This window comes from Rhineura floridana, chromosome 19 (assembly GCF_030035675.1).
Source record: "Rhineura floridana isolate rRhiFlo1 chromosome 19, rRhiFlo1.hap2, whole genome shotgun sequence".
In the NCBI taxonomy this organism is placed as follows: domain Eukaryota; kingdom Metazoa; phylum Chordata; class Lepidosauria; order Squamata; family Rhineuridae; genus Rhineura; species Rhineura floridana.
In genome coordinates, this window is record NC_084498.1 from 28,142,787 (window position 1) to 28,197,194 (window position 54,408).

Consider the following 54,408-nt stretch of genomic DNA (forward strand, 5'->3'; position numbering starts at 1 on the left):
AAAAGGAGCAGCAAAAAAGTTAAAGCTAAAAGGTGTCATTTAAACATGAAATGAAAAGGGGCTGAAAAACCTGTATTTGGAAACAAGGAGATCCAAGGCATTTGTAGCCCTTGTTTGTACATTATGTTAAATAAATTTCTTCTGTATCTCTGTTTAATGACTCAACTGGTCTTATTTATCAGCAGGCTTTATCTAGAACAGAAGAAATATGTGAAGCATTCCTTGAAGACAGGACAAACTGAGTATCCTAGTATTATGGAGACAGAGCTTGATTTGACCCAGGGGCTCAGATTCAGAGCCTGTGCCAAAATGCCAGGAAACAGCCACAGAACAAGGAATGCTTCTGAGCGTGTACAGAATGTCTTTCCCTCACCATCAAGGATTGTTTCCATGGGATTGTAATTGATGAGCATCTTTTTTTTTAACATTCCACCTCTTGAGAAATTCTGCTCATGATGGAACATTTGATTACTTTAGATTTTATTTATTTTGCATCTTTTTTTGTAAAGAAAGGCCCAAGACAAGTGAAAGGTATAAACATAAAAGTGATTATTGGTAAGGTGTAAATGTAAGGTATAAACTCAGAGCCACAGAAAGCCTTCTGTGCTGTGACTGTAGGAGTCGTCATGCTGTAAGGTGGTTTCGATCTGACAGGCACAATTGCTGCACATATTCTGCATGGGTGATATACCTCCATCTTTAAAACACTTTTTGTAGTCTAGGAACTTTTGGCCCTCCAGATGTCACTAAACCACAACTCCCATCAGTCCCAGCAAGCAAGGCCAATGACCTGGGATGACAGGAGTTGTAGTTTATCATCATCTGGAGGACCATAGGTTCCCCACACCTGCCCTAACTGGTCTGTGGGTCCCCAGTGTGTATACACAAATGTTTAAAGATGCAGGTACTTGTCCATACTTCATGCTCTTGCTGCAAGTATACTAATGTACCTGCAGTGATCATGTCTCCTGCCTAAAAGCATGGAACTGTCGGAAGCCAGCATCCACCCTTTTTAGAAGTCCCAGATCCTGTTTACTTAAACTGTTGATTGTCTAACTCATATTTAAATATGAGTGCTTAGCAATCTTAAGAAAACTAAGATTACTTCAGAAACAGTGCAATTAGTTTTCAAAAGCTCTTGTAAGTACCATTTTCTTTCTGTCTTTTTTGTCCTTGTACAGAGCCACTAGGCATTTACATTGTCAACCATTGCAGGTAATTGCAGGTAACGCATTAAGAGTATTGAACACTGTAACCATTTCTACAAAAGACAAGGCAGTTCAGCACAATAAGAAATGTTTCTGAGTACCCAAGACAGCAATAAAAGAAGGGGAGAAATGACCTGGTTGATTGCTCATTGATTAAGGGACTCCTCCACTGAAAGTGTATGGATGTGAAAGTTGGACAGTGAAAAAAGCGGAGAAGAGAAAAATCAACTCATTGGAAATGTGTTGGAGAGCTTTGCGCATACCATGTACTGTGAAAAAGACAAATAATTGGATGTTAGAACAAACTAAACCAGAACTACCACTAGAAGCTAAAATGATGAAACTGAGGTTATCATACTCTGGACACATAAAGAGAAAACATGATTCACTAGAAAATACAACAATGCTGGGAAAACAGAAAGGAGTAGAAAAAGAGGAAGACCAAACGAGATGGATTGATTCCATAAAGGAAGCCACAGACCTGAACTTACAAGATCTGAACAGGGTGGTTCATGACAGATGCTCTTGGAGGTTGCTGATTCATAGGGTTGCCATAAGTCGTGATTGACTTGAAGGAACATAACAACAACCACCACCACTGAAAGGCTATCTTTGAAAACCATGTATGTAAGCTGTAACATGAAATTATCACAAGCATAGATCATGTCCTTAATACTACATCTGACTAAGCAATTGGAATATCCCATTGAAAGGTCAGCAGCTGAAGAGCACAAAAGCTCAGTGAATTGGTGGTCTAACCCTGTTCCATCTCAAGCTATGAAATATTTTGATACTGAGAACACCTTGGAAGCATGACTGTACATGGTTCAAGGGACTTTAAAAACAGGATATGGTCCCTACGCTGATAAAAAGTGTCTAAAATAAGAGAAGTATAGTTGGAGACATACGTGTTATTTTATTTTTTAAAATATTTTTTACCCCATCTAATGAGACACTTAAATCCAAACCCAATCTGAAAGCTTGATGCCAGCAAATTATTTACCAGATACTTAAAGCCCAATAAGGGGGCTAGAGGGAGTTCCACAACTCGGGTACCATGACAAAAAAATCCTGTTCACTCACATATTCTACTCAGCTTGGACACGATTGCAACAGGATGCAGACAGACAACAGGATGCAGAAGGCCAGAAGAGCACAGTGAGTGGCAAGCTCATGTGTGAGAAGGTAGTCCTTCAAATATCCTAGTCTAAAACCATTGAGGGCTTTATAGGCAATAGGTATAGGCACTTGAATTGTGCTCAGACATGAACTAGCAGCCAGTGTACATAAATCAAGCCTGGAGTTACAACTTCCCCAAGCAACTTTCGGGCAACCACATTTTTCAAAGCTGAAGTTTACTGCAGCACACTCAGTTTGGAATCTAATCTGGACGCAACCAAGGCATTTGTGACAATGATCAGATTTACTTTGGTCAGGAAAGGGCAAAACTGGCAAACCAGACAAAGTTGTGCAAAAGCACTCCTGCCCACAGCTGCCACCTGGCAATCAGGAGACCCATCACAATACTACAAAACTGATTTGCGTGCAGCTCCATTCAGAAAAAGCTGCACACCTAATCCCTGGACCAGGAGCTCCTTTGTCCTGTTTGTTGGCTCATACTACAGGCCCAGGCTCAAGACCTCTGCGGCCACTCTGGATTCACATGAAAAGGAGAGAGGGAGAAGTGTAATATTGATGGCACCCTAATCCAAACCCCTGGTTAAACTCTCCTGCTGGTTTCATGTAGATACTAAATACTGTTTACAATACTTGTTAGCTGCAGTTCAGCTGAAGCTCTTAAGAGTGGCTTACAAAGAGTAAAAACATTAAAACACGACAGGATAGGAGCACCATAAAACAAAGCAACAAAAGGGCAGGATAAAACATAATCTACAAACTAAAACTCTGAATAGGCCTGAGCAAATAAAACTTTTTTTTACCAGGTGCTGGGAAGAATGATGGAAGCAGATGGACGTCCTTGGGGGTGGAACTCCAAAACTGACAGTGAAAAAAGGGGACAAGAGAAAAATCAACTCATTGGAAATGTGGTGTTGGAGAGCGTTGCACATACCATGGACTGCGAAAAAGACAAATAACTGGGTGTCAGAACAGATTAAACCATAACTGTCACTAGAAGCTAAGATGATGAAACTGAGGCTATCATACTTTGGACACATCATGAGAAGACATGATTCACTAGAAAAGACAATAATGGTGGGGAAAACAGGAGTAGAAAAAGAGGAAGGCCAAACAAGAGATGGATTGATTCCGTAAAGGAAGCCGCAGAACTGAACTTACAAGATCTGAACAGGGTGGTTCATGACAGATGCTCTTGGAGGTCGCTGATTCAGAGGGTCGCCATAAGTCGCAGTCGACTTGGAGGCCCATAACAACAGTAAAAGAAAAAAACCCCACCGATCAAAACGGCTGGCAGTCTCGTATTAAACGTTATGTCTTCGTCTTCAACATTTTCATTTCGGAGTACCTGCGTGGCTTTCGGCTCCGTCAGGCGCTTCCCTCCGTTTCAAACGACAAAACTCGCCCACCGCCCTCAACACCAACTTCTCTCCCCTCCGCCACTCCCCTCAGGAATTCGCCCGCGCGCAGCTTTCCCTCCTTTTTTCCGCGGCCGCAGAAAAGCGGGAAGGGAGCTGAGAGGTTTACGCCATCAGCGTAGAACCGCGCACGCGCACGCGGGGACCTCACGCCTTCCTCTAAGCCAGCCGCCGTGCCCGATGTGCTTCTCGGCGTTCCCGATTCTGGCGCCTGCGCGGTGCTGTCTCAGCTCGGCGCCTGCGCAGTTGAGGCATCTGGCATTCTGAGGGAAGAGTAGCTGCAGCCCCGGCTGTTGTTGTCGGCGCTGCCGCGAGAAGCGCGTCCTCTTCCCCCCCTTCCCCCCCTTCCCCGGTCTCCCCTCAGAGAGAAGGAAGAAGGAGCAGGCGGCGCTGTCCGGTGAGGACCGAGCGGGGGCCCGGGTGGGGGAAGGGAACGGAAACGACCCCCCTCCCTCCCAGCCGGGCTGAGGCGGAGGGGGGTCGTCTGTCGGTCGCCGCCGCCCAGGCGTGGCTCGGGGGTCGCCCCTCGGGCTCGTGTGTGTTGCGGGCGCTGTTCGCGAGCCCCCTCCCCGCCCGTGGGAGCTGTTCCTTCGTGTGTTTGGTCAGCTGCCTTGAACGCTCGCCGCCCGCGCCCCGAGGAAGGCGGGGGTCCTAGCAAGGTGGGCCTCGTGCCCGGTCAGGCCACCGAGGGCCGTCCAGCTCAGTGCGGTTTACACTGACTGGCAGCGGCGGCTCTCACGGTTTCAGGCAGGGAAGTCGTTTCCCCCAGCCCTACCTGGAGATGCTGCCGCCGGGGTCTGGTCCTGGGGCCTTCTGCATGCAAGGCAGGTGCTTACCACTGAGCCAAGCTTTTCATCCACAGGTAAAACGAGGTTCCAGTCCTCATGGTTCTGAATTGTAGGTTGAATTTAATAAGAACGTAGGAAGCTGCCTTGGACCATCCAAGACGGTATTGTCTACACTGACTGGTAGAGGCCTCTCCAGAGTTTCAGGCAGGGAGTCTTTTCCCAGCCCTGCTAGACAGGTGAGAGCCTAGGAGAAAAAACAGGAAAATGTGGGGGGACCCCCACTTTTCCCTCTGAATTTTCAATTTTTTTCCCCAGGCCTTCATATTTCTAGCTCTGCAATGAGATGTTGCCAGGGATTGAACCTGGGACCTTCTGCGTGCAAAAGCAGGTGTTCTAACCACTAAGATACAGCTCTTGCCCAAATAAATAACCAAGTAAAAAAACTGTCAGACCTCTGGTCCATTTGGCTTATTTTTGTCTACCCTGACTGGCACCGGCTCCTCAAAGCTGTTGTTGTTGTTGTTGTTGTTGTTGTTAATAATAAGGTAGCTAGGCAGAGCCTGATGCTGATTGCCGCCCTGGACTCCTGCTGGGAGGAAGGGCGGGATAGAAATTAAATAATAAATGAAAATTAAATAAAAATGTTTTCCATATATTGTTGGACTCCCAGGAGCCAGTACTGCCGGTGGCTGAGCATGGTGATGGGAGCTGGAGTCCCAACAAAATCAGGACACCATATTGAGGAAGGCAAAGCTAGACTGCAGCATGTTCATGTGTGGTGGTGAGGATTTTATCATGATCCTTAATCATTTTATGTAGCACACCCTGGGACATTCTGTGAAAGGTGGATTATAAGTATAAATAATAAAGAGATGAATAATGAAATAAATCATTATTGTGAAATGCAGTGTAAAGAAATAAAAATGTAGTGCAGTGGTCGAGCACCTGCTTTGCATGCAGAAGGTCTTGGGTGCAATCCTTCCCATCTCTAGGTAGAGCTGGGGAGACTTCCTGCCTGAATCCTGGACAGCTGCTGCCGGTCAGTGTGGATGATACAGAAGAAGATGGACCAATAGTCTGACTTGGTGTAAGCAGACTAACATGGATGGAAATAGAAACCTAAAGCAGGTTTGACTCAGCTGTAAGTCCCATTTACCTCAGTGGGGCTTATGTGTCTTTAGAACTGCATTGTTGATGTGTTTTTACCCTACAACTGCTTTTAAATTTGTTTCATTTTAATGTCTTACTTTAGAAATTTATGAGCTGCTTTTCCAAATTCATCTGAAAAAGTGGGATATAAATTATATAAATACTATTGATACTTCAAACAAAAATATATTGGATGCAATCTGGGCCAGCACTAGAACTACCAAAAAGGTTAAATAAATAATAGTAAAGGCATTTGCCAGATTCTTCTGATTGTTCTGGAGTAACCTCTTTCTCCTTCACTACTATGCTGTTTTGGGCAGTTTACTATGTTTTTAGAAAGATTATACCTAGCCTTGAGCACCATTTGGCTGAGAAGGTGCTTAAGACATGTTAATAATGATAAAAAATGCACTGAGCAGGGGGTTGGACTTGATGGCCTTATAGACCCCTTCCAACTCTATTCTATAATTCTATGAAAAATGTGTATTGTGGTGTCACTGGGGTGTTCACTTCAAAGTGCTTTATTTATTATATCTCCTTTCATATAGTACCACAAGGTGATGTACACACAAATATAAGAAATATTAATAAAATTTACTACACTAAAAGCCATAATGCAGCAATGATCCAGGTAATCCTTCTGTCAGCAAGTAAAGACTTTTTTATTCCGACAGGCTTTTGGGATAGAAGGTGTTTAGGATTGGGCTCTACAAGGTTTGTTTTATTGTTTTATGGTATTATTTGTATTATTTTAAATTGTTTTTTAGTATTTTAAGTGCCTGTTTCATGGTTTTAAGGTTGTGTATAGTTTAATTGTATGTTTTTGTATGCTTTTAACTACATGTGGTTTTATTTGTAAGCTGCCCTGAGTTCCAGTTTGGAAAAAGGGCGGGGTAAAAATAAAGTTAAATAAATAAAAAAAAGTAATGTAAAACCACAGCACTGATTTCTGGAACTGGGCATCAGAAAAGACCTAGGTACTACACAAGTGTGTCTTTAACAAGCGCTGAAATATCAATAACATTGGTGCCTGTCTGAGTTCAGGGAGGCGGTGATTTCACAGAGAGGGTGCTTTTTGTATATTATATTTCTTTAATCTTTACAACAACCTTGCAAAGTAGGCAAATATTCCTGTATTGCAAAGGGAGAGCTGAAACTGAGAATGTCTTTCTCGGTGTATTCATGACTTAGGTGATATTTCTGGTTTGCTCTTGGGTGAAACCCACGATCTATCTAGCTCACCATTCTGTTTCCAAAAGTAGTCAAACAAATGCTTCCGGAAGCTTATTACCAGTTTCATTCCCAGTGTCTGGGATTCAGACACTGCACACAAGGCTTCCCAAGCACCTGCAGTCAGCTGGTGTCAGCACTTGGGAATCTCTGTGCAAAGCTCCTTTGTCCAAGCCCCACCTTTACCTGCCCCACACCTGACATAGGATATCAGGTGTATGGCAAGTGTGTGTGGCTTTGCAGGCTAAATGAGGAGGCCTGGCGGGCCTACTAGGCCCACAGCCTGGAGGTTCCCCACTCGTCGTTTAATGTTACCTCCGAACTTGGCTATAGATTCAATAGAAGCCAAGCCGGGTAGTGTTATGTAATAACCTCCCCCCCCCCCGCAAAGTCCCATTGTTGGGTGCTAAAACGTCATCCAACTCTTGGATCCGCTACATTTAAAGTGTTTTAAAGTGTTTTTAGTGCTTTTGTTTGCTGCCCGGGGCTTCTACTGGGAGAAAGCAGGGCTGTGGAGTCGGTATGCCAAACCTTTGACTCTATTTTTCTACTGTTGGAAGAAAACTTTCCTAAATTCCTATGAAAGTTTTTATTTTGAAGTCGGAGTCGGTACATTTCTGACTCTGACGCCACCCAAAATTGCTTCCGACTCCATGACTCTGACTCCACAGCCCTGGGAGAAAGGGCGGGATATACATCAAATAAATCAATAAATTTAGTATTTACTATGAAACACCTCCTCCTTGATTGGCTTGCCATTCGTGGTCTAAAAGAGAAAAATAAGAATAGCTTTTGTACAACATCCATGCCTGGTAATCTCTCCACAAGCAGCCAGGCAAGTGGCTCTATACAAATCAGATTTGAGCACAGCATGTCATAACCAGTGCTAGGCTAGCTTAAGTTCCCATGTTCAAATTCCCTCCCTGTCCCCTAATTAAGGAGTGGCAGTAGTCTTTCCTTTTTGGCCATGGTGTACTCTAGTTCCAGACAAGTCTTCCCATGACAGAATAGAGACTAATGTAAGTGGTTTCCTCAACTAGATGTGAAGCACCTGCTAATAAAATAAACATTTCTGCTGTTGCTAACCACCAGTTTCTATTTTGTGCATTTTAAAAAGTCCTGAAAGAGGTTTTATGCCTGTTTTGTGAACTCTTTCCTCTGACAGTTTTGTTAACATGGAATCCTTTATGTTATTTCATCGGAGGATTCCTGAAAGGCCTTGAGGGAATACTTCCGAATTTTCTGCTCATAACAATACCTATGGTGAGAAAGGAGCTTGACAAAAGTTAACAAAATGTGCTGTCATGTCCAGAAACCACTTCTGAGCACTCCGAGTAACACCCTGTTTTGGGGGGTTGAGGTGCTGTTACTTCATACTTCATTTCAAAGAAGATTAATTTTTGGGATAGAAGGGAAATATATCTCTTCTGCACATTGCAAAAAGCAGCTTGTATGAATATTATAGATTCAAGGATGCCTGTTGTGAGTCCTTGTCTGAGGCATAAGAGCAGATGTACTTTGATTCATGGGGTTTGTTTGGCTGTGGATTCTGGATCATGTGGTGTGCCCTGGATAACAGCTTAGAGGCATATGACTCTCGGTTCGTTTCCAGCGTAAGGTAACTTTTTATATGGTTGTGGCACAGTTTGTAATGTAGTATCCAGAAAATGTGCTTGACGTGTGAACTGAACAAGTCTCAGGTTAATGGTAAAGCCACTGTTATCCTGATGAAATTTAAGGATTCCTCTTTGTAAATTCTAATTATAAATATACTGTTGATGTATTTTGTGTATTAGAGAAGGTTTAATAGTTGCTGACAAAGATCTGTTCCAAGTCAGCTGTAGAGCTTTTTAAGGACCTACTGCAGTGCTGTTGATCTGAAGATACAAGTTGTCTCCAGATTTGAATGAATGATGGGCACAAATGCTGAGAGAGCCAAGTGGCAGATGGTGCTGCTTTTAGTGATTATATTTGTAATGGATTGTATTCTGTCTTTGTGTGGGTCTGATACATTCACGTTTGAAGACAATATTAATATAGAGAACGTTGATATTCTACCAATGCAATGTGAATTAGATTTCATAGAACAATAGAAATGAAGAGGAATGATCAAGTAGTCCAAAGTATAAGGCTCATGCATTTGAGGACATGTATGCATTTTTCGTACTGATTCTGGGCTCATTGCCTTGAATGATGGAAGAAATACTTTGGCATTTGGGAACATTTTAAACATAATTAAAAACAACCACCTGACCTGGTTTATTCTAACTGCAAATCCATGCTTTGTTTCTCTATGTAGAAGAAACTGAAGTTAAGAGTAATTTGGTGTTTGAGTAAGGAATTCAATTAAATTCAAGAATACAGTTCTTTACATTCTCTACTTTAAGAGTATCCAAGTCTTGGGCTGCAATCCTATACACAATTACCTGGAAGTAAACTCTATTGAACTCAGTAAGCTTTGTCTCTGAGTAGACATGTATCGGATTGTACTATTAGCTCTCTGAAAGCTGTCTCACAAAATATTTTAGGCGCAAGAATTGGCATTCTTACGATATCTTGGCTTGTTTTTAAACACTAATGAAAAGCAGATTTATTGCTTCAGCCTAAACATATTTAAAAGATGTGCTATATCTACTTGTAGATATACATACATACATATATACATACACGCACACTGACTGTCCTTCTAAAATTGTAATTCCTGATATAATTAACATCAAGATACTTTTCCATCTTGAAGTCTGATCTTTAAACAAGGCTGCTTTTACATTTTAATATTGGAATCTTACATAGGAAGCATATCCTATCGTACTTGCATAGAAGGCAACTACTTTTTTAGCCATTTATACATGTAGCTATTCTTAGGCTGTAATTCTAGATACACTTAGTGAGAACTTAATCATATTTAATTCAGTGGCGTTTGATTCAGAGTACACACGCAAAGGTTTGGGCTGCTACCTGATGGAGAAATGTTATAACATTTGTTTTAAATATCATGGCAACACTTAAGATCTCAGGCAACACTGAGATCCAGTTATTTCAAGTTACGCACAAAGAGGCAGAAATATTTGATATTTAATTTAAGATTGGAGTTACAGTTGGTAAGAAGTCATTGCTGCGGAGTTGGAAGACGTGAGTTTTTCTCTCTAAATGTTGTAGAAATATTTCAGTACAGTAATGTGCCTTGGCTTTGTGGCTGCCATTTTTGGCATAGAAAAAGTAACAATTTTATTGAAAGGTACTCTAAAAACAAGTAGATACATTCTAAGTAAGAACAAGCTGGGGAGAGAGGTTCTGACTAAGGTCTCATCATCCTTTAATACTAACATGACTGATGTTGGTTGCCATCTCTGTGTGTTTGTTTGAGAGATTTCTAGTCTGCCTTTTAGGGCCATACCACCATCACAAGGTGACTTCCAACACAGAAAACCCAATGGGCATCCAGAGAACATTGAGTGACTGCTCCTATGGTGGAGCTTTCCTGGCTTCCCACCCCCAGCACACCCTGCCCTCCTCGTTCTTAACACTCCATGGACCCTCTGGAGTGATGTAGAATGAAGTTTCAGAAATCGAAAGAATTTGGTGTTGCTTCCTTGCACTGGCAGGAATTATTTTTTGTCTGAACAAGACATTTCTGGACCTAACCTAATACAATATTGACATATATACCATAAATCAGTAGTCCATGACAGCAATAAACTTTTCAATAACAACCCAACGTAATAACCATAAAAACAGTTAAAACTATTAAACACATGGCACTTTATATTGGTTCAGTTATATGGAACTGGCTGTGGTGATGGCCCCTAGTTTAGATGGTTTTAAAAGGAGATGAGACAAATTTGTGGAGGAGAGGTGTGCATTCTTCAGATGATGTCTAAACAGAACCTCTTGTATTCAGGAAGTATATTGTTGTATAGCAGCAGCAGCAGGGGAGGACTGTTGCTTTAACATCCCGCATGTGAGCTTCCCAGAATCATTTGGTTTGCCACCATAAGAAATAGAACTTTGAATTAGATAACCCTTTAGTCTGCAGCAGGCCTTGTCTTGAGATCTTAATTCAGATGTCACATTCTCCAGACCATGTTCTGAAGATCAAGAGCGCCTTTGCGTGTCAGTGTAATCTCTGTACATGGCAAAAGAACAGATGACAGCTCCCCACCCAGTGGGGCTTGTTACTTAAAAATAGACAATAGAAACTCTAGAAGCAGTCTTTGAAATGGCTGGCTGGGCAAAAGCAGGTGTTATCTGTGGGAAGTGCTGGGCCATGTAAATGACCTGGGGCAATACAGGTTGCGGGGTGGGGGAGGAAGAGAGAAAGGTGGGCAAGGCAAAATGGAGGGGTACTGTGGTGGCAAACTGCAAGGGAGCAAATGTCCAGTCTGGGTGAGAAGCCAGGTTTGAGGCTGGAAGCAGGTAGGCTTAGGCAAGCACGCTTGAGCAGAGCTCCCATGCCAGGAAGGGTGGCTGGGTAACCCCAGGAGCCAGCAGTGACCCTAGCCAGGAGATGTGCAACTGCAACCAGCCAGCATTTCGCCCAAGCCAGCACAGCCTTGTCACTGGGCCAGACTGTTGTCTGGAGACCTAATAACCTTAAGAGGGTCATGAGCTCACTCTACCTCTGTGGCACTGGGACAAAGACAGTCCTACCATTTCCCAAGAAATACAAGAACCAGTAGAGAGAGAGCTCAAGTTTAACTCCTGAGAAGGAAGCAACAATCAGCCTCTGGGTGGCCTGCCCTGGAAGCAGGAGAGATGCTGCCTTGAGAGGCCTCCTGAAGCTACCCAGTGACATAAGACAGAGAACTAGTAAAGGCTTGCATTGAAAACTTGTCCAGTAAGAGCTGTTTCTTGGAGAAGCGATGGAGGGGTGTGTGTGTCTCTTGCCAGGGCAGCAGATTAGGTAATTGATTCACCCCTATATAAGTAGAAAACTGCCACTGTCTTCAGCATCTTTCCAATGTGGCATGCTAATGGCAAGAACGCTTGGATCATGCTACCTGGAGTTGAGAAGGGAAAGAACTTCTGACTGTCAGCCTCTTTGGGGCTGGTTGGAGCTCTGCTGAGGGGTTTCTGTGCCAGGGAGCTGAGGGAATTACAGTATAGATTATTTGCATGATTTATTGAATGTGATCCTTCTTTTGGATAAAAACATTGGTGTATATAGAAAGTCTATAAATAGTGTAAAAGTAAGGTATAACAACTGAAATCTCTAAACCATTTTGTCCATTTGTATTCAGCTTTCGTGTTGAGGATGGGCAGCTTTCTGGTAATTTAATTTTCCTTTTGTTTTAATATGCTTTATTCATGAACTTCTTTAAGATGTCCATCAAACATTGTATGTATCAAATTATGCTATAACAACTTAACTGGAAAATTGCCTACCATTACAGTAAAGTGATTAATCATGGTCATTTTATTATTAATCTTTGGTGTTCATTCTGTTGTCACTACCATAAATACACTTACATTACTGGGTTTCGTCATCATTTTCTGAAAATGAAATATCTTCAAAATTGTCCCACCCATGTTTTATTCTCAGTGAATAAACCATTGTTTCTAGCTGAAAATGTGGAAAGTAGTTGCTCATTTTGAGCTAATTGAACACTTCAAGTTACTGCAAATATTATTGGGAAATTATGCAAAGCCAGACATGCTGACTTGACCTCAGTTCATAAACTGTTAACGAAGCAGAGTTTTGTCTTGCTAGTGGGCATTGGCAGGATTCTGGTTTTCTTTTAATGCTGTGACTGTTAAACATTCTCACTATATTTTCATCAAAAGGCCCCACTAAGTCATTACTTTAAGACAGCCTTTGCCAACTGGTGCTCTATGCTAGCTTGGACTGATGGAAATTGTACTGTAGTCAGAAACATCTGGAAAGCAATAGATTTGGCAAAGAGTCTGAAGCATGCTGTTAGAGATGACATCTGTCCTTAATGTTGTTAAAATTATTTTCTTTTTGCAGGTTTGTTTGTAAATGCATATCAAACAGGTAGCCAAGAATGAAGAAAGCTAGCCGGAGCGTTGGTTCAGTGCCCAGAGTGCCTGGGATAAATAAAATACAAACAGTGGAAAAAGTCAAACCAGAAAACAGTTCCACGGTATCTGCGGTGACAAAACCTTCAAAAACTGGGACAGCAGCATCATTATTGAAGGTATCTGCTTAGTAGTTTTTTTTATTTAGATATGATCATTTAGAGCGAAATGATGGTGGCGGAAGGGAAGACTGGGGGCATGGGATCCAAATATTGTAACATGTATTTGCCCTCAGGACTGACCCACCATAGTTTTAGCGCCATGTCAAAATACAACTGTAGTATTTTGAAAACTTTTTGATGATTCAAGGGCTCAGATATTCCATTATATTACATCGTAATTAATCAGGATGTGTGCAGATGTTAAGTTCTGTTCAGCTCTCTTATTTTCATATCATGCCATTCTCTGTTGTCCCAAGCTTCGGAATCTGAAGGTGTGGGACCAAAACTAGAGCCTACACTATTTCCCCAAGGCTTCTGAATGGAAATAGCCAGGGAAGAATGCAATTGCTGTTAGCTGATGATGTTTGAATCCCATGTTGTGGAAATGTTGTTATATCAGCATTGTCTTGTGTTTCCTCATTTTCTGTGAAAAGCAGAAATATGCCTACTACTATAATAAGAGTGGAAAGATTTTGTCCTGTTCTGAAAAGTTTCAGGATGGTGATGTATACTCCTGTACATGTTGTCATGTGATAAGTAAGACTGCTCCTTGTGCCTTGGTAGCACAGCTGTGACAGATACCTGTGAGAAGAGGGCATGTGGCACATTGGCGCAAAGCTAATGGCATCCTAGCTTTTTAATGCCCTCGGAGCCAACTGTGGTACCTACCCTTACAAGTTTCAGGTACCAGTTGAAAATTCTGAGAACTTGTTTTTAACCTCTCTGATACCTTTTAAAATATGGTGCAGTATTTCATTGTTTTAATAGCTATGTGTTGTGTTTTTAAATTGTAAGTCACCTTGAAATCTTGTATAACGCAGGATATAAATATAATAAACTGCCTAGTGCAAAATTGCAAATATGGACACTAATTGATATTATACCATTGATATCCTTTAATGTAGGACCTGACTTGGATCTTTTTAATTTTGATATAACAGTTTCCAAATGCCTAATAAAAGGAGGATAATGATGCATTCCTGAGGAATTTGCAAATAAACCTTTTTTTCCACATCAGCCAATTACAATAATCAGGATCAGTTGAAATAGTTTTTTTCGAGTGTCATAACATGGTTTCAAGTTACATTAAGTGGTGATCCATATTTGCTCTCTGTCATTATACCAGCTGAAGGATGACAATCCAATTAAGTCTATAGCTGTTCCTATCGTAGGAGGTTTTTTTTTTTAAAAAAAATCCTGTTTGTAGGTGATGTGTTTATTTGGCTCCATTGTACGTTTGCCATTTTAATTGTCTTCATGCATTTCTGCCTTTTAAAATATTGGGCTTTACCATATATGTAAACTTTCAACTTTAAGAAGAGATGTAGATATGTATTTCTGAAGACTAAATTTATACCCTGGGGCAAACCATGGTTTGTCTTAACAACCATGGTTTAGAAATCCAACTGTAATAATTGGAAAATTGCACCAACCATAGTTAAGCTTCCTCAGCCATGGGTTTGGTGTGATGTCTGCTATGATGTGTTTAAAAGAAGAATGATCCATTCAGTAGACAGATGCTAGTACATCCCACTGTCAAAATATTATATATTTCTTCATCTGAGCTCTGTTTTCTTGACAGTTGAGGGCCTGTTATTCTTAAGAAAGTCCAACCTACCAGACTCCAAGAGGCTTACATTGACACACAGGAAAATAAAAATTAGTGGTGCAAAACTGATTTTAATATGTCACACCACCGTGTGGAAAAAAAATTTTTTTTGCTTATTGATTCTAGTTATATTACATTTCCAACCAGTTCTGCCTTTCCTGTGTGTTGAAAAAGTCATGTGATGTTTCTTTTGCTCAGCAAAATAGTAGTGTTTGCTCTAGTCTGAAGGAACCTGTTCTGCTGGCTGCAGAAATGGTAATCTAGACTAGAGGTAGTCTGTGGGTAAGGTAGGGAAAAATACTGTATTTATGTAGAGTAGACGTTCATAGACATCTTCTTTCTACCTGCTCATTTATAATCATTCAGAAAGGGAAAGAGTACAAGGTCAAAGTAAGAAAGGCCTTAGCATGTCTTCCAGCACACAAAACCCAATCTGTCATTTCCCACCTGTTGTCTTCTCCTATACATACCCTTCTAGCATATAGGTCAGAACAGTGCCCCTGTACACTAGTCTGCTTATGGGGAAGAGTATGCATCAGGAGGAAGAGAATTTAGGGAAGCACTGACAGAAAGAGTTTTGACTCCATTCAGTAGCTTTAGCATTTGGAAACCTGAAGTATGACTAATGTTAAATATTTTTCAGCGTAGATTTTTCCAGGGTGAATCATATTAGAGTTTTTACAACTTGACCTATTTGGCTCAGTAATGCACAGTTGTTACCTACATAGCATGTCTATAATTAATCTGTTTAACATACCCTTTTACTAGGTGTGGTAGAAATGCAAACCAGCAGGAAGGTTCAACTTGTATGGTCTTGTTGATGCAAGCTCTTGCTTTTGTAGACAAACCACAATAAGAAATCATCAAAGGATGCGCAATTTGCTCTATTGTATCTTGGTGAACCATTAATTTCTTGAGTAGTTAAGCATCACAAGGCCTTTCTGAAGTAGATTAGTTGTGCGTTTTCTCAGCTGCTGGTAATGCAAAGCCAAACAAAATATTTTCCTAAACATCTTCTTGCTGATAAAAGGCTACACTAATAAAACTCACACTGCCTGAAGAAATATAATTGCAGATATAAGAATGCAAAATAATGTTCAGAGTGGAATGGATTTAAAAGTATCCAGTGAAAAATGTTTTATTGACAAAATGTCTGTTCTTCCAATTTCAAAAACAAGGCATTTAAAAATAAAACCTGACACATATGGCATAAACCAAATACAGCATACAAATAAGCAGTATACCATAGCTAAAATATTCTAGAACAAAACCTCTTGACCAAATTAAATACTAACTTCAACACTTTCAGTGAATGCAGAACATTTGAAGAGCTGGGCTAAAGCAGATCTCAGTAGTTAGTTGGTTCCATAATATTGGGGCTACTGCAGAGAAGACCCTGCCCCAAATCTCAACCAACCCCCTCTCTCTTAATTGGTAAGACTCTGAACAAGGCCTGTTCTCCAGTTGTCCCTGAAGAGTAAGTACCCAGGCTGTCCTTACCAGCACCTTGACTTTTAGCAGAAGTGAGCAAGAAGCCAGTGCAGTTATTCAGGAATATATCTGCCTATGATCACGTATCCCATTGTCTGACAAGAAGAGGGCTGCTACATTCTGTAACAGTTGAGGATTTTAAATAGTCTTCAAGAATTACATTGCGTTAGTCAATTCCTGCAGTTAGGAAAGCGTCAAGATAGGCTTGATGAAATTGATTCCTTGACACAGCAGTTATTGTTGGAATCCTGTAGCGATGTCACATCCAGGAATAACTGGGAGTTGGTTTTATGGACAAACATTCCTGGCTGCCCTAAGGTGCATGCTCACCTTGTGGAAATCAGTTGTGCATGGATACATTCAGAAGCAATTTCTGTAATCACATTAGCTAGGAAAAGTGTGCTGGAATTACAAGTGCTGTGTGATGAACTGCTCATTTTGCCCTCATGTTTTGCCATGCAAACCTTGCGGCATGTATGGCCAAGGGTGGGTCAGAATTGCCGCTATGCGCGAGTAGTAACTATTCTGTTACCTTCAACCTCAGCATTCTGAAATATTTTTAACAATGCAATTTTAGGTTATGGTTATGCAAAAAATGAACCTTACAACTCTGCATTGTATTTCCCCCCTCTTTTGAAGGCAAGGATTCATCATCATCACGATGTATTAAATGTGAATTAACACTTGCTTTTTTATTACTATGTTTATATAAGAAACCAATATATTTTTTTAACAGTAACTTAATTTTGAGTTGCTTGTGATCTTTGTGCCTTCAGTCAAATCACATTTATCATTTATTTCTTCCAGACAAAGAGCAACGATGATCTTTTAGCTGGGATGGCTGGCGGGGTTACTATGAGCAACGGTGTCAAGGGAAAGAAGAGCACTTGCACTTCCACAGCGCCTTCCACTGCAGGGACCACCATGAACAACCTGGAGAATAAATTCAAGCCTGTTACAGGTAAAGAACTATTTGGGCTTGAAGATATTTTCTCTACCGTTTCAACAGTCACCTGATTTGTAAATAATGTTAAGCAAAGGTTTGTTTAACCATGAATTGTCCTAAAGACAATCAAACAAACAAACCATGGGTTGTTTCTCCAAGGTTTGGCTTGTTTTCCAACTGCTCTTGTCTCTTGCCTTGATAGCCTGCTGAATGTCTGGGGTAGGGCAGCCACACAAATCATGGTTAAGGAAGCGTTTGCTAGGTTTGCGTGTAACAACAAATCATAGGTTTGTAATCTAGCCGCAAACCATAGCTTCAGATCGTGGTTTGTTGGCAGCAAACAAGCCACAGTTAAGCTGCTCTGCATGGTTCAGACAATCAAACAAATGATGATTTAATAAATAATAATTTTATAAACCATGCTTTAGTGTTGTGTGTGAAACAGGCCACGTTGCTGATCTTAATGTAAAAATGATGTACTGAAAAGAATGGATGAGGTGGCTTCCCTTCATGGTTTTATAGATGAGAACTATAGTGCTGCAGCCAGTTGTGTTTAACCCCAATGAAGTCAGTGGCTGTTAACTAGCCATGGGAGGGCATCTGAAAAGCTCACAAGCCCTTCTAGCTGATGGTACCATTTCATGATAGCCTGACCACAGTTGTCCATGCACTGGTAACCTCCAGGCTGGATTACTGTAATGTGCTCTATGTGGGGCTGCCCTTGAGGTTGGTCCAGAAGCTGCAAAATGTGGCGGTGAGACTGCTCACTGGGGCAGGGTATGGCCAACATGTCACCCCACTGCTGAAAGAATTGCACTGGCTGCCCATTAGTTACCGGGCCAAGTTCAAGGTTCTAGTTTTGGTGTACAAAGCCCTATACAGCTTGGGACCAAGATACCTGAAAGACCGTCTTACACCTTATATACCCAGTCGATCACTGCGCTCTGCAGGTAAGGGCCTCCTGCAGATACCATCTTATCAGAAGGTTTGTTCTGCACATTATAGGAAACGGACCTTTAGTGTGGCAGCACCTACCCTGTGGAATTCCCTCCCTTTGAATATTAGGCAGGCACCATCTCTGCTATCTTTTCGGCGCCATTGGAAGACTTTCCTCTCAACAAGCCTTTTAAGTTGAGAGCTATCCCAGTCTGCATCTGTGTTAGAATTGCTTTTAATATGTTTTCTTTAATAATATGCTTTTAACCCTTTTTATAAAAAAAGATGTTTTTAAAGCTTTTTAAAAAATGTTTTAACATTGTTTTGTTTTAATATATTTTAAGATATTTTTATTATGTTTTAAAGTGTTTTTAGCACTTTGTTTGCCGCCCTGGGCTCCTGCTGGGAGGAAGGGCGGGATATAAATCAAATAAATAAATAAATAAATCTCAGCATTGGAGTTTTTGCCCACAAGCTGCTAATGAAGGTGTGTGTTACTTTCTGCACAAGGGGTAGGGAGTGGATCTGGCCAGTGGGCCTGATTCCTAATTCTACCACCCCTACCAGCCAATTTTGACATGTGGATGGGGCCACCTTCCTGTCAGTTGCTGGATGTCATAATGATGTCAGGTGATTGACACCTGTCAACATTCAGAGGAGTGCACCTCCAACAGGGCTTGCTGTAATTGCCCATCAGTTGATTGGCAGTTGCAGGAAGCCCCTTTGGAATCTGTTTGGAAGATGCAGTTTGGATTCAAACTACTTCTTCCAAACAGAACATTTTTTGCTCTGCGGGCTCTGCCACCATACCAGCTTGGCCATCCGCTACAATTATCATTGGACGTCCTCCTCTGGGTTGGGTGGCCTTCTTGGTTGTGGGGCCCTGATCAAGGGGCTCTCTCGCCGGAGAAACTCTTAGCACTTGCTGTGTTTTTAGCACCAGGCAAAGACCTTTTTATTTCCCTAGGCTTTTAACTTACATGGAGATTATATTGCTGCTGTTCACTGTTTTACCTTTGCATTGCTTTGTTACTGCATGTTTATTGTTTTTATTTATTTATAAAAATATTTATAGACTGCCCCCATACAAAATATCAAGGCAGTATATGATCTGCAAGTACCATAAACATAAAAATACGATAAAACAGTACAAAATCATAAAAATGACTTGCTCATCTTGAAAAAGTTTTAACTGTGAGCTGCTCTGCTGTGATTTATTTTCACTTAATAAATGTGTGCCACCATTCAATAGAAATATTCTCAATTCTTGGATTTTATTATCCCTTTTAGTGAGAGACATGTATATATACTTCATAATTCATTTCCAAGTGTGCAGTTGAGACTTTGTAGTCACGTGATCCTGGAAACCATATTGCCTTGTACAAAATTGTATACTTGCTTGCCACCTTAACAGTTTTTCTAACCTTTTAAAACAATACAGGTACAAGTTCTGCAGCTAAGCGTAGCACTTCATCTGGAAATAAGGACTCCAGCTCTTCTCGGGAAAGAATTCGCGACCGTTCCCGGCTGACCCAAAGCAAAAAATTGCCACTAACTGGGCAGACAACCAACGACACAATTCTTGCAAAACGTTCTCGTAGCCGTGCTAACCCGGACTCCGATATTCGAATGAGCAAGTCTAAATCAGACAATCAGATCAGTGACAAAGCTGTTCTGGAAGCAAAAGTAAAAGATCTTTTGACTTTAGCCAAAACAAAAGATGTAGAAATCTTACACCTGAGGAATGAGCTCAGAGAAATGCGTGCTCAGCTTGGCCTTAATGAAGATCAGTTTGAGGGAGTTGAGAAATCTGAAGAAAAAGAAACCATTGTTGTCCACCAGCCAACTGATGTAGAATCCACATTGCTGCAGTTGCAAGAACAAAATACTGCCATCCGGGAGGAGCTCAACCAGTTGAAAAATGAGAATCGGATGTTGAAGGATAGGTTAAATGCATTAGGGTTTTCTTTGGAGCAAAGGCTGGATAACTCTGAAAAGCTGTTTGGCTACCAGTCTTTGAGCCCAGAAATGACAGCTGGAAGCCATAGCGATGGTGGGGGCACTCTTAATTCCTCAGTAGAAGGTTCTGCCCCTGGTTCAATGGAAGATCTTCTGAGTCATGATGAGAACACCTTGATGGACAATCAGCACAGTAACTCCATGGATAACTTGGACAGTGAGTGCAGTGAAGTTTATCAGCCACTCACTTCAAGTGATGATGCCTTAGACGCTCCATCATCTTCAGAGTCTGAGGGCGTGCCAAGCATCGAAAGGTCAAGGAAAGGGAGCAGTGGCAATGCCAGTGAAGTGTCTGTGGCTTGTTTGACAGAACGGATACACCAGATGGAAGAGAACCAGCATAGCACAGCCGAAGAACTTCAAGCAACTCTCCAGGAACTTGCAGACTTGCAACAGATTACTCAAGAGCTGAACAGCGAGAACGAAAGACTCGGAGAAGAAAAGGTTATTCTTATGGAGTCTTTGTGCCAGCAGAGTGACAAGCTGGAACACTTTAGCCGACAAATTGAGTATTTCCGTTCCCTTTTAGATGAGCACCATATCACTTACGTTATTGATGAAGATATGAAAAGTGGGCGTTATATGGAGCTAGAGCAACGTTACATGGACCTTGCAGAGAATGCACGATTTGAAAGAGAGCAGCTCCTTGGCGTTCAACAGCATCTGAGCAACACTTTGAAGATGGCAGAACAAGATAACAAGGAAGCTCAGGAGATGATAGGGGCACTGAAGGAACGGAATCACCATATGGAGCGAATTGTTGAGTCGGAACAGAAAAGCAAGACCACTTTAGCAGCCACCTTGGATGAGTACAAAGCCACAGTAGCCAGTGACCAGATCGAGATGAACCGGCTGAAGGCCCAGCTGGAGCACGAGAAGCAGAAAGTTGCTGAGCTGTATTCCATACACAACTCTGGCGACAAATCAGACATACAAGACCTGCTAGAAAGTGTCAGGCTTGACAAGGAAAAAGCAGAGACATTGGCCAGCCACCTGCAAGAGGAACTGGCTCATACACGTAACGATGCCAATCGCCTGCAAGACGCCATTGCAAAGGTAATGTTTAAAAAAGGGAACATTCCAAATCTCCTCTGCAACCTTTGGGGGAGTGTGGAGGCATGGGGTGGGGGAAACACAAGCCACTGATCTAGGTGTTTGCCAGATCGTGTTGACTGCATGGTTACTTTCATCAGTGTTTCAGTTTGTGAGGATTGTTGTTAGCTGAAGGCATTAGATCTTTGATTCCTATTAAGAAGTGACTTTTGTCTTGATAAGTCACATCAGTACTGCTTATTCTTAAACTTACATTCTATTATTAGAATTCATGGGGGTTTGGCTGCGTTTTCTGTAGCATGGAACTGTTGCGTGCTGAATGTGTAGCTTGCCTTTGTATTTGAACTGCAGGTGAGGTTGATTGTTGGTATGAGCAGACTGCTTGATACATGATGTAAAAGGTAATCTCTGTGGTGATTTATCATTATCTCATAATTCACAAGACAGTCTGCCCACTTGAAGATTCACATATAGCTTAAGTATTGCCACTGTGAGGCTTCCTAACTGTTAGAGCAGTACGGCAATGGAACTAATGACCTAGGGAGGTGGTGGGTTCCCAACACTGGAGACAATCAAGAGGCAGCTGGACAGGCATGCTTTAACTTGGATTCCTGCCTTAAGCAAAGGATTGGACTTGATTGGATCCTTCCAGCCGTAGTATTCTATGGTTTGGAAGAGGCAATCAAAGAAGTAAAATGTGAGGGTTTGTGTGTATGTCGTGTGTTTTTTAAAACTAGATAGAAGATGAATATAGAGCTTTCCAAGAAGAAGCAAAAAAGCAAATTGAGGATCTGAATATAACCTTGGAAAAACTTCGAACTGAGCTGGAAGAAAAAGAAACAGAAAGGAGTGATATGAAGGAAACCATATTTGAATTGGAAGATGAAGTAGAGCAGCATCGAGCTGTAAAACTCCATGACAATCTCATTATCTCTGACTTGGAGAGTAAGTTGTCTGCCTTTCTTACACAGGTTGCTTCAGTTATGTTTCTCATAACTCAGTGTCTGCCATGCTAGAAAATGCATCAGAATTGTTTACGGTGGAGAGCCTTTTAACACATCAATCATGAACACAGTTTTATAGAAATGTTATGACTGGATAATTATTTATATCAAAATTAATAGCCCTCGTTTCTTTTCAGATACAGTGCTCAGACCATAACTAGGTTTCATTCAGTGTAGCTTTGCTTTTTTATCATGAAGCCCCGATTCCGTCTTGTCTGCTATGCTGTTCAACATTCGTATGAGCCCAAGTGAGCAATGTCACTGGGAGATTTGAAGTAATGTGTCATCAGGAATACCATTAATACTAAGCTCAATATCTCTGTCAGCTGAATCAAGTGTGAGGGAGTTGAAGTTCTGAGTTGGGGCCTGGAATCAGTAATAGACTGGATGAAGGCCAATCAAGTGAAACTCATTCCTAGCATGATGAGGCACTGTGGGTGGATTGTTCTCTGCGTCAGGGAGACAATATTTAGTGACTCCTGGATGGGGTTGAACTCCCCCTGAAAGAGCAGGTTTGCACTTTGGCGGCTCTCCTGGATCCAGAAGCATCTGGCTTGCCAACCTCAACTTCTCCTGAACAGGGACAGTTTGGCCATTGTTATCTATGAGTAGCCTTTTGACTGGATTCTAGTAAACAGGTATTCATGGGGCTACGTTTGAGGACAGATTGAAAACTATGCTTAGTGCAGAATAGAACTGTGTGTCATGGGCCTCCTAGAGAACTCCTGGCAAAATGAGCAAGAGAATGAGGACTGGAATCCTGGGGAGGGCCCTAGTGGTCTGCACAGGGAGAGGGCTGAAACTGGAGAAGACTTCAGTGGTCTGGTCAGCAACAGCCCCAACCCTGAGCTGTCACTGGCTGTTGAAGGGACAGGGGCAGCCAACGAGACTTCCACCACGTCTCCAGAGCTGCCAGCAATACTGGGCCGCCTCCAGGGAGGACAGAACAGGCGGTGAGATCCGAGGAGGGGACTGGGGGAGAACTGGCTGGTGTGTCTTCTCCCCTGTCACCAAGCACGCACTGCTGGTTGTGCAAGTGTGAGCAGGCTGAGGTTGCTCCCTTTGCCCAGTCCCAATCAAGTAGTGAGCCTGCCCCAACCCTACGTAAGTGGTCCCAAGGACGTGTCAGGTCGCCGTGACAATGTCTTCACTTGAGTAGCCACGCCTAGTAATCTCTTGTAATCTCGCAGAGATCCATGTTACCTGTAAGCTGATCTATGAACTGCCCTAATGTTAGACTTTGCATTAAACATAACAGAGAAAAGCACATCAGTGATTCTGAGTCCGATTCCACTAGGGTAGACCAGGACACTGAGAGAATTTTAACAGGAGCAGCTTGTCTATACCATATTGTGCCACTGATTGCCTGTCTGCTTCCAAGCCTAATTTGTTGTGTCAGTACTTGCTTCTAAAGCCCTAAGCGGCTTGAGGAGTACCCTGAAGAGCTCTTTCTCCCTTGTCAGCTTGCCTGTGTCATTGACTTGGGTTCTTCTCTGAATAACACCTTGTCAGAAGTGAAACAGGTGTTAACAAGGGAGAGGATTTTTTTTATTGATGGCTGTGATGACCTTCCCCAAGGAGGTTCTCCTGGCTGTCTGTAAGATAACAGGCAAAAAAAATTATTCGCATGGGCCTTTCATGTTGTTGAACTGTTTTACATTGTTTTATACATTCGTTAGTTGAAAAATGCACTGGAATCTTTTTACACAAAGGGAATATGAAAACATTTCCAATAAATCTGAAAAACAAGATAACCATTAAAAAATGGTGAATGGTCTCGCTTCCTGTCCCTGTTTTCTCAAGGCCCCATTTTCAGGATTATTGCTTTCAGCAAGGCCATATAAGGGCAATTACACAGTAGTGCCTTAAGCTTTGCTTGTTTTCATGAAACAAGCGAAGTCTTCCACTTCTGCTTTGACCCGCTTTATTTCTTTGGGGGAAATGCAAGCAGCTGGTGTGGCATTTGGAGGAGGGGTCTTTTTCCCTATGAATTGGCACAGGCAGTGATCCTGAGACCCATCCAGTATTCTGCTCATGCCACAGGGCCTTGTACCTCCCCCTCCAAAGGCTGCAGCCAGAAAGGAAAACCAGGAAAATGCTAGGAATGGCTCTTTGTGCCCCAGGCATGGCCTTGTGTTTCAAGAGAGGAGGTTATTAACTGGTTCACTTAATTATCATTCTTAAGGCATTTTGGTTTTCTGTTACCAGCCAGCAGCCTTATACTCTTCATTGCTCAGGAACTCTAAGGAGCCAAAGAAAAGTGCAGTTTTGAAATCGGTTAAAATGAGTGCAATTTGGAAAGGTTCAGTCTACCATCTTGATTCAAAATGGTGTCCAATTGTATCCAAACATAGATGACAACTTGGTCCTTGACCTTGGGAACCATCACGCACAATTTGGTTATGATAACTTATGATGTGTCCAAGTGTATAGTGAAGAAACAACTTTCCAAAATATATAGTAGATTTGCAACTTAGCTGTCGAATTATACAGCGGATGGCGTCCAGTGAAGTAGGCCAGTGCAAGGATTTCCTCTTGTGCAACACAACTACCCAATCTCTTCTTGTGTGCCCCTGCACCTGCTCCAAAAGGCTGGGGAAAAACCTAGAATAGATTTTTGGGGGGGGGGGGGAGGAGAGGGAGGGGAAGTTCCATTGCACAACCAAAAGGCCTTGCACTAGTAAATCTACCAGTTAGACACTGCCCTGGATGTTTTCTACAGTTCTTCACTAGAAGGCTTGTCTGAAACACCATATTTGTCTTATACCAGGCAGAACTAATAGAGGCAGAGGAGAAGAAGGCACACAAGGACAAGGCCGCCTTGGTGACACACGGCCAGTGGTGCCTGTGCCCAAACCTAATGCAGATGCACCCTCCTTCATAGAACATAATGGACGCTTTCTTTTCAAAGGAGCACAACATGACCTATGAGCATGCAGCTTCTCTCTTGGCACCAATTTGCCAGTGTTTTGTGTTGGAACACTGCAGAACAGCTGCTAGTTCAGTTGGTTTTTACCTGGTACTCATCCAGTGTAAACTCGTACTATGGATGAGCACTTGACTAGTAACTTGAAATGAGGTCAGTAATCCAGGAAGAAGCTGGAAGCTGTTTATCTGGTATCCCTCTTCAGTAGGGATACTAGAGGTACAGTTGCCAGGTGATGAATAAGCTGAGCCAAAGCCACGTACAGAAAATATATGTTTCTTTTGGAAATATAACAACTAGTGTGATTTGGCCCTCAAAAATCATTGAAGAACAGCAAAGGCGGAATATGGTTATTTTGTTAGTAACGCTGGTGATTGATTAACTTCCAATCGAGGAATGTCAGAGGAGGGGGCACATTCACGTATCCCCCTCCTAGGTGTCTGACCCCTGCTTGGAAAGGAAATAGAGGTGCACATTCTCACCACCACCACCCCTGGTGCCTGTGTCTGAGCAGAGAGTGTGACACCAGGGGTATAGTCATCCAGGGTCTCGGGGTCTTAGACCCCATACTTTTTTGGGAGCAGTGTCCCAATGTCTCCAGCATCCTATGAACCAATCAGCATGAAAGAGGAGTGTGTTAGCCATTGAGAAGAGTCTTCTAACTCTTCCTTGGCCTCTTGGCCTTTTGTGTTTGGAGCCAATCAGAGTGGAAGGAGGTGAGTCAGCCACTGAAAAGACTCTTTTCAGTAGCTAACACTCTCCCTTTTGCATGCTTATTGGCTCCTAGGGACATCTGTTGTGGGAGAAGGCATTAACAAAGATCTCATTGTCAACCCAGCAGCAAGAAAGGGGGGAGGGGTGTAGCTGTGACTATCATGAAGGGACCCCACACTTCTGAATTTGCCACTACAGTACTGTGTGATACTGAAGAGAAGAGACTCTTCGCTTTTAGCTCCTCTGTTTTGTGAGGCCAGAATAAGTTGGGACATGGTGATATGCCATACACTGTGATGCAAGTGGTTATTTTTAACCTGATGCCTCATATGAATGGGAGCTCAGTAGGGTAGTTTGCATAAAACATCCTCCCATCTGTCTCCCACAAGTAGTAGGGAAGCTGGAGCTCTCTACCCCATATCAAAGAACATTAGCTGTCCACATATGGGAATAATGTTTTAGTAGAGTGTACATGGATAGGCCCAGACCACACAGTTGGTTCCTACATTTGAACTGGGATATAATTTGTGCTGTTCAGGCCTCAGCATATAATGCCAAGTGCAACCCTGGACACATTGAAACATCAGGTTGTAGTCAACTAAGCCACACTCAGAGTAGACCCACTGAAATTAATGAATCTGAGTTAATCTTGTCTATTAACTTCAGTGGGTCTACTCTGAGCGGGACTAGCATTGAATATTACCCATTGTGTTTATACATGGATGTGCTGTGGGAGTGGGAAGGTGTGATCTTGCTCTTCGTGCATGGAGGGGAGGGGGAGGAAGCAGGGGAGAATATTGTGCAGATTGGGCGTTTGCTTTTTCATTCAACAGTACACTAGGTGGCATACTTGGGTTTTGAAAGCTGACCCTTGTATTGTTGGAATCCTGAACTTGTCCTAATGGCTTCTCCACTATTTATAAAAAACCCTCAGTCAGACATCTTTTATTCTTGTGAATAAGTATTGTATTGATCTTTAAAATCAGCAATATGTTTATGATTATAGTATATTCACATAATTATCAGGATTTCAGCATATCTAATATTAGTCACACATTTTACATGGTATATATGTGTGTGTGTATATGTATATGTGTGTGTGTGTACGGAGAGAGAGAGAGAGAGAGAGAGTATTATCCCTTTCAAATTTAATGTTGCTCATCTCCAGCTACCTGGAATGGTGACTTAGAAATAGCATTATTGAAGTTGTACCTGGGGTGTGTTGCAAGTAAGTTGTTGTAAGGATTGCCCCATTATCTCCTTCCCAGAAAGGAAATCTGAACCACCTATTTAAAAAAGACACTTAGAACCAGATACCAATTTTCAGATACATTATGAATTATAAGGGCTTGTGGAGATTTCACTAGTATAGCCTGAGGCTAATGCTGATTTTCTGCAGCTTTTGTTTGAAAAAAGTACTGCCAGCGCAATTATCTATAAAGAGCCTAAGCTTAAATGCGTAATTGTGGCCTATGTTTCCAGTATCTGTCATTTTTACAATTTATTTATTTATTAAACTTATATGCCACCCTTCTTCCTCGAAGGAGCCCAGAGCAACAACCAAAAACACTAAAAGCACTCTAAAACATCTTAAAAACCAAAACATTTAAAAACATATTAAAACAAGCATCTTTAAAAACATATTAAAACAAAGTATCTTTAAAGACGTATTAGAACAAAGCATCTTTGAAAACATTAAAACAAAACGTTTTTTTTAAAAAACTTGAAATTACATTTTTAGATGTTTTCAAACACAGACGTAGACTGGGATAAGGTCTCTGCTTAAAAGGCTTGTTGAAAGAGGAAAGTCTTCAGTTGACTTGTTCATACTCCATGCTGTGGAAATAATGTTTGCCCATAACTCTCAGCATCAGCAAAATACTTCTGAGAAATCCTATATGCTAATAGCAGACTCATCCTCAAAGTATGGAGCCTTATATAGTCAAAATTGCACCAACCACCACACACAAGGAGAAGGTATAGCAAGACTTGGGCGAATCTGAAAGTTTGCATGTGTTCAAAAAAATCTTTAGGGAAAAACCTAACGGGGTGGGGAGAACCCAAACCAGCCCAGTGAGGACTGAGCATGCTCAGTGGCCATGGAATGCTGAGGTGGGGTAGGCAGAAAACCAGGATGTGTGTAGAGAATGAGATACAGTCCTCTGTACTGAGGTTGTAGCTACCTAGCACTCCACACTGCAATGTTTTATTGCAAGGTCCTATTTGTATTGCCCGTATTTGGCTTCATCAGTTACTTTTACTATAATCACATTATTCTCAACCAGCGAACCAAGTGCAAGGTTCTGGTTTTGATATACAACACTCTACACAGCTTGGGACCAGGATACCTGAGAGATCATCTTACCCCTTATATACCCAGTTGATCACTGTGCTCTGCAGGCGAGGGCCTCCTGCAGATACCGTCTTATCAGGAGGTCTGTTCCGCACAAGAATAGGAAGCAGACCTTTAGTGTTGTGGCACCAACACTTTGGAATTCCCTTCCCTTAAATATTACACAGGTGTCATCTCTGTTACCTTTTCAGCTCCTACTGAAGACCTTCCTCTTTCAACAAGCCTTTTAAGCAGAGATCTTATCCAAGTCTGCGTATGTGTTGGAATTGCTTTTTAATATGTTTTTAAAGCTTTTTTTAAAAGATGCTTTGTTTTAATATATTTTAAAGTTTGTTTTTTAAGATTTTTAAGAAGTTAGAGTGTTTCTAGTATTTTTGCTTACAGTTACTCATTTTATAATGAATGAGAGAAATGAGAACTAATCTCAGTATTCGGCCTGTCAGGCATCAAATCAGAAGCAGGTGGTGGTCAAATTGCGTATTCTCTTTATGCAGCTGCTGATAGACCTATAGGAGCATTTTTGTTATGACAAATCTATATTTTAAAAGACAACCTTAAGTAGCTGCAAGACAGCCTCAGCTCTGCAAGTCATTCATTGGCGATCACTCGTGGTCGAGTAAGATTGTCTTCCAGGGTAACAGTGGGTCCGTAAGTGACTGTGGAGACCAATTCTGGATCCACACAGCCTCCCACAGTGAGGACATAGGTTTCCAGATGGAAGATGGCCACGATGAGGATTTGTATGATGTGCCTTCAGCTTAGCTTGTTTGTCCCGTTCTCCTTGTATTTGTGCTTCTTCGAAGTCCATAGCACCTTTGATAATAGCCGACCTCCATTTGGGACTTTCATGGGCCAAGACTTCCCAGTTTTCAATGCTGATGTTACATTTTTTTAGTTTCACTTCAAGAACATCTTTAAACCTCTTTTGCTGTCCACCGATGCCATTTTCCTTCCTTAAGTTGGGAGTAAAGTAGCTGCTTTGGAAGATGGTGATCAGGCATTTGAACAACATGGCTAGCACTTTGTCACATTCAAAAAAGAAAGCACTGTGCTGGTTAAGGTGGAAATATGTTTCTTATTGAAATTTCAAGTGACGTATTAAGCCCCATTGAACTCCGTGGGACTTACTTCTGAATAGGCATTGGCAAGGTTGTGCTGATAGTGGCTTTTTTCATGGGATAGGACAGATAAATTTTTAAAAGACATGCAGAATTTGGGTTTTTATGGGAAAATATTATTCCATTGTTGGCATCTTCTCTTATGTATATATACCTCATAGTATGAGGTCTATTCTTGAATTTTTAAATTATTATTAATAGCTGTGGGTTGGGGGAAAACCTAATTCTAGAACTAATAAGTTAAACTTCCCTTTGATTACATTAAATGCAGTAAATATTTCCTTTAGGCTTTGGTGAAATGTTTGCCTGTAAAGAACTCTTTAAAAATTGCTGCCATATATATGTTTTTTGTTTTGTTTTGCCAGATACGGTCAAAAAGCTTCAAGACCAAAAGCACGATATGGAAAGGGAGATCAAGACTCTGCACAGGAGACTCAGGGTTGGTAAACCCAGTTTAATCCATAGTGGCTTGGAATTTTTTGTGGGAGTGGGAGGAGCAGTGGGGGTACATTGGAGTGTGTGATATCAATGTTGCTGGACCATCACTGCTAATTAAAATATATTTAATCCATTTATATCCCGCCTTTCTTCCATCACAGAGCTCAAAGCAGCAGATTTATTTTTCCAGTTTTCTTCCTTTTCAGGAGGAGTCTGCAGAATGGCGGCAGTTCCAAGCTGACCTGCAGACTGCTGTGGTCATAGCAAACGACATAAAATCTGAGGCTCAAGAAGAAATTGGAGACCTAAAGCGCAGACTGCATGAAGCTCAAGAGAAGAACGAAAAACTCACAAAAGAGTTGGAGGAAATAAAATCACGCAAGTATGTTAATGACATTTGGATTAATTTCTCATATTTTCCCAAGATTAATTTCTTCAATGTGGGAAAGATATGCATTAGTAATCTGCCAAAAAACCACTGGCCACATTTTTAAAAAAAAGACCCTTGCCCTTAACCTGCAATTTAAAAAAAGCCTCTGTGCTTGCCTCTTGGAGGAGCTTTAGAAGAGAACCAACTACTTCCTTCTCCCCACATCTTCACAAAAGGATCTTAGAGAAGTTTGGCAGGTGCTAGTAGGGTTAAAAGGACTTGTTTCATGCTACAACCTCACTGAATTGCGGGACATGGTCCCCTTTTGGAAACTGAGTGTTTGCCTTACCTCTAAGAGCTCTGGTGAAGCACTTCATTATAGAGCAGAATGCCAGGCAACTTAATTGTTCCTCATGAGACGCCCCTCATTTCATGCCCCTCTGAAACTTCTGGAGTAGCAGAAAAATTCTACTGAAAGACTGGAGAAGGAATGCTCCTTCACTCCAAAATGCTCCACCATCTGACTTTAGTTCTGTGTGCAGCTGCACTTGTCCCAGTTGCAGAGTCTATGCTCCTTCCTTTCTCATGCATTTTTCCTCCAGCAGGATCTTCTACTTGATTCAGCAGGTCCATGTTGCTTTATTTATTTATATAGCACAAGAGCCTTATATTTTCTAAGTTCTGTATATATTAAAATATTATTTATTTATTAAATTTATATCCAGCTCTCCCAGAAGGCACGTAGGGCAGCAAACAAAAACACTAAAAGCACTCTAGAACATCTTTAAAACAAAATACTTTAAAATATATTAAAATACATCTTTTAAGACATATTAAAACAAACCATATTAAAAAAATCTTTAAAAGCCATTCCAACACACATAAGGTCTCTACTTAAAAGACTTGTTGAAAAAGGAAAATCTAGTAGGTGCCAGTGTGGTGTAGTGGTTAAGGTGCTGGACTACAACCTGGGAGACCAGGGTTCGAATCCCCACACAGCCATGAAGCTCACTGGGTGACCTTGGGCCAGTCACTGCCTCTCAGCCTCAGAGGAAGGCAATGGTAAACCACCTCTGAATACCATTTACTATGAAAACCCTATTCATAGGTTCGCCAAAAGTCGGGATCGACTTGAAGGCAGTCCATTTCCATTTTTAGTAGGCGCCAAAAAGATAACAGAGCTGCTGCCTGTCTAATAGTTAAAGGGAGGGAAGGGAATTCCAAAGTGTTGGTGCTACAACATTTAAGGTCTGCTTCCTATGTTGTGCAGACCTCCTCATAAGATGGAATCTGCAGGAGGCCCTCACCTGCAGAGCACAGGGATCGACTGGGTATATAAGGGGTAAGACGACCCAGGAACATCCCCCGACTACGAACCTGCTCTTTCAGAGGGAGTGTGACCCAATCCAAAGCAGGCAATTGACTATCTGAACTGGGGAACCACCGATCCACAGTGCCTCCTTGCTAGGATTCAGAGTCAGTTTATTGGTCCTGGTCCAGGCACTGCTCCAGGGCTTGCACAGCCGCTACCAATTCAGATGTTACAGAAAAACAGAGCTGGGTATCATCAGTGTCCAGCTGACACCTTGCCCCAAATCTCCTGATGACCGCTCCCAACAGCTTCATATAGATGTTAAACAGCATTAGGGACAAGATGGTAACCTGGGGCACCCCACCGCACAACTGCAAGGGGGCTGAAAGACAATCATCCAATGCTGTTCTCTGAAAACCACCCTGGAGGTATGATTGGAACCACTGTAAAACAGTGCCTCTGATACCCATCTCACTAAGTTGGCCCAGAAGGATACCATGGTCAATGGTATCAAAAGCTGCTGAGAGATCAAGTAGGAATAACAGGGGTGCACTTTCTCTGTCCTTCTCCTGGTAAAGGTCATCCATCAGGGCGACCAAGGCCAATTCAGTCCCATAACCAGGCCTGAACCCAATTGGGTTAGACAGTCTCTGCCGGCAGGTTCTCAATCTAATAGACACAATATCAAATTAAAAAAAGGAATTGGGCGGGGAGAGAGAGAAGAAGAAAGAAAGCAGCTGTCTGTCTGAGAGGCAGCGGGGCAGCTTTTCAGTGGCCATGGTTTCCTGACATGTGACAGGCCAGGAAGTATTGTCCCAAGTAAATTTCACCCCAACCCATAAAAATTCAGATACTATTGGAGGTTGCTGATTCATAGGGTCACCATAAGTCGTAATCGACTTGAAGGCACATAACGACAACAACCCATTTCTCTCCTAAAAATAATTGTGAGGCTCTTTTTCAATTAACTCTCAGTTTCAAGCTTGCTATCTGGATTTTTGGCCTGTTGATAGACTTGAACCATACCAAGTGGGCTTCCCAGCATAGCACAGCTCTTCAGGCACATACTAATGAATCAGTCAGATACTTTAGCACAATCCAGAGCCTTTTCTAATCTGCTGCTTTCCTCTGATCTTCAGGCAAGAAGAAGAGCGGGGGCGTGTTTACAACTACATGAATGCTGTAGAAAGAGATTTGGCAGCTCTGAGGCAAGGAATGGGCTTGAGTCGCAGGTCATCCACTTCTTCAGAGCCAACCCCCACTGTAAAAACTCTCATCAAGTCCTTTGACAGTGCCTCGCAAGGTAAACTTTTTATTGTACCTGCAGAAACTTAATACAGTATTGTTTGGAAGCATCACTAATGGTTCTGTTAGCTCAAAATTTTGAACAGAGTAAGCATTCCATGTTTCAGTAGACTGTGGCATGTTACATTCAAGGGAGTTCCAGGTAGGTGGTGCCACTTGGAGAGAAAAAAATTATTCATTTTATTTAACAAATTTATATACTGCTTAGTTGTAATAAAAGCTCTAAGTGGTTTACAATTTAAGACTATGTATTCCAGATTTAGATACTCAAAGCCACATGCCCCAGTTTAGGCAATTTCTTGTTCTGAGGCTTTGAGTGTATAACAAACCTTATATCAGCCTTTCCCAACCTTTGTGTCCCCAGATGTTTCTGGACTGTGACTCCATCATCCCTGACCATTGGCCGTGCTGGCTGGGCTGATGGGAGTTTGAGTCCAACAACATCTGGGGCCCCAAAAGTTGGGGAAAGGCTTCCTTCTTTGTCTGAATATTTAGCCTTCCATGAGGCTGCCTTATCTTAGTGCATGTTGATCTACCTTTCAATGCCTTGTTTTATTTGTATCTACGTGTTCCACTGTTCAGCTTCTGTGGCACTTAATGATATACACATATAAAAGTTAAGCTGGGCTTGAAAGCCACAAGAAACCACTGTTGATTAAAAGGCACATTTTACCTTTAGCTAAGGAAGCTCCTGCTTGGGTAAGTTGTGTAGTTTACCTGTTGTAAATCTTTGCACATTATGAAAACTGTCCACAACCAGACTGGGCTGGCCTCGCAGCAGGGTGACACATCCAAATTTGGGGATACGTGGACTTAGTAGTAAGCGGCTGCCATTCATTCATTCACTGGAGCACTTGTTTAGAAGAGACAATGAGAAGAAGTTTTACTTTGGAATTTTGGGCCTTAAGAGGAAAACTTGCAATGCTCTTGGAGTGCGTTGAATGTTTTTGTACTGGGCATATTTAAACTGGATGTTTTATTGCTTGAATTATATGTTTTAATGTTGTTTTGTATTGAAATTGTATATGTGTTCCTTAGTGTAAACCACTTTGGGAAGCCTATAGTCTTGAAAGGCTGCTTAGAAATATCTGCAATAAACCAATGCTACTATTTTCCCCCTTTTCGTTTTGTTAGTTCCCAGTCCTGCTGCAGCTGCAATTCCTCGTACCCCTCTGAGCCCAAGTCCTCTGAAGACCCCTCCTGCAGCAGCAGTATCTCCAATGCAGGTAAACGAACGTTTGATACCTTGAAGAGACTTTGTGAAGGTTGTTCTATCAGGATTTGTAGCCGTAATGGAATGACGCAAAGTGGAAGTAGAAATTGTGCATTCAGTTAATTCTTAGCATTTTTATAATTGCATACTGACCTTCTTCAAATATTTCAGAGTGATATACATGGGTTTCTCCTCTTTTTATTTTCCTAACAACCCTGTGGGGTAGGTTACACTGAGAAAGTCACCAGCATAAAATACACAATAGCCAGATTCAATTGTAATGTTTCCACTGAACTGTGTTTGGAGTGGGGATGAGTTAGAAACATGAGCACTTCCCCTCCCTTCTCTCTTTTGCTTGCTGCATAGGAGACTAGTTTGTTCAATCACAGGTGTCTGAACCTGTAAACTGAGGCTTAAGCACACCTTACAATCCCAGGTTTGATCCTGGTTTGCAGTCTTGGTTTGCAAATCTCTGGTTTGTAGACATCACAGAAACTGCAGTCTTAAGATTGTGGGGAAACTGGTTTAACAAACAGGATGTTATTCCTGCAGCAGAGTGCATGAGAGGAGAATGGAAGAGGAAGGAACGCTCGCTCATTCCCAGTCTCACGAAACCATAGTTTGTCAGACTACGGAACGTTCCCTTTGAGTGTGACCGATGAGCTCCAAGGCCTCTCTAGTTCAAGTCTTACTCCCTACAACTGCATACACTAGTCTGGGTCCGATTTTATACATCATTCATGTTCTTTAGCCTTCAAACCAGTTGAGAGTATTAGATCAACAGTTCAGACATCACTACTACAATTATGATTATTAATTTATCATAATGTAACTAAAAATTCACTAAAAATACTCTCAGCAACCCTGTGAAGTTGGCCACCAAGTCACAAGCAAGGAGCTGCAATTCAGACTCCAGTACTCTTGTGCTTACTGATTTTTATTCTGATTCATGTTTTAAGGATGAATGGCTTTTGGATGTATTTGTTGTGTTGTGACCTGCCCTGAGGTTTCTTTCAGCAAAGAGCAGGGTATAAATCTGATGAAATAAGGAGTACGTTTGTGGCTGTGCTGAGTTTGAGCCCATGCACAAGCTCATGGGCATTTGGCTGGGCCACTGTGGCACTTCTATGGCAGTGGTGTTGTGCCTGTCTTAGTAGTTTTTGTAAAAGGCTGATGGGATCATAATATTCAAAGCAATTTACCTCAAAAAAAAGTTTGTGTTTTTTTTCAGAGACACTCCATAAGTGGGCCAATATCTACTTCTAAACCCCTTACAGCTCTGTCTGACAAAAGGCCAAGTTATGCGGAAATCCCAGTTCAAGGTATGTCTTTTTCTCTGCCAACGTTATTGCAATGAAGCTCCCCCAGAAAAAGCACATTGAGGAAGAGAGCGTGGAAGAGGCCCGTTTGCAAAAGATGCACCAACTCGCTTTCTTTTGAGATCCAGGCTCTGTACAGAGGAGGATTTATGTCCTACATTGCCTACTCCCCTACAAAATGAAGGGGTTCAAACCAGCTTGCATTACAAAGCATAAAAACAATAACACACTGTTAATTAGGGCTATTTATCATTTCACTTTCCTTCTCCTTTCCATGCTCTTCTGTTTCCTTTTACTTAATGCCAGCTTGCACTGAGCTATGCTTGGGGGAGGGGCGCTAGGCTGACTTTGGAAGGGGGAAAAAACCTTCCAAGAATTATACTATCTTATGGTCATAGTGGAATAATCATCTGGACAACAAGTTCACAAATCATACAAGCCAAATCTCTAAAGGGCATGACACTTGAAGGTGTGAAATCAATCCCTGTTGATGCTTGTATAATTAAAAGAGCAATTGTTTTATTGTTACGAAAGTCACCTTTGGTATCCTTTCATTAGGAGGAGTAATTATTTTCAAAGCCAAGTGCTGATCAATAAATGAAACTGGCCCTTCCCACAGAATTGTAATGCAGTAGATTGTAGGAGCAGTCAGTAGCCTTCTTCCTATATGCGCTGTGTGTGTTAGGTGAGCCTTAAATAATACAATCCAGATACTGGTTTATCACTTTACGTTCTGTTTCTGAGAGTTAGGCCTCCAGTGTAGGGCAAGCTATTGTCCCACTTGTCCCCTTGCAGCTAGCAGGTTCAGTCCTGGTCAATTTGGGTGTGCGCACCCTCTGCTGGGAGCATGCGCGCACTGCCAAAACACAGTGCGGGGTTGTTTGGAAACCTTTTTGCAAACAGCCCTGTGCCGTTCTTTGAAGAAGCTGCCGTCTGCCTCTCCTTTCCCCCGCAGCCCAACCGCCCCGCCTTCTGACTACCCCAGGGCAATGCAGGGCTGTCTCAATCCATTCCAGCCAAAGCCTGGATCCCCACCCCCATCCCAAATTGGCCCAATTCAGTTCAGGATCCAGACTTCGGCCAGATCCGCTGCACAGTCTTACGAATTATCTAGAATGGTGGTGGGTTCTTCCTTGTCAGGCAGAGGAATGCTCTAGCTTTGGATTTCCTGCATTGAGCAGAGGGTCAGACTAGATGGCTTGTCATTACCTGTATGGCTCTTTGAATACTTCCCTTAATTTCTATCTTTACTTTCAGTGCTATTAGGGCAGTATTTTAATAATGAGACAACATTGGAAAAGCCCTTTTTCCATTGCAGAAACATGGATTTTATGTTCACTGTTTATTTCTCCATTTCCTGGTGCTGGTAAACTTGTTCTGCTTGTAAACTTTTCCTTTCAAAGTGGCCTTCCTGTAAGAATGAAAAGCTCTCATATAATGGGTGTAGTTCTTTGATTTATGTCTGGAGACTTTTAAAATAGAAATTTCTCAATAATAGCTTTTTTATGACCAAGCAGTAGGCTTCCTTTTCTGTCTTGCCAAATGTCAACAAACCACCTACAATGTGAAAGCCTTCCCAGGGTTAAAAGAGTGTTTGTGTTGAGACTTCATTCAGGTATTATTTGAATAGCCTTGGGGTGATTTAGTATTCAGAGCAAAGTAAATTTGAAACTTGCTTGGTATTTAACAGCTACTGTAAAGAGGGCACTTCTTTCACAATGGGTGGCTGACCTGTGACGTGACTGGCACAGGATGCAGGATTCTGATACTCTTGGAGTAGATCGGAAGGTGATGTGTGTGGACTGGTTCATTGCATAGCATCAGGCTTGCTCTTTAGTTATTAAAATTATTTATATCTTACTCTTCCACTGCAGCTCAGGTAGACTTACAGCGGTCAATATTACAAAAATATAAGCAGTTATAATAAATTAAAAGGAGGAGCAACAGCAGCAGATAAAACAGCTTTCAAAAACTGGGATCAGTTTAGAAACATAATCCTTGCAGGTCATGTGGAGCTAGTTGAATCTCCCATGACTAGAAGTTACACGGCCAAAGTGTGGCCACACAACAGGCTCTGTCCTGCATACCAGTCAACTTCCATCCATACACAAAGAAGGGTCTTCCTCCTCCTTTCCCCCCACACACTCACCCCCATATCTTAAAGAATGGCAGCCTTGTACATGAGAAGATGGTTCCTAAGAGGCCCCAAGGTTCAAAGGGAGTCACAGCACCTTTAATTGGGCCTGGCAACAAACTGGTGGCCAGCTCAGCTGTCATGCAGGTGAGCAAGCATACAACATGGCATTGCCTCCTGCTGCAGTGGAACAGTCCATTCAATCACCTTGTTTTGTAGGGCCAGGCCTGAAACATGCTGTAATGAAATGCCTTTTCCTCCTTCCCTCTTTGTGCAGATCATTTGCTGAGAACTTCCTCTACCAGCAGACCAGCTTCTCTGCCAAGAGTTCCTGCTATGGAAAGTGCCAAATCTATCTCTGGTAATAACATAGTGCTAGTAATGTTGGGTGGTCTGCAGGGTAGGCAAAGCCTTCTCTTTCCTATTATGTTGGAAAAGTAGTGTTGGTGTTCTGTGACATCAAAGCATCAGGTGAAGTGGGTGGAGTTCCATTTTAACACTGGGGTGAGTATTAGGCCACTTTCCCTCTGCACTGTGGCTGAGGAAGGTTTTCCTCTCGTGGTTTTAATGTAAACGCCTTCTAGATAGTACGTGCTATTCTTTACACACACTTGCAGCTGGACAGATGAAAGTTAGGAGAATTAAAACCTACAAACTTGATTTGTTCCTTTTGCCCAACAGAAATGTTGGAGCACAGTACTACAATTCTTAGACAGCAGTGGTGGCTAACCTGTGGGCTGTATCCAGCCACCCAAAAGGCTTCTTGTGGGGTCTCTCCAAACTAGCCAGTAGCTTCATTTCTTTTTTTGCCATTTTCTGTTCTCCACCATCATGCCAAGTTGTTCCCTGGGTTTTTGGAAGTCCCAAAGCACCCTAAATCCCCCAGAAGTTGTCATAAGCTGCAGCAGAATTTGGTCTGAAAAGCTGCCTGCTGGCATCTCCCAGAAGCTTTAGTTAAGGGATGCTGCTTGTTGCTTCAGCTGACAAGTATTTCATCTCTCCCCTGTTGCACAGGGCGGGCATGTGTGTGCGCATGGTGAGTAAATTGTGTGAGTGTATGTTAAATAGTATGTGATTTTTAATGTAACTGAAAACATACTTGCAACAGCACTTGTTCCACAACGACAATAAATACTCTCTGTGAAGGAAACAGTCAGAAGGCTTACAAACCTGCCTTCTCAAAAGGAGGGGAAGTCCTAACATTTTAGGCTCTTAAGAGTATATTCCTAAAAGCTTAAAGCAGAAACGTAATGCAAACTTCATATTTAATAGGTGGGACTGTTATTAGTGTGATAGAGTGAATACTTCAATGTTTCGTACAGTTCAGTAAAAAATCAGTTCAATAAAAAAATTACGTGTGAGTTTGGCTTTTGTAAAAGCTTCTTTGCTTCCATGAAGAAAGAGATGGCCTCTTAGCTGTTTTCCCATTTCAGTGTCTCGGCGAAGCAGTGAAGAAATCAAACGGGACATCACTGCCCCCGATGGAGCATCTCCTGCCTCTCTCATAGCCATGGGGACCACTTCGCCACAGCTGTCACTCTCATCTTCACCTACAGCATCTGTCACCCCTACGACCCGCAATCGAATAAGGTACAGCTCATTGCTGCATGGCCTGATCAGGGATTGACTGTTTTCTTCATGCAGAGGATCATCTTGCAGCCTTTTGCTTTGAGAAACGCTTGAGCACCTTTTACAGGCTTTTTGGTAGACAATCAGTAAACTTCCTCTGTAGTTAATGAAAAGCAGCTGTAATGAATGATAAGCAAATATTCCTGGGTTTGCTCCTCACCATGGACAAATGCAAGCCCATCACCCAAGCAGCATTCTGTTTATGCCCTGGCTTCTCATTTGTTTTTAATTGTATATTGCCAATCCATACAAAACAACATGGCCGTGTGGGGATCCTCTGGCCCTCCGGATATTGCTGAACTGCAAGTCCCATTGTCATGATTGTTGGCCGTGCTTGCTGAGACTGACAGGAGTTGTACTTCAGCAACATCTGGAGGGCAAGAGGTTCCCCACCCCTGATATATATAAAAGAAAATATAAAGCACCATAGAAATAGTAAAAATCACCATCCCCCCTCCTCCACAGTTTGGAATCCATGCATGCAGTGGGAGCGACTGAAACTACTACTCAGAACTAAAATATTCAGTGAACAGAGTTGTGAACAAGGTGTATTGGGAGAATAGATGTCACTGTAAACAGCAACTGGATATGAGCCACGTTGAAGGAGGAGTTCGTTTGTTTGCTCCAACTTAAATCCCTCTCTTCCTCCCACTGGGAGCACAGAGTGGCTAACAATATGGCACAACAATGAATGATAACAAGAATAAGAGATACACAGTGGCATTGTGGGCAAGGTGGTTCATCAACCATGGCAAAGGCCTGGGTAAACAAAAAGTGAGGCTAAGTTAGCTCAGCTGGGACGTTGAAAAGGCAGAGAGAGGAAAAGGGAAGTGACCATATTTTTCTTCTGTGAACTGCTTTTAGGTCTGTGACAAATAGGGTTTCTGAGAGGGGAGTGATTTGGCGCATCCCCAGCTTAACTTTGTGTTGTGTGGTGCAACTAGCACTCACTAGCCAAGTTACTTTTTGCGGGAGGAGGCCAGGCAGTTTAGGGAATTTTTTTGCCTGGTTGCAACTAAAACAGTTGCTAATGGTTGTTTTCAGGGATATGCAATGACTGTTAAACCTCCTCCAATGGATGTAAACGCAATGAAAAAATCACAGGGGGGGATGAGATGAAAAAGCTAGAAGGGGGGGATATTGAATGAAAGGAATGGGAGCAAGTGAAGGCAGAGAGAGCGGATGAAATGGGGGGGTGCACTGTGTTCATAAGTGGGGGGGGAATGCAGTCCTGATTTGCATGGCAGAGGCGATGGAGGTGGCCTGGATCGAGCCACGCCTGCAGAAAGACTGAGATTCAGTCCCGGGCATCTTTTTTAAAGATGCTTTGTTTTGATATGTTTTTAAAGATGCTTCGTTTTTAAGATGTTTTAAAGTCCTTTGTTTTTAAGATGTTTTAAAGTGCGTTTGTTTGCCACACCGGGCTCCTTCTTGGAGGAAGGGCAGGGTATAAATCTAATTAATAATAATAATAATAATAATAATAATAATAATAATAATAATAATAATAATAATAATAATTTAGATATTTGTGTAGCAGACTGATACAAATGCCAAGAAAAAATGGTTAGATTTGTAATGTTTGTTGGTCTTTAAACATTAAAACAAGAATATCCTGGGAATAGAAAAATCTGTAAATCTAAAAGGGGTAGTGAAGGCTTCTAATGCCAGCATGAAACTATTAATCAGGCCTTGGGTTTGGAATTCAGTTGACCTAGCAGGCTCATTTGTAAGATTAGTATTTGTTGTAAACCACTTCTCATTGTGTCAGCACCGTTCATTTTATTTGTTTCCTGAAACGCTATTTTCAAAACAAAGAACTTGACATAAACTGTGTTCCTTACTGGAATTTAGAAACAAGCCGTACTGTTCTCTCACAATGTTATGCATGTTTAGTTTTTTGTTTTGTTTTTAAAAAAAGAAATTTCTGATTCAAAGTTCTTTTATGTTCTTACTTACCACAATGTCTAGTATTTTCATTATCCTTCCCTAAATTGTTTTTCTGTTACTTCTGCTCTCTAGTCTGGACACACCAGCTCCAATTTTAAAATGGTTAGTATGTGCTTCAAACAATGCAGGCACCAAGATTGTCAAAGCACAGCCTGATGTGAGGCTATGGGGAAAAAATTAAGGCTTCAATATTAAAAGAAATACATAATTGGGAAATTTGATGCTCCCTTTTTAAAAAAAACAACCACTCTTATGAGTGAAGAGACTTTATTTGAAACCATAGTGATGCAGAGACACTGTAAATATTTTTCCTCTTTGTACGGAGGAAGATTCAACCATGTGAAACCCACCTGCCGTCTGAAATGGTACAGTTGAAGAAACAGATTTGCTTCTTCATCTGCCATGTTTGAGACTAAGCCAGTGTAACATTTCAGAGTCTTTCATGCAGTGAATGGAAGCTGTAAGAGAGCAGGACCATACTTGAGCACAGATCCAGTTTGTTTGTATATGGCAGGGGTGGGGAAAAGTTCTTCTCCCTCTCTCATAATACTAGAACTCGTGGACATTCAAAGAAGCTGAATGTTGGAAGATTCAGGACAGACAAAAGGAAGTACTTCTTTACTCAGCGCATAGTTAAACTATGGAATTTGCTCCCACAAGATGCAGTAATGGCCACCAGCTTGGACGGCTTTAAAAGAAGATTAGACAAATTCATGGAGGACAGGGCTATCAATGGCTACTAGCCATGATGGCTGTGCTCTGCCACCCTAGTCAGAGGCAGCATGCTTCTGAAAACCAGTTGCCGGAAGCCTCAGGAGGGGAGAGTGTTCTTGCACTCGGGTCCTGCTTGCGGGCTTCCCCCAGGCACCTGGTTGGCCACTGTGAGAACAGGATGCTGGACTAGATGGGCCACTGGCCTGATCCAGCAGGCTCTTCTTATGTTCTTATGTTCTTATGCTGCTAACCCCAGCCAGTGTGGCCACTCTGGAGGAGATAATACAGCTGTGCTGGCTGAAGATGATGGGATTTGTAGTCTAAAACATCTGGAGGGCATCAGGTTGGGGAAGGCTGGTCCTAGAGGGCTAGGGTAAATACCAAAAGCAGCAGACCCTTCTGGTCCCCATCTGCACACGCATGCTCTCTCTCTCTCTCTGGTGGGGTAGTAAAAGAAAGTATGCTATGCCATCATCACCATCACACAGCACATTTCCCTGCCTTCCCTTCTGCCAGTGGAACTCTGCATGTGGTGATGTCGTGTCATGCTTACCTTTACTACTCAGCATGGGGGGGCTCCTGTTCTCAGTGACAGCCACATGCTTCCAATAGTTCTGCCCTCCTAAAACTAGAAGAAGGTAGTCGGTTGACAATTAATAGACTGACTTGTTTTTCCTTCAAGGTGACATTCCTTGTCTGTCATGAACTGCAGGGAGATACCATCAGTTTATTTTCCAAACTGAAACTACAGTTCAGCATAGCTTAATGTTCATCTTGTCTGTGCTTTTAAAGCACTTCTAACAGCAGCTTTGAGATATGAGAAAAATGACTGTGTACGCACTCCTCCTCATGAAGCCTCATTTAAATCAATCTCCTTAAAATCTTTTCTCCCTCTGTAAATCTTCTTCCCCTCCCCGGAAGAGAGGTGCATATAGGGCACTATCCTTGCTGTTATTATTTACCTGGAATCTGTGAGTCAGAGGCAGGCAGGAGGCTGCTGGGGATTGTTCTCTGTGCTCACTTTTCTCCATGGGGGAGGAGTGCACATGCAAGGCTTGAGTGATGCTGCGCTCAGCACGTGAGGGCCTCCTGCTGCAGAGACTACCTTATCAGGAGCTCTCTTCTGCACAGTGTAGGAATTGGGCCTTTAGTGTGGTGGCACCAGCCCTTTGGAATTCTCTCCTGTCATGTGTTAGACCAGCGCCATCTCTTGTCTTTTCAGTGCCTACTGAAGACCTTCCTCGTCCAACAAGCTTTATAAGGAGAGATCTTTCCCAGTCTGCGTCTATATTGGAATTGTTTTTAGTGGTTTTATTGCTTGTGTGATTGCTGCTCTGGGCTCTCTTGGGAGGAGAAGGAGGAGAATGATGTTGCCCTGGGCATCGCCCAGTCCTAGCTGCACAGTGGTGCAATCTGTGATAGGTAGGGAGGCTGAGAAGAAAGGCAGAATCTATCCAAAATGTGGTGCTGCCCACAGTTAGGCTTAGCACAATGCAATTTAGGTCTTGGAGGGGATGGAAGGAAGTTCTGCCAAAAAAAGGATTTTGAGCATTCAGCTAGATGAATGATGTGACCGCTCTTCTTCACTGCCAGAGAGGAAAGGAAGGACCCTTTGTCTGCTCTGGCAAGAGAGTATGGCGGCTCCAAGAGGAATGCTTTGCTGAAGTGGTGTCAGAAGAAAACAGAAGGCTATCAGGTAAGTGCAGCTTGCCCTTTCCACTGTGCAAACATGCAAGCATCTGCCAGAAGCACAAGCGAGGCTGCTCCGCAGTTCGCTGCCCAGATCGTGAAGGAACTAGCATGTACTGTACTTGCAGGAACCATCGTTAATAGTTACTCAGTCACTTTGCACAATACAAATGTGTGTTCTCACAGAACCAGCCGATCTTACCATTGAAGCAGATTCACGTTATAATTCTGTGTGTGTCTACTCAGAAGTAAGTCCCATTAGGTTCAGTGGAATTTTGCCCCAGGTAAACGTGTATAGGCTTGCAGTAAAGCCAGCCCCCATAAAATAGCAGTAACAGAAACAGTGGCTTCAAAGCCAACAGATCAAGATCAGCCTGGCGTTAATTGCCGGCAGCGGCTTGGGAGATTGAGCGTTTCCCACTGCTCTCCTCCCACGTTGCTGGAGAGCTTCCTCTGTGTGGGCTCGTTCTCTTCCTTGCTAGTGGTTATTCAAAGCAGGGCTTTACGAACCAAGAAGGCTGCAAACGGCCTGGTTGCCTTCTGGGGAACAAGGGCCGTCGCTTGGAGGCAGAGCATCTGCCTCGCTTGCAGAAGTTCTGCGTTCAGTCCATGGTGTCTCCAGGTGGGGCTGGTGAGAACGCCTGCCTGAAACCCTGCAGAGTCACTGCCAGCCTGTGCAGGCAATAGGAGAGGGACCCAGTGGTCTGACTCGGTATAACGTAAGCTCCCAGTGTTCCCGTTGCATCCACATAGGCCTCTGGAGCAGAATGGCCCATGGTGACCTGTGGGCCCCCGTGGCTTCCCTTCCGTGCAGGGCCCCCAGGCAAAGCGGGCTCCCAGAGGACCACGTGCACACAAGCATGGCCTTCCTTGGTAGAGCGTCTGCTCTGCCTGCAGAAGAACCCAGATTTGGTCCCCAGTGGCGACTCTAGATAGTGCTGGGAAAGGCCCCCGTCTGTAGCCCTGGAGAACTGCTGCGGCGCAGCGAAGAGTGTTGCGCTAGACGGGCCAAAGGTCTGGCTTGGTATAAGCGGCTTCCTCGCGACTTGCCCAGTCAGCTTGTGTTAGGAGCCTTCAGGATGCCCTGGGCAGCCTCCCAGTTCCTCAGCATGGCTGTGCTTTGCCAGGGCGCGAGACACACAATGCAGCAGGAAGCTGGACGGCCACGTAACAGGAAGGGGGGCCATTAATAGAAGGGCCACACAATGGCGAAGCCTGTGTGTGTGTAGGCGGAGGGCACCCTCCCCTCCCTTGCTTCCTTGGCATCTCTGTCTGCAGCTATCAAGCGGACCTTCTTTGTGGAGGACGTCCTCCTGCTCCCGTGCTTGCTTGAAGAGGCAGGATGTGGGATCCTGCTGAATAAATCATACAGCTCTTCTAGTGGGAAAGCATCTGATGTGTGTCTCTTATCATGGTGCAAAATGCATGTAACAGTTTCCTTAAGTTGTCACAAGGAAATGCTCAGACAGCCTCTTGCTCATGTTCCTGGGTGCCTGCAACAGCTAAGGGTGGAGAAGAGAGTCGTCTGGTGTACTTGCAAGGGTGGCAGCCATTACGTGACTTTCAGCGTGTGCTGCTTCCTATGCAGGACCACATTGTGCTGTGCCATATGAGACAAGTAAACCAGTTTTCGGAGGGGGGCAGAGGACTAACTGTGAAGGCCAGACAAGTACAGACAAAGAGTCAAGCTTTCCCTGGACTGAGCCATTTCATGCCACAGGTGGGGGCAGGGTGGCATTTTGAATGCTTTCTCACAGAGACAAAACTGCTCCCTGCACATAGAAAACTAGCAGAAGGGTTCAGCCCTAGTCTTTCCCCTGATGTGTCATATTTCTGCATACAGGGAGCTATCTGTGTGAGAGAGCTTTCAAACAGGAACTCCCCACTAGCAGCCTGAAGTTAAAAAGTCTTAAAATGCTCCTGGGAAGTGACCATGCATCATACTGTGCAGTCCATTACTGGAGAGTTGTATGGAGGAAAAAGAAGTCTGTCTCCATGTATCTGTGGGGGCAGCCATATTTTTTTCTGGACAGTGTCGTTGTAAGGCTACCAGATATAGGGGGAAAGATCTCAAATGTGAAGCAAACGGCAATCCTCAGACATCCCTTGTGGACAACACATCCAGTTTTAATCAGCTTTCATCTGTACAGTAGTTGTCTGTAGACCTATTCGCTACCTAGCTCCCTATTAAATCCCACATCTTCAACTTATTTCACACTGCATAATTTCTTTTGACACTGCACAAAATGTGTCTAGCCGAATATTAGAATAAAGCTTGCTTATTCACTCCATGCTTTCTGGGGAGAAACCTCAACAGCCCCTGTGTATCCTGGGTTCTTGGTCATCCTTGCGTTTCACTGTGTGATGCAGGCGCAGGGAACCTTTGCCCCTCCAGATGTTCCTGAACTACAGTTCCTATTGGCCCTAGCAAGCATGGCCAGTCACCAGGTATAATTGTGGGAGTTGTAGTTCCCCGCACCTGGTGTAATGTGTGAACTGTGCTCTTCTGTGCACGTTTGGCTGATATCCAAACAAGCCCAAAGGAGCACATACTACAGCTGATCCGTTACTCTTGTGCCTACACAGAAATCTGTTACAATAAAAGCAACAGCAGCAAGACATTTCCTGTCTGAAACAATTCCTCTCTGATGCTAAACATAGTATCCAGGTAGACTGTCCCAGAATCTTCATTTGCAGCGTTTTAAGCAAAACTCAGAAGCAAATCCTGTCTTTCGCTCCTTTTTACCACAAGGCAGCCATCTGCTCTGGATTTCCTGCGTTTGGGGTCGGGGGGGGGGCTGACTAGATGCCTGTAAGGACCTTCCCAGCACTAGGATGTGCTGCATTTGTGTGCATCTCATTACCACTGATTTTTAATGTGTCTAGTAATCTAACATTTTGCACCAAGCGTAGATGATGCCCATTGGGTGAATGTGCACAATACTCCTTTTTCAAAGATTTGGGGGGAGGGGGGCTTGAAGTTATTTGGCAGAGTGGCACGGAATAATAGTGATGGCAGAAGAATACCTTATCGAGCCAAAGTCAAGGTGTTACTACTGGTGCATACTGTAAAGCCCTTAACAACTTGGGACCAGTTTGCTTGCAGGACGCCTTGCCTTATATGTGCCCACTTGACCACTTTGATCTGCAGACCTGGCCCTGGTACAGCTGCCACTTAATACTTGTTCCACACTTGCAAGGAATTGTTCTTTCTGGCACCTCCTGCTCTTTGAAACTCTCTGCCTACTGACATCAGACAAGCGCCTTCGCTGTATTCTCTTCGGTGCCTGCTTAAAACATTTCTGTTTCGGGTAGCCTGTCCAGAAACATAGATGTTGATGTGTGTGAATCTCATTATTTTTAATCTACTGCTGTTTTATTTGTTTTTAAAATGTTTTTATGATTTCTTGTTTTTAACTGCTTTTATTCATAATTTTAATGCTTCTTGTAAACTGTTTAGACGTTTTATACTGTCAAGCAGTATATAATTTTTGTTAAATGATAAATACACAAACTTCTACTTCCCTTAAAGAAAAATCAGGTGGTTTACAACATAATAAAATCTCAACCACATTCATAAAATGCCACTTAATTAAATTTATAGCTGCCCTGAGACAACAGAGGTGTGGGAAAAGGGCTTTCTGGTTACAGCCAAAGGATGAAGGGTGCTTCTTAGTTGCCCCATTTCCTGTCCAGCAAGGATGCCATTAAGGGAGGATGAGCCTCTCCCTAGCTGGACGGGCAAATTCCTGTTAACAACTCGCCTCTTTGTTCTGTCATGGCCACACTCAGTCATACCCAGAGTAGACACTTGATATCAATGGCTATCATCCATACTAGGCAACTCTCTTTAAATGCTTGCCTTAGAAAACAAACAAATTATCTGCTCACTTTCTGCCTACTTGCAAAACTGGTGGTCGCTTTTGGAGAGAGGCTTCATAAAACCTAGCCCAGGGAGGAGGCAAGCAGCTGGGGTCTCCTCTCAGGGAGCCCTCGCTCACATTTGCTTGTTTGCACTGGCCATGGTCTGACTTAGGTTTATGTGCAAACAAGGGCAGTGTAACATGAGCAACTTCCCAGAATTAGTAAGCCTTAGCATCTTAATTTTCTCTACATAGTGTTTTTGATGTCACTGATGAATTTACCCTGAGGATGTCAAAGCCCACTCTCCTTTTATCCTGCTGTACGTGTGAAAATGCCTGAAGTCCTTGTGGAAGAGCCAAACAATGATGCACCACCCAATGGGTTGATTTTTCTGAGGATCCATATGTCTTTTACATTTTCCCAGTAAAATCTCTGTTTGTAGTTTCTGGTAAAATACAATTATTTCCCCAGCATGATAATCAGCAAAGTATTAATTTCCCAATCAGAATGGATGTATTTTATATACTTTACTGACATAAGTGCTCAATTGAGAATGAAAAAACTTAGTAGCATATATAGTTGATCTCAAAGAGGCCTCTCAGCAGAACATTAGATACCTCATGCCCCAATGTTTGAGCATCATTCAAAGGAAGATAAGACCTGAGCACTTAGTCATAGGTGACTTAGCAAATTGAGAAAACATTAGTATGGCAAGCTTGCAGCTAGTCAGCATTCCCTCCATAAGCCTGCATTGATGTTGCAACCTCCTTTTCAGGACTCTTACCTAAATATTAGTCATCTCTACTTACCTGAGCTGTGCTTAATGTCAAGTTTAATGTTTACAATTGACACTAAATGGCTGAAATTTCCTACTGTGGGAACTAAAAGCCATGTGAAATGGCACCCTTCCCAATTACGTATGTTACAGGTTAATCCAAGAACGGTAAACGAATGCTTACAGTGTAGTGTTGCTGATTGCTACACTGGCACAGAGTGTCTCAAAATGTCACATCTGGTGCTTGTGTATACAACATCATAAGGGTCTGTTTGAGAGCAGAATGTTGGGCATTTTCATTATTTATTTATTTATTTATTTATTGCATTTATATACTGCCTCATAGCTGAAGCTCTCTGGGCGGTTTACAACATTAACATCTGGGAGAAAAATATACAGTGCCTTGCAAAAGTAATCAGACCCCTGACCAATGCTCTCATATTACTGAATTACAAATGGTACATTGTGATTTTGTTCTCTGTGATATTTTATTTTGAAACACTGAAACTCAGAATCAATTATTGTAAGGTGACATTGGTTTTATGTTGGGAAATATTTGTAAGAAACATAAAAAACAGAAGCATGTTGCTTGCATAAGTATTTACCCCCTGTGCTGCGGGAGCTCCCAGTTTACACAGATGAGAGAAATTGCCCTATCGAGGACACAGTTACCTTATCATTGGCCTCCACCTGTGAACCATGAAAGTTGCTGTCACATTGTCAAGATAAAAGCCTGAGTGTTGAAGGATCATTGGTCAGGCTGTGGATCTGAAGGGAAATGAAGACCAAAGAGCATTCTACAGAAGTGAGAGATATTGTAATACAAATGTATAGATTAGGAAAAGGGTACAACATAATATTGAAGTGTTTGAATATCCCAGTGAGCACAGTTGGATCAATAATCAGGAAGTGGAAGCTGCATCACACCACCCAGGCACTGCCAAGAAAAGGCCGTCCCTCAAAACTCAGCACTCGAACAAGGAGGAGACTTGTGAGAGAAGCCACAGAGAGGCCAACAATCACTTTGAAGGAGCTACAGAGTTCAGTGGCTGGGAGTGGAGTAAGGGTGCGCTGGTCAACCATGTGAAGAGCTCTGCATAACACTGGCCTGTATGGGAGGGTGGCAAGAAAGAAGCAGTTACTCAAAAACTACTATCTGAAAGTTGCCAGAAAGCATGAGAGTGCCTTGGCTGCGCTGTGGGAAAAGGTTTTGTGGTCAGCTGAGACCAAGATAGAGCTTTTTTGGCCAAAACCCAAAGCGCTATGTTTGGCGCAAAGCTAACACTGCACATGCTTCAAGACACATCATCCCTACAGTAAAATGTGGTGGTGGCAGCATCATGCTGTGGGGATGCTTCTCATCAGCCAGGGACTGGGCATCTTATTAAAATTGAAGGAAGAATGGTTGGAGCAAAATTACAGGGAAATACTGCAAGAGAACCTGCTTCAATCCACTAAAAAACGAAGCTTGGGAGGAAATTCACTTTTCAGCAGGACAACGATCCCAAGCACAAGGCCAAAGCAACACTGGAGTGGCTCAAGAACAAATGTCCTACAGTGGCCTAGTCAAAGTCCTGATTTCAAACCCATTGAGAATCTGTGGCACTATTTGAAGATTGCTGTCCACAAGGGACTTCCAGCCAACCTGGAGCGAATCTGCCAAGAAGAATGGGCCAGAATCCTTCCTACACTGTGTGCGAAGCTGATACATACCTACCCCAAAAGACTTAGAGCTGTTATTGCTGCTAAAGGTGGCTTTAAAATATTAATGTGAGGGTTGAATACTTATGCAAGCAACATGTTTCAGTTTTTTGTTTCTTACAAACATTTCCCAACATAAAACCAATGTCACCTTACAATAATTGATTTTGCATTTCTGTGTTTCAAAATAAAATATCACACACAACGAGATTACAACGTACCATTTGTAATTCAGTAATATGAGAGCATCAGTCAGGGGTCTGATTACTTTTGCAAGGCATTGTATTCTCTGTGCTCTTTAATTGCTGAACATTTAGCTGGTTTTACTGAATAGTTGTCCTAGAAATGTTTATAAAGCCTCTGTGATCCTTTTAAAATGAGCATCATGCAACAATGTTCATTTCAGAGTGCTCATAAATTAGCTGTAGTACCTTCTGTGACTAGATATGGGGTGGGAAGGAATTGTTTCCGCTGACATGCCAGGAAGAGGTTTTAACTTGGAAGTGCATGCAGTCAGGCATCCCTAGAGTAGTGTTAGTGAGGGGAAATGTCTTGGGTGGTGAGGGGAGCACGTTCTTTCTGAATTTTCTCCTGAAGCAAACAACATAAGCTTTTATCTTGGGTTGCTAATGGATCTGCTTTCTTGATTTCCTTTATGCCATGTTTCTGCTCGTTCTAACCAACGCTTCTTTAAAAATAATAACTCAAAAGTTCTTAATTCAGCCTGCTTTTCACCTCCTGAAGAGAGAAAATTATTTCTTTTTTCCCTTCTGTAAATGCCACTAAGTAATTGAATAAGCAAACCCCACAGCGTTTAATAGTTTTGTCTTACATGTGTATATTTTCTTCCCTTCTTTAGAATATTGACATCACAAACTTCAGCAGCAGCTGGAACGATGGGTTGGCTTTCTGTGCCGTTCTTCATACTTACCTCCCAGCTCATATTCCCTATCAAGAGCTGAACAATCAGGACAAGGTACAGTGTTACATTTAGGTTTGCCAGAAGTGGAGACTAGAGTCCCTTCTCAGGTCTTCCATGTATACCTCACTTACAGCCACTCCAGGCGCTCTCAGCACGCAGGCGCCTATTGCAGGAACAGGCACACGTTCCTTACCCTTTTAGGCCATCATATATTTATTTAAACACTTTGTGTGGCTTTTTTTTCTTTTTGGCTAATAATGGCTGAATTCATACATAGGCCTGGTCTGCATGTCACTTTAAACCATAGTTAAAAACAAACTGGTTTAATGTGAAGGAGCCTTACGTTGCTCCAGCACTTCTTCCCTGCTCCAGCTAATGCCGACTTACCAGGAGAAAAACCTAGAATTTGGCATTTAATTGTACACTGAAGGAACGAAAGTGTCTGCGTGTGACAGTGAGCTGGTTTGGGCCATCGTTTCTCAGCTTGCTAGCAAGCCTTGTGGGCACATGTGCAGCCCAGCAAAAAGCCAGGAAGTTTTCAGTTAAGTATGAACCGAGAAACTATGGTTAATGGCTTTGGAACAAGTCAGTTTATGGAGCTTGTTCCAAAGCCATCAACTGTAGTTTCCTGGTTCAGATTAAATGAGAAACCGTAGTTAACTGAAGACTTCCTAGTTTGTTTGCTTCCTTGCTCATTGAGAAGCGTGAAGGGGCTGCATCCTGACCATAACTTTAATTCATATATCTGCTTATTTCTCTGAGATATGATCATCCAAACGCAGCGAGTCTGTCTCTCTGTCTCTCTGTCTCCCTCTGCCTCTCCCTCTCTGCCTCTGCCTCTTTCTATGCCTCTGCATTTTGTGACAAGCCATGAACAGGGAAGGGTGTTTAAGAGTTTTGCAAACGTGATATATTTTTTGGACAGGTTCCTAAGGTAACACTTGATTTTTTAAAAACATTTTGAGTTTGTGTAATTATAATTCACTGTATTTTCAGAAAAGAAATTTCACTCTGGCTTTCCAGGCAGCCGAAAGTGTTGGCATCAAATCCACTTTGGTAAGTGCATGCAAGGCCAAGGGCAGTCTGACTAAGGCTGCAGCCATATGCACGTTTACGTTGGGGTAAGCTCTGTTGAAAAGGATGAGACTTGCTGCTGAATAGGCGTGTGTGTAAGGGCTGCATTTGAAATTACTGAACAAAGAAATACTGTGCAGTGCATAGTAAAATGCAAGTATCCTTCATTATGTGTGTGTGTATGTGTATATATGTATATGTGGATAGATATGTATGTATGTATGGTGGCTGATGCTATTAAAATGCAAGATGGAAATGTAAGTTAGTCCCCATTTATTTTGTAAGAAGTACCGGGGAGGGGGGGGGAGGTCATGAAGACCACCATGCACAGAGAAGTGACCACTAAGGTAATCCTTCCCTCCCCAGCAGTGATCCCAACAAAATTAGCCTGCACACACTGCTCTGAGCTTTAAGGGAAATGTTCTCATTGGCACCAATGGGGAAATCATACAAGAAGATATTTTTGTCATGACTAGTTGGGGAGGGAAGGGTTAAACTGGTCCAGTTACTGCAGTCCCAGTTAAAATTGTGGGCCCCTGTGCCTATTCTTAACTTTAAAAAACAAACAAACTCTACATGCTTTCTAATGACACATTTAGCATTGTGTCTAGTTTGATCCTCTGACTGCAGGAAATCTGTCACATGTGCCATTTTGTACTTGTCACAGGGGTCAAACCTATATTCTGCTTGAGAGTTCAGAGGAGGTAAACCTATCAAACAAATTTAAAAATAGCTTTCCCTGCTCCCTGTCAAGTCTCTGCCAGCCATTGTGTGTCTGTTCACAATGGGGAATGCCACTGTGGTCAACACTTTCGAAACGTGCGGTACCATTCCAAATGTTGATGTGTGGCAGCCTGCGGAGGTGGAACTGGCTTTGACCCAAGTGGACCGTGTCTGGCGATAGGAGCGCTCTGGCTGGCACTTTGCAACGGGGACCTGATGCAGAAGGGCAGAGCCTTGCCTAATGAGCTCCTGTGGGCCCCCTGCCAGGCAACCGCAGCCAGCTTGGGGTGGGGGTGCAGAATGGACAGCGATGGTCCTGAGCTGCTTTTTAGTTCTAGCCACCCTCGTTCCCCTCCTTGCAAAAACCCAGTGGCATGCATTGTCTCGCTTTTCTCCCATCACTCCCATCCATCGGCACCATTGACCAGGGAACACTGTGCTTACAGGAGAGCAGCAGAAATGCAGCAGTCACTAGCGCCATTAACCATGGCCGCCCTGGGCTCCTGCTGGGAGGAAGGACAGGATATAAATCAAATCATCAATCAATAAATAATATCTGGGTACTGCAAAAACATGACAGAACTTGTAGTTTAAGCCACACACAAACTGTTGGCACATGAAACTACAATTCCCTAACATGCTTTGCTTCCCGCCCTGCCCCCCGAATGCCCCCGGATAAGCTCAGCAGTACAGAAATAGAGGCAGAGCCTGCACAGTTTTGCTTATTAACCATTTGTCTTATAGCTGACCAGAAACCTTGTTTTGCTCTTCCCCCCCTCCTCCTTTTGGTAGGACATTAACGAGATGGTAAGGACAGAGCGCCCGGATTGGCAGAATGTCATGCTGTACGTTACAGCAATTTACAAATACTTTGAAACCTGAGAGCCTGAATAGCAAAAGAGGATGTTGGGGAAGCAGAATCCCAACATAGCATGCTGAGCTCAACCAACGTCTCTCGACCTGGGATGAAACTAATGGACCATTCTGAGTGGCTTTGGTGAGCAAGGCTCTTCATTAACCCAGCGCATGGGCAAACCCAGAAAGCTAAACTAGCTGGATTAAATTATTAGCCTGAAAAAGCCTGAACTTGACAAATGCTCTTTTGTAAAGGCCAAGTGTCACAAAGCGTCCATACATATTGGGAAAGAGTGAACTGAACAGGATGCCAGAGAATACTTCAGGGTGGATGCTGAAATGCAAGAGAAGAAAGCCTGTCTATAGGACTGTGTTGCAGAGACTCTTTCTTCATGGAAAATGCCCCTGGCACTTGCAGCACACCCAAATATTTGGGGGGGGCTCTTAATCATAGCCTAGTTATTGCCTTATTATATTGCCATGCCCTCAAAGTGCACAATTCTTATAGGAAGTACAAGGGTGTTTTTCCCCACCTCTGTTGAGTTCACCTGACTGAAGATGGTGTCAGATCTTGGCCCAGTCTCAGTAAACGCAACAACACCAAGGATCTGAGTTCAAGCCTACCTCTTCTCCATGGCTTCCAACTTCATGACTGGATGAGCTCCAGCATTGCACATTTAATTCCCAGTTTTAAGGATACTACTATATGTAGACGAGTTGACACTTGTCATTTGTTGTGCTTCCAAAGGAGTTTAGTTTCTGTGGAATTTGCTTTACTTTGGCCTTCTACGCATGCTTGGCAAAGTGTAACTTTTCTTTTGCAGAAGTTCAGATGAAGCATCACCTGAGATTAAAATGGTTGAAAAGATTGTTTTGGTCATTGGATAGGTTAAGCTCCTATTCAGAAAAAAACAGTTTCTGCAGTTAGCAATAATTATTTCTTGTCCCTGTGGTCTACAGGTAGCTTTGCTGCATATTCCAATGTGCTTGTCTGCCGAAAGTTGCAGCTGCCTGTCCTAGGTTTATTTAAAAGGACCTTCTGTGGGTTTCCCTTGCAGGACTTAATTAAATTAATGGTGCACGTACAGCAGCAGTGATTTGTAGATTGTGCTTGTTAACTAA

The 54,408-nt window shown here is 42.7% G+C and overlaps 1 protein-coding gene across 4 annotated transcripts; it reads left to right on the forward strand.

Moving 5' to 3' along the window:
* The first annotated feature begins 3,922 nt into the window (after positions 1–3,922).
* SPECC1L (sperm antigen with calponin homology and coiled-coil domains 1 like) lies at positions 3,923–54,154 on the forward strand. 4 transcript variants are annotated; one of them, XM_061603031.1, is made up of 18 exons: positions 3,923–4,160; positions 4,626–4,787; positions 4,867–5,692; positions 12,899–13,088; positions 17,038–17,191; positions 19,554–21,187; positions 21,922–22,129; positions 29,665–29,738; positions 29,944–30,119; positions 32,559–32,722; positions 33,859–33,950; positions 35,169–35,259; positions 37,668–37,751; positions 38,824–38,980; positions 43,277–43,379; positions 50,572–50,688; positions 51,631–51,690; positions 53,224–54,154. In XM_061603031.1, exons 4-18 carry the CDS (start codon positions 12,936–12,938, stop codon positions 53,311–53,313), a joined length of 3,357 nt encoding a protein of 1,118 aa, XP_061459015.1. In that variant the 5' UTR covers positions 3,923–4,160; positions 4,626–4,787; positions 4,867–5,692; positions 12,899–12,935; the 3' UTR covers positions 53,314–54,154. The 4 variants fall into 4 exon arrangements, with proteins under 4 accessions (XP_061459015.1, XP_061459016.1, XP_061459014.1 ...); XM_061603032.1 differs by lacking the exon at positions 4,626–4,787; XM_061603030.1 differs by lacking the exons at positions 4,626–4,787; positions 4,867–5,692.
* Positions 54,155–54,408: the final 254 nt, after the last annotated feature.

Coding starts and splice junctions, on each gene's coding strand:
- SPECC1L (XM_061603031.1), top strand. CDS start 12,936: ATGAAGAAAGCTAGCCGGAGCGTTGGTTCAGTGCCCAGAGTGCCTGGG. Junction 43,380..50,571: donor AGAAAACAGAAGGCTATCAG/GTAAGTGCAGCT, acceptor TCCCTTCTTTAG/AATATTGACATCACAAACTT. Junction 50,689..51,630: donor AGCTGAACAATCAGGACAAG/GTACAGTGTTAC, acceptor CTGTATTTTCAG/AAAAGAAATTTCACTCTGGC.